Source organism: Hypanus sabinus, chromosome 30 (genome assembly GCF_030144855.1).
Source record: "Hypanus sabinus isolate sHypSab1 chromosome 30, sHypSab1.hap1, whole genome shotgun sequence".
Lineage (NCBI taxonomy): Eukaryota > Metazoa > Chordata > Chondrichthyes > Myliobatiformes > Dasyatidae > Hypanus > Hypanus sabinus.
Window position 1 is genome coordinate 5605699 of NC_082735.1, and position 72089 is coordinate 5677787.

The 72089-nt window shown below is 42.3% G+C and overlaps 1 protein-coding gene across 1 annotated transcript; it reads right to left on the bottom strand.

Moving 5' to 3' along the window:
• Positions 1 to 22528: 22528 nt before the first annotated feature.
• On the bottom strand, positions 22529 to 44336 carry mrps15 (mitochondrial ribosomal protein S15). Its single transcript, XM_059954265.1, has 8 exons — positions 44172 to 44336; positions 43810 to 43866; positions 42752 to 42827; positions 42005 to 42053; positions 37633 to 37717; positions 24357 to 24415; positions 23689 to 23880; positions 22529 to 22736 (listed from the first exon to the last, which is right to left on the bottom strand). Exons 1-8 carry the CDS (start codon positions 44299 to 44301, stop codon positions 22623 to 22625), a joined length of 762 nt encoding a protein of 253 aa, XP_059810248.1. The 5' UTR covers positions 44302 to 44336; the 3' UTR covers positions 22529 to 22622.
• Positions 44337 to 72089: the final 27753 nt, after the last annotated feature.

Consider the following 72089-nt stretch of genomic DNA (forward strand, 5'->3'; position numbering starts at 1 on the left):
AATGGTAGCAGGTAGGTTACTCAGTTCAGCTTGCATTGGAGTATTGAATGGCACTGAGCAGTCCACATTCAATACCTATAGAGATCCACATCACTCTCAGTAGTTATGTACACAACCTTCTCACAAAATGCAATGAATAGAAAGAAAAGCATTCAACGTAATGGAGTGTACAGTTCACTTTTGCCTAAAAGTGGTATGTACTAACATGATGTAAACCTTATTATTATACTCAGCATATGATTTAGAGTAGTCTGCAACCAATTTTATGAGTGTGCTACCAACTCTCCAGAAGTTACTTTCAGTTACATCACCTTCTCTACTCAGTGGAACATTAGCGTTTGCAGAAGTAAACCAAATCAATGTCTGTTCCACTGTAAATGGTACCAGGTAGGTTACTGAGTTCAGCTTGCATTGTACTATTGCACGGCACTGGGCACATCACATTCAATATCTATACAGTTCCACATCACACTGAGTAGTTATGTACACAAACCTTTCAAAAAATGCACTGATTACAGAGTAAAGCATTCAATACAATGGAGTGTACAGTTCACTTTTGCCTGAAAGTGGTATGTGCTAACATGATGTAAACCTTATTATTATACTCACCATGTGATTTAGAGTGGTTTGCAACCAATTTGAAGAGTGTGCTACTGAAGCTCCAGATCTTAATTTCAGTCTGATTAGGCTCTCTACACAGTGGAACATAACCGTTGACAGAATTCAACCATGTAAATTGGCTGTTCCACTCCAAATGATACCAGTTAGGTTACTGAATTCAGCTTGCATTGCAGTATTGCATGGACCTGAGCACTCCACATTCAATATCTATACAGTTCTACTTCACGCTCTGTAGTTATGTACACAACCTTCTAAAAAAATGTATTGAATAGACAGTAAAGCATTCATCACTATGGAGTGTACAGTTCACTTTTGCCTAAAAGTGGCATGTGCTAACATGATGTAAACCTTATTATTATACTCAGCATATGATTTAGAGTAGTCTACAACCAATTTTATGAGTGTGCTACAAACTCTGCAGAAGTTACTTTCAGTAACATCACCTTCTCTACTCAGTGGAACATTAGCGTTTGCAGAAGTAAACCAAATCAATGGCTGTTCCACTTTAAATGGTAGCAGGTAGGTTACTCAGTTCAGCTTGCAGTGGACTATTGCATGGCACTGAGCACTCCACATTCAATACCTATAGAGATCCACATCACTCTCAGTAGTTATGGAAACAACCTTCTCACAAAATGCAATGAATAGAAAGTAAAGCATTCAACGTAATGAAGTGTACAGTTCACTTTGCCTAAAAGTGGTATGTGCAAACATGATGTAAACCTTATTATTATACTCACCATGTGATTTAGAGCAGTCTGCAACCAATTTTAAGAGTGTGCTACCTAAGCTCCAGATCTTAATTTTAGTCTCATCAGGCTCTCCACACAGTAGAACATTACTGTTTACAGAACTCAAAGAAGTCATTTGCTGTTCCACTCCAAATGGTACAAGGTCGTTTACTGAATTCAGCTTGCATTGGAGTATTGTGTGGCACTGAGCACTCCACATTCAATATCTATACAGTTCCACATCACACTGAGTAGTTATGTACACAAACCTTTCACAAAATGCACTGATTACAGAGTAAAGCATTGAATACAATGTACAGTTCACTTTTGCCTGAAAGTGGTAAGTGCTAACATGATGTAAACCTTATTATTATACTCACAATATGATTTAGAATAGTCTGCATCAAATTTAATGAGTGTGCTACCGAAGCTCCAGAAATTATTTTCAGTAACATCAGGTTCTCTACACAGTAGAACATTACCATTTTCAGAAATCAACCAAGTCATTGGCTGTTCCACTCCAAATGGTACTAGGTAGGTTACTGAATTCAGCTTGCATTGGAGTATTGTGTGGGGCTGAGCACTCCACATATAATATCTATAAAAGACCACATCACCGTGAGTCGTTATGTGCACAATCCTATCACAAAATGTATTCAATAGAAAGTAAAGCATTCAACACAACGGAGTCTACAGTTCACTTTTGCCTAAAAGTGAGATGTGCTAACATGATGTAAACCTTATTATTATACTCACCATATGATTTAGAATAGTCTGCAACCAATATTAAGAGTGTGCTACTGAAGCTCCAGATCTTAATTTCAGTCTCATCAGGCTCTCTACACAGTAGAACATTACTGTTTACAGAACTCAACCAAGTCATTTGCTGTTCGACGCCAAATGGTACTAGGTAGTTTACTGAATTCAGCTTGCATTGAAGTATTGTGTGGCACTGAGCACTCCACATTCAATATCTATAGAGTTCCACATCACCGTGAGTAGTTATGTGCACAAACCTATCACAAAATGCATTGAACAGAAAGTAAAGCATTCAACACAATGGAGGATACAGTTCACTTTTGCCTGAAAGTGGTATGTGCTAACATGATGTAAATCTTATTATTATACTCGCAATATCATTTAGAGTAGTCTGCAACCAACCTTTTTGAGTGTGCTACCTAAGCTCCAAAAATTACTTTCAGCAACATCAGGTTCTCTACACAGTAGAACATTACCGTTTACAATACTCAACCAACTCATTGGCTGTTCCATTCCAAATGCTACTGGGTAGGTTACTGAATTCAGCTTGCATTGGAGTATTCCATGGCCCTGAGCACCCACATTCAATATCTATACAGTTCCACATCACTCTCAGTAGTTATGTACACAACCTTCTCAAAAAATGCATCGAATAGAATGTAAAGCATTCAACACAATGGAGTGTACAGTTCACTTTTGCATATAAGTGGTATGTGCTAACATGATGTAAAGTTTTTATTATACTCAACATATCATTTACAGTCTGCAACCAATTTTATGAGTGTGCTACCTAAGCTCCAGAACTTACTTTCAGTAACATCAGGCTCTCTACACAGTAGAACATTACCGTTTACAGAACTCAACCAAATCATTGGCATTTCCACTCCAAATGGTACCAGGGAGGTTACTGAATTCAGCTTGCATTGGAGTATTCCATGGCCCTGAGCACCCACATTCAATATCTATACAGTTACACATCACTCTCAGTAGTTATGTACACAACATTCGCAAAAAATGCATAGAATAGAATGTAAAGTATTCAACACAATGGAGTGTACAGTTCACTTTTGCATATAAGTGGTATGTGCTAACATGATGTAAACTTTTTATTATACTCAACATATCATTTATAGTCTGCAACCAATTTTATGAGTGTGCTACCTAAGCTCCAGAACTTATGTTCAGATTCTCTACGAGGTATTTTACTGAATTCAGCTTGCATTGGAGTATTGTGTGGCACTGAGCAGTCCACATTCAATATCTATACAGTTCCACATCACGGTGAGTAGTTATGTACACAAACCTTTCAGAAAAAGGATTGAATAGAAAATAATGCATTCAACGCGATGGATTGCACAGTTCACTTTTTCCTAAAAGTGGGTTGTGCTAACATGATGTAAACCTTATTATTATACTCACAATATCATTTAGAGCAGTCTGCATCAAATTTTATGAGTGTGCTACCTAAGCTCCAGAAATTGTTTTCAGTAACATCAGGCTCTCTACACAGTAGAACATTACCGTTTTCAGAAATCAACCAAGTCATTGGCTGTTCCACTCCAAACGGTACTAGGTAGGTTACTGAATTCAGCTTGCATTGGAGTATTGTGTGGGGCTGAGCACTCCACATATAATATCTAATAAGTTCCACATCACAGTGAGTAGTTATGAGCACAAAACTATCACAAAATGTATTGAATAGAAAGTAAAGCATTCAACACAATGGAGTATACAGTTCACTGTTGCCTAAAAGTGGTATGTGCTAACTTGATGTAAACCTTATTATTATACTCACAATATCATTCAGAGTATTCTGCAACCAACTTTTTTGAGTGTGCTACCTAAGCTCCAGAACTTACTTTCAGTAACATCAGATTCTCTACACAGTAGAACATTACCGTTTACAGAACTCAACCAAGTCATTGGCTCTTCCACTCCAAATGGTACGAGGTAGGTTACTGAATTCAGCTTGCATTGGAGTATTGTGTGGGGCTGAGCACTCCACATATAATATCTATAAAGGTCCACATCACCGTGAGTCGTTATCTGCACAATCCTATCACAAAATGTATTCAATAGAAAGTAAAGCATTCAACACAACGGTCTACAGTTCACTTTTGCCTAAAAGTGGTATGTGCTAACATTATGTAAACCTTATTATAATACTCACCATATGATTTAGAGTAATCTGCAACCAATATTAAGAGTGTGTTACTTAAGCTCCAGATGTTACTTTCAGTAACATCAGGCTCTCTACACAGTAGAACTACTGTTTACAGAACTCAACCAAGTCATTTGCTGTTCCACTCCAAATGGTACTAGGTAGTTTACTGAATTCAGCTTGCATTGGAGTATTGTGTGGCACTGAGCACTCCACATTCAATATCTATACAGTTCCACATCACAGTGATTAGTTATGTGCACAAAGCTATCACAAAATGCATTGAATTGTAAGTAAAGCATTCAACACAATGGAGTATACAGTTCACTGTTGCCTAAAAGTGGTATGTGCTAACATGATGTAAACATTATTATACTCACAATATCATTCAGAGTAGTCTGCAACCAACTTTTTTGAGTGTGCTACCTGAGCTCCAGAACTTACTTTCAGTAACATCAGGTTCTCTACACAGTAGAACATTACCGTTTATAGAACTCAACCAAGTCATTGGCTTTTCCACTCCAAATGGTACGAGGTATTTTACTGAATTCAGCTTGCATTGGAGTATTGTGTGGCACTGAGCACTCCACATTCAATATCTATACAGTTCCACATCACGGTGAGTAGTTATGTCCACAAACCTTTCAGAAAAAGGATTGAATCGAAAATAATGCATTCAACACGATGGATTGCACAGTTCACTTTTTCCTAAAAGTGGTATGTGCTAACATGATGTAAACCATATTATTATACTCAGCATATGAATTAGGCTAGTCTGCAACCAATTTTAAGAGTATGCTACCTAAGCTACAAAAATTACTTTCAGTAACATCAGGTTCTCTACACAGTAGAACATTACCGTTTACAGACCTCAACCAACTCATTGGCTGTTCCACTCCAAATGCAACTGGGTAGGTTACTGAATTCAGCTTGCATTGGAGTATTCCATGACCCTGAGCACCCACATTCAATATCTATACAGTTCCACATCACTCTCAGTAGTTATGTACACAACCATCTCAAAAAATGCATAGAATAGAATGTAAAGCATTCAACACAATGGAGTGTACAGTTCACTTTTGCATATAAGTGGTATGTGCTAACATGATGTAAACTTTTTATTATACTCAACATATCATTTATAGTCTGCAACCAATTTTATGAGTGTGCTACCTAAGCTCCAGAACTTACTTTCAGTAACATCAGGCTCTCTACACATTAGAACATTACTGTTTACAGAACTCAACCAAGTCATTGGCAGTTCCACTCCAAATGGTACCAGGGAGGTTACTGAATTCAGCTTGCATTGGAGTATTGTATGGCACTAAGCACGCCACTTTCAATATCAGTTCCACATCACCCTGAGTAGTTATGTACACAAACCTATCACAAAATGGATTGAATAGAAAGTAAAGAATTCAACACAATGGAGTGTACAGTTCACTTTTGCCTTAAAGTGGTATGTGCTTATATGATATAAACCTTATTATTATACTCACCATATGATTTAGAGTCATCTACAACCAATTTTATCAGTGTCCTACCAAATCTCCAGGTTACTTTCAGTAACATCACTTTTTCTACTCAGTGGAACATTAGCGTTTGTAGAAGTAAACCAAATCAATGGCTGTTCCACTGTAAATGGTACCAGGTAGGTTACTCAGTTCAGCTTGCATTTGACTATTGAATGGCACTGAGCAGTCCACATTCAATACCTATAGTGATCCTCATCACTCTCAGTAGTTATGTACACAACCTTCTCACAAAATGCATTGAATAGAAAGTAAAGCATTCAACACAATGGAGTGCACAGTTCACTTTTGCCTAAAAGTGGGATGTGCTAACATGATGTAAACCTTATTATTATACTCACCATATGATTTAGAGTAGTCTGCAACCAATTTTAAGAGTGTGCTACTTAAGCTCCAGATCTTACTTTCAGTAACATCATGCTCTCTACACAGTAGAACATTACTGTTTACAGAACTCAACCAGGTCATTTGCTGTTCCACTCCAAATGGTACTAGGTAGTTTACTGAATTCAGCTTGCATTGGAGTATTCTGTGGCACTGAGCACTCCACATTCAATATCTATACAGTTCCACATCACCGAGAGTAGTTATGTGCACAAACCTATCACAACATGCATTGAATAGAAAGTAAAGCATTCAACACAATGGAGTGTACAGTTCACTTTTGCCTAAAAGTGGGATGTGCTAACATGATGTAAACCTTATTATTATACTCACCATATGATTTAGAGTAGTCTGCAACCAATTTTAAGAGTGTGCTACTTAAGCTCCAAAAATTACTTTCAGTAACATCAGGTTCTCTACACAGTAGAACATTACCTTTTACAGAACTCATCCCACTCATTGGCTGTTCCATTCCAAATGGTACTAGGTAGGTTACTGAATTCAGCTTGCATTGGAGTATTCTATGGCACTGAGCACTCCACATTCAATATCTGTAGAGATCCACATCACTCTCAGTAGTTATGTACACAACCTTCTCACAAAATGCATTGAATAGAAAGTAAAGCATTCAACACAATGGAGTGTACAGTTCACTTTTGCCTAAAAGTGGAATGTGCTAACATGATGTAAACCTTTTTATTATACTCACCATATGATTTAGAGTAGTCTGCAACCAATATTAGGAATGTGCTACCTAAGCTCCATAAATTACTTTCAGTAAAATCAGGTTCTCTGCACAGTAGATCATTAACGTTTGCAGAACTCAACCAACTTATTGGCTGTTCCACTCCAAATGGTACCAGGGAGATTCAGCCTGAATTGGAGTATTCTATAGCACTGAGCACTCCACATTCAACATCATTTCCACATCACCCTGAGTAGTTATGTACACAAACTTATCAGAAAATGGATTGAATAGAAATTAAAGCATTCAACAGAATGGAGTACACAGTTCACTTTTGCCGAAAAGTTGTATGTGCTAACATGATGTAAACCTTATTATGATACTCACCATATGATTTAGAGAGGTCTGCAACCGATTTGATGAGTGTGCTACCTAAGCTCCAGAACTTACTTTCAGTAACATCAGGCTCTCTACACAGTAGAGAGAACTAAACCAAACCTTTTACAGAACTAAACCAAGTCATTGGCTGCTCCACTCCAAATGGAACCAAGTAGGTTACTGAAGTCAGCTTGCATTGGAGTATTGTGTGGCAATGAGCACACCACGTTCAATATCTATACAGTCCCACATCACCGTGAGTAGTTATGTACACAATTCTATCACAAAAAGCATTGAATAGAAAGTAAAGCATTCAACAGAATGGAGTGTACAGTTCACTTTTGCCTAAAAGTGGGTTGTGCTAACATGATGTAAACCTTATTATGATACTCACCATATGATTTAGAGAGGTCTGCAACCGATTTGATGAGTGTGCTACCTAAGCTCCAGAACTTACTTTCAGTAACATCAGGCTCTCTACACAGTAGAGAGAACTAAACCAAACCTTTTACAGAACTAAACCAAGTCATTGGCTGCTCCACTCCAAATGGAACCAAGTAGGTTACTGAAGTCAGCTTGCATTGCAGTATTGTGTGGCAATGAGCACACCACGTTCAATATCTATACAGTCCCACATCACCGTGAGTAGTTATGTACACAATTCTATCACAAAAAGCATTGAATAGAAAGTAAAGCATTCAACAGAATGGAGTGTACAGTTCACTTTTGCCTAAAAGTGGGTTGTGCTAACATGATGTAAACCTGATTAGTATACTCATCATATGATTTAGAGTAGTCTGCAACCAATTCTAAGAGTGTCCTACCTAAGGTCCAGAAGATACTTTCAGTAACATCTGGTTCTCTACACAGTAGAACATTACCGTTTACGGAACTCAACCAAGTAATTGGCTGTTCCACTCCAAATGATACCAGGTAGGTTACTGAATTCAGCTTGCATTGCAGTATTGCATGGACCTGAGAACTCCACATTCAATATCTATACAGTTCCACTTCACTCTCAGTAGTTATGTATACAACCTTCTAAAAAAATGTATTGAATAGACAGTAAAGCATTCAGCACAATGGAGTGTACAGTTCACTTTTGCCTAAAAGTGGTATGTGCTATCATGATGTAAACTTTATGATTATCCTCATGATATGACTTAGAGTAGTCTGCAACCAATATTAAGAATGTGCTACCTAAGCTCCATAAATTACTTTCAGTAAAATCAGGTTCTCTACACAGTAGATCAATACCGTTTACAGAAGTATATCCATTCAACTCTATCAAAAGCTTTTTCAGCATCTAATGAAATAATACATTCTGGGGTTCTGGGTGAAGAAGTATAGATTATATTAATCAATTTTCTAACATTGAAAAAGGAATACCGGTTCTTAATAAACCCAGTTTGATCTTCTGAAATAATCTGTGATTGTATCTTTTCTAACCTAATAGCTAAATTTTTTGTAAGAATCTTAGAGTCTACATTTAATAGCGATATAGGGCGATAGGATACACATAAAGTAGGATCCTTATCTTTTTTAAGAATTAGAGAGATATTAGCTTCATAAAAAGACTGGGGTAATCTCTTCTTAGTAAATGCATCAGTAAAGATTTCACATAACCAAGGGGAAAGCAACGAAGAAAAAGTTTTTAAAAATTCTATAATATAACCATTAGGATCAGGAGCTTTCCCTGAATTCATTGATGAGATAGCCTCTCCTACTTCAGCCATAGAAATAGGAGCATCAAACAAACTCCGATCTTCATCTGTCAGTTTGGGAATATTCAAATTATTAAAAAAATCATGGACAGATCGCCATCAAATTCTGATTGATATAAAGATTTATAAAAATCTTGGAAAGTATTATTAATTTCTTTATGATCAGTAGTCAAATTACCGTCTTGTTTACGAATTTTAATAATTTGTCGCTTAGTCGAAATAGCTTTTAATTGGTTAGCTAACAATTTACCAGTTCGATCACTATGAATATAAAATTGAGCTCTGGTCTTAATTAATTGATTCTCAATTGAAGAAGATAATAATAAGCTATGTTCCATTTGAAGCTCAACTTTCTTCTTATAAAGTTCTTTGGTAGGAGTCACGGAATAAATCTTATCAATTTCTTTAAGTTTATCCACCAATAAAGCTATATCTAAATATCTTTGTTTTCTTTTACCAACGGAATATGAGATAATTTGTCCACGGATAAAAGCCTTAAAAGAATCCCAAAGTATTCCTCTGTCAATCTCTTCGGTATAATTTGTTTAAAAAAACAAGTCAATTTGCTGTTCTATGAAGGTGATAAATTCTGGATCTTGAAGCAAAGTAGCGTTGAGCCTCCAAGATCTAGTATTAATGGAAGAGTCCGATATCTTAATAGATAACTTCAAAGGTACATGATCCGAAATGGCAATAGAATCATATTTACAATCAATAACATCTGTTAATAAACGATGATCAATAAGGAAATAATCAATTCTAGAATAACTATGATATACATGTGAAAAAAAAACGAAAATTCGTTATCTTTAGGGTTCAAAAACCGCCATATTTCAGTAATTCCCGAATCAACCATAAAGGAATTAATAAATAAGGCTGATCTATTCGGAAGAATTCGAATAGGTTTAGATCTATCCATCAAAGGTTTCAAACAACAATTGAAATCTCCACCCATTATCAACATATGTTCATTTAGATTAGGAAGGGAAGTAAATAAATGTTTAAAAAATTCAGGGCAGTCAAAGATTGGAGCATAAATATTAACTAGAAACACTTTTCGATTAAAAAGTGAACCAGTAATCAACAAAAATCTGCCCTGCGGGTCAGAAATAATTTCATGATGTGTAAACGAAATTGAGGGGTCTATAAAAATAGACACACCCCTAATTTTAGCAGTACAATTCGAGTGAAATTGTTGACCCCTCCAGAACCTAAAAAAGCGTTGATTATCCTCCCTCCTAATATGGGTCTCCTGTGCAAAGATAATATCAGCATTTAGTCTATGGAATACTTTAAATATTTTTTTACGTTTAATTGGATGATTTAAACCATTAGTATTCCAAGAGATAAAATTAATAGACTTATTCATCATGCCAACATTAATTGTAAATATCATAAAAGGTTAAAAAGACACATAACCCATAATTCAGGAAGAAGGAAAAATGATTCAGGAGCAACCGGAGAACATGACACCTCAACAATATTAATAATTTGAAGTCGGCCCATAAACTAAAAGCAAAAAAATAAAAAGCAAAAGCGTGAAAAAAGATCCCTACCCACTACCCCAAACCCTCAAAAAAAAAGCCAAGCAGCAGGCGCACAAACTAGTACTAATATTACCCCGATTTCAAGATAGCAACTCCACGAAAAGATAAAAAGAGACTATATAACACCCAGATTTAAATACAGAGTTGCTAAGAAAAAAGGATATATATCAATCAAAATGAAAAAAGTAATATAATAAAGCAAAAGATCATTAATAAAAAAGGATAAACATTAAAGTTTGAATAAGTGTAATATACCTTTAAAAAAAGATTCCATATTCAAATACAAGAAAATGACGTTTCAAAAGCAAAGACTTATGGGAAGAAGAAACGACATTTTGAAAAAACCATATTACAAAATATAAATGTAAATTCACCAATCTATTAAAAAAAATTTTTAAAAAGTCATCAAAATAGGATTGAAAAAGGATTCAGTAATCACTACAATATAAAAAAAAGTCCAAAAATCCAAAACATTCGTCCCATATTCAAGTACAAGCAAACAAATAAACGCTTATGGAAAGCAAAGTCTTATGGGAAGAAGAAATGACATCTTAAAAAATAAATCATTATTACAAAGTATTAACGTGTATATCCAATTCAGCGAAAAAAATTAAGAAAAAAGACATTATAGCAAAATTAAAAGAGCATCTATAAGCCGTGATAATAAAAAAAACCCAGGTCTACAGACCAAAGTAAAAAGCTATAACGCAGCTTCATGAGTTAAAGCCCAAAACGAAATGGCATCTTCTCTCCAAAAATTCTTCAACATAACACATAGTTCAACTTATGCTAGAAGGTCGATATTCTTCGACGAATTTCTTCGCGCCTGCCGGAATTTTTAAGAAGCGCTGACTGTCGTCACTCAAAGTAACTCTGAGATTCGCTGGGTATCTTAAAGCTTGTTTAAATCCAATCGAATGAATCTCTGCCATCACTGGTTTAAAAGCGATTCTTGCTTTCATCACTTCAAATGAATAATCTTCAACAATACGAAACTTATTGTTTCTGTGAAAAATCATGCCTTTCTGACGAGCTAATCGGATTAGAAGCTCTTTCTCCCGAGGATAATGGAGGCGAACAATCACAGCTCATGGCTTGTCGTTCGAGATCGAAAATCTCGAAACTCTGTGAGTTAAAGCCCAAAACGAAATGGCATCTTCTCTCCAAAAATTCTTCAACATAACAATAGTTATGATCAATAGTAGGTTTAGCATGCAAAGTTTCAGCGCCAAAAACTTCCCATAATAAGTTAGAGAAAAATTCAGTTAAGTCACCAGACTCAACTTTTTCGGGAAGCCCGATGATTCGCAAATTCTGTCTGCAAGATCGGTTTTCAAGATCGGTGATTTTAAACTTATAATGCTCTGCTGTTTGAGCAGTCGACAGTACCTTCTTCTCCAATGTTTCAATTGTACGTATTTTTTCACAAATTAACTTTTCAAGAGCCAAGAACTTTTCTTCATGCCGTTGAATATCTGCTGCCTGCGATTGAAGCTTGGTATCAAGCGATCTAACGACTTCTTCAAGCTCAGACATTTTCGCAGTAAGCTTATTTTCCAGACTTGCAAGTTTAGTATCCAGTTTAGTATCCAGAAGATTAGAAATTGCCTCAAGAGATAGAGGCTCTTTAGACAATTTCTTAGTTGTAGCCATTTTAAGTTTGAAAAGATTAGATCAAGTATTATTTTAGAAAAAAAAGTAAATCGTAAGTATCAACCCATGTAATTAAGTACAAAAAGATTTGATTAAAGGGTGATTATAGTTTAAAAAATGAAGAGCACCTAAAAGGCAGATGTCTACGTCGCCATCTTGAAACTCCGCCCCCCACCTCTCAAAGCTTCTCATCACTATAGATGAGAGTGCTACCAGACGGTAGTCATTTAGGCAACTCACATTATTCTTCTTAGGCACTGATATAATTGTTGCCTTTTTGAAACAAGTGGGAACTTCTGCCCATAGCAGTGAAAAGTTGAAAATAGCCTTCCTAGGGTTCACCCTCTTTAAAGGCAGCCTAAAGTCAGCCCCTGAGACAGAGGTCACAGGGTCATTGGATGCAGCAGGGATCTTCACAGCTGCAGTTGGGTTCTCCTTTTCAAAGCAGGCATGGAATGCCTTGAGTTCATCTGGTAGTGAAGTATCGCTTCCATTCATGCCATTGGGTTTCGCTTTGTAGGAAGTAATGTGTTGCAAATCCTGCCAGAGTTGTTGTACATCCGATGTCACCTCCAACCTCATTAGAAATTGTCTCTGCCCTTAAAATAGAACCTCCACAAATCATACCTGGTTTTTCTGGTACAGACCTGGGTCGCCAGACTTAATTGCCACAGATCTAGTGTTCAGCAAGACGACATACCTCCTGGTTCATCCATGGCTTTTGGTTTGGGAATGTGCAGTAAGTCTTTATAGGCACACACTCATCCACACAGGTTTTAATGAAGTTGGTAACTCATCCAGGTTCAAAGATGAATCCCTGAATACAGTCCAATCCACTGATTCAAAGCAGTTCTGTAAGCGCTCCTGTGCTTCCCTTGTCTATATCTTCCTGGTCTTCACTGTTGGTGCTGCAGTCTTCAGTCTCTGCCTATACAGAGGGGATCAGACTTCCCGGAGTGAGGGCATGGAATGGCATGGTAGATATCCTTGATGGAGGTGTAACAGTGGTCCAGTGGTCGTTTCCTCTGGTATTGCAAGTGATCTGTTGGTGGTAATTGCTTAGTGATTTTTTTTTAAGACTGGCCTGGTTAAAATCTCCCAAAACGATGGTGAAGACACTAGGGTGTGCTATTTCGTACGAGTTGATCCCTTTGCTCAAATCATCTAAAGCCTGAATGACAATGGCCTGAGGTGTAATGTATACTGCTACCAAAATGATCCCGGAATCTCCTGCGGTAGATAAAAAGGACAGCACTTAACTGCTACTATATTCCAGGTCTGGTGAGCAGAATTGGGACAGCACTGATAAGTTTGTGCACCGAGAGTTGATCATGAGACATACTAATCCACCTCTGCTTTTGACTCCATAGATCTATCCCGGTAGTGTATAGTAAACCCGATGAATCACTGCATCCAGTACAGAAGGGGTTAACCAGGATTCCATGAAACAAAGAACATACGCAGTGCTGGAAACTTCATCAAAAAACTCAATGATTGGTTTGACGTGACCTACCACACGATGGCATGCTATCCTTGATGTGTCCATGTCTATCCAAAGATATATTCCCTCAGAATACCTTCCAATAACTTTTCCCACTACTGATGCCAGGCTCACCAGCCTATAACTTGCTGGTTTAGTTTTAGAGCTTTTAGACAATAGGTGCAGGAGTAGGCCTTTCGGCCCTTCGAGCCACCTCTGCCATTCACTGTGATCATCCACAATCAGTACCCCATTCCTGCCTTTTCCCCATATTCCTTGACTCCGCTTTCTTTAAGAGCTCTATCTAACTTTTTCTTGAAAGCATCCAGAGAATTGACCTCCACTGCCTTCTGAAGCAGAGCATTCCATAGATCCACAACCCTCTGAGTGAAAAAGTTTTTCCTCAACTCCGTTCTAAATGACCTACCCCTTATTCTTAAACTGTGTCCTCTGGTTCTGGACTCCCCCAACATCGGGAACACGTTTCCTGCCTCTCGTGTGTCCAATCCCTTAATAATCTTACATGTTTCAATCAGATCCCCTCATCCTTCTAAATTCCAGTGTATACAAGCCCAGTCGCTCCAATCTTTCAACATATGACAGTCCCGCCATCCCGGGAATCAACCTCATGAACCTACGCTGCATTCCCTCAATAGCAAGAATGTCCTTCCTCAAATTTGGAGACCAAAATTGAACACAATACTCCAGGTGTGGTCTCATCAGGGCCCCGTACAACTGCAGAAGGACTCCTTTGCTCCTATACTCAACTCCCCTTGTTATGAAGGCCAACATGCCATTAGCTTTCTTCACTGCCTGCTGTACTTGCATGCTTATTTTCAGTGACTGATGAACAAGGATCTCATTGTACTTCCCCTTTTTCTAATTTGACACCATTCAGATAGTAAAAATGTACAATGTCCTGGGTATGTTACTCAAAATGGCCTCTTTGGTTTGTTACAAGTAGGAATGTTTCTTTGTCGGATAAGTGTTTCTCTCGCCGTTGTTTCACTTTAGAATGGCTGATATGGTAATTGTATTCATTTGTTAATCAATGGGGAATGTCATTGTGTCTTGTGATGCTGGGAACTTGGGGGAGGGGTTTTCGCGGGTTTTTTGGAGAGGCCGAGGAAGACGCTGAGGAAGGTGGACGTGTGCTGGACTGCTCGTAAGACCACCGGGGTGGTCCCAGGTGCGATGGCCGGATGGGTCGATTGGTTCATTGATTGAGCTCCAACAAGTGCACTAAACAGACTGAACTTTGATAAGTTGGCGCCTTTTGTTTTTTTCCTTGTATATATATATATATATATATTGTATTGCCTACTATTTTTTTAATTTTAGTAAACTCTTTAAAGTGTATTTCATAACGGTATTTGTTGTGGGTTTGATACTATTGGCGGGCGCGAGGCATTAACTCGATTCTCACAGCACCTGCGTGTATGGGAGGTGGGTTGGAGAGTGGCTGGATCTCCTTTTTCCCCTAGACATATACCAGCCTGTGGGTAAGGATTACATTTGTGGGGGCTCGTCCGGGATTGTATTGTCAGGGGCTGTGGAATCGCGCAGGCAGCAGAGTGGAGGAATGACAATCCCCCGGGGAGTAGGGAACCCCCTTTGGAGGGGAGGGACAGGGGAGGTACCTACTCTCAGGGGCGATCAGTGCAGTGGATTGGGAGCAGGAGCCGTCCTGGGAGAGGAGGGGCGGCCGGCAGTGTGTGCTTTAACTGTGGGAAAGAGGGGCATTTCAGGCGGGTCTGTGGGGAGCCGAGGGTGTGCTATAGCTGTGGAGAGGAGGGTCACTTTAGGTGGGATTGTGAGAGACAAGGAGTCCCGCGGAGGACAAGCCCCCCTATGACTAAAAAGGGAGAGGTGTCGGGAAACTTAGGAGAGGCTCAGTGAGGGAACGGACTGGAGCCTCTGGAGGAACACGTTCCCAGAGATCAGCCGGAAGACCACCGGGTGCCCACGCCTCTGTTCCGGATGGGCTGGTAGGACCCCGTGCCAGTGTGGGTCAACGGATGGAGGGAATTTACGCAAAAGCCGTTCTTGATACGGGATCGCAGGTGACCTTATTGTACCGGTCTTTCTACAATCAACATCTAAAGCATTTGCCCGTAACACCATTTGACGCCCTGCAGATTTGGGGAGTGAGCGAGGGTGACTACCCGTACGATGGGTACCTATCGGTGAGATTGGAGTTCTCGGAGGGCGATGTGGGAGTGTCTGAAGCTATTGAGACGTTGGTGTTGGTGTATCCTGACCCGGTGGAAACCGGTGGTGCTGCCCTCCTGGTGGGGACTAACTCCCCAGTTGTGCGACGGCTCCTGTAAGGAGCTTGTAAGGAGAAAGGGGGGGGAAGACTTTCTGGAGACCCTCTCGGTGCATCCAGTGTTTCGAGCAGTGTTCGCAGAAGGGGTTGCCTCCCAAGGGCTGGATCCGGAGTGTAAACGAGGGACGGTGTGGTGTACGCAGGCGAGGCCCAAGGTGATCCGACCCGGGGAGGTAGCCCTAGTGATGGGGACCCCCAGATTCCCAGGAGTGCCGACGGGAGAAGCCCTGTTAGTAGACGCCCCAGACGATCTTGAAGGGGAGACACGATTTCCGGCGGGGGCGCTGGTGAGGCCTGAAGTGCAGAGACCAGGGGTGGTACATGCGAGGCGTATAGCTATAAGTGTCAGGAACACCACGGCAAGAGAAATCTCCTTTAAGAGGGGAATGCCGCTGGCACATCTGTTCCCGGTGACGGTAATGTCCAGCGCACCAGTGCGGACCCCTAACGGGGAGGGATCGGAGCATCGAAGGAAGCTGACCGCTGAAGCCTTTAACTTCGGGGATTCCCCAGTGTCGCCGGAGTGGAAATGCAGGCTAGTGGAGAAGATGCTGAAGATGGAAGCTGTTTTCTCTCGGGGCGAGTTTGATGTTGGCTGCTCCAAAAGCACTCGCCACACCATCCGGGTGACGGAGGACACCCCGTTCCGAGAGAGATCCCAGCGGCTGGCTCCGGCAGATGTTGAGGACGTGCGACAGCACTTGTGCAGGTTGAAGGAGGCCGGGATCATAGCTGAGTCTCGAAGTCCTTATGCGTCCCCAATAGAGGTGGCACGGAAGAAGAATGGGCGAGTGCGAACGAGTGTTGACTACAGGATGTTGAATCGGTGAACTGTCCCTGATCATTATACTGTCCCAAGAGTCGAGGATGCGTTGGCCTGCCTGAGCGGTGCGAAGTGGTTCAGTGTGCTGGATTTAAGAAGTGGGTATTACCAGATCCCGATGAGTGCGGCTGATAAAGAGAAGACCGCTTTTATCTGCCCAGTGGGGTTCTTTCAGTTCGAACGAATGCCCCAAGGCATATCGGGAGCCCCAGCCACCTTCCACAGGCTCCTGGACAGGACTGTGGGGGATACAAATCTGTTGGAGGTGCTGGTGTACCTGGACGATTTGATAGTGTTTGGATCGACTTTGGAGGAACATGAGGAGAGACTGTTGAAGGTGTTGGGCCGGCTTAATGAAGAAGGGTTGAAGCTTTCCCTGGACAAATGCCAGTTCTGCAAGTCGTCGGTTAACTACATTGGCCATATCATTTCGCGAGAGGGAGTGGCTACTGATCCAACCAAGATAGAGGCCGTGACCACCTGGCCGAGACCCCAGAAAGTGGGTGCTCTGCGCTCATTTTTGGGGTTCTGTGGGTATTACCGGCGATTTGTGAAAGGATACGCCAAAGTGTGTCACCCATTGACTCAGCTGTTGTGTGGCTATCCCCTGGTGGGAAAGAAGAGGACGGGGAACCAGAGGCAGGACGCTGGAGGATACTGGAACCCGGCGGAACCTTTTGGCTCGAGATGGGATGATCGATGTGAAGAGGCGTTCCGATCTTTGAAAAGGGCGCTGACCCAGGCCCCGGTGTTGGCTTTTGCCGATCCCCAGAAGCCATATGTGCTGCACACGGATGCCAGCCGAGAGGGTCTCGGGGCTGTTCTGTACCAGGAGCATGGCAAAGCATTGAGGCCGGTAGCCTTTGTCAGCCGAAGCTTGTCGCCATCGGAGAGAAACTATCCCACTCACAAGTTGGAGTTCCTGGCGCTGAAGTGGGCAGGGGTGGACAAGCTGGGCGATTACCTGTACGGAGCCAAGTTTGAGGTGAGAACGGATAACAATCCTCTCACTTATATTTTGACTTCGGCGAAGCTGGATGCCACAGGACATCGGTGGCTGGCGGCCTTGTCGGTATATGATTTCAGCCTGAGGTACCGCCCCGGAAGCAAGAACGTCGATGCAGATGCATTGTCTCGTCGGGAGCCGGGGGACCAGGAGAAGGATGAGGAGTGGGAGAGTGTCCCTGCCCCTGGAGTGAAGGCGATGTGTCAGTTTGCTATCACCGTGAAGGCCGAGGGAAGAGGGAGGCTGGAACGAGCCGTGGACCATTTGGGGGTTTTTGACGACGCCATACCCCTATTTTACTGTGACCTGACCGCACTGGGGACTAAACAGTTGCCAGAACTGAGTCCGGGGGAAGTGGCAACTGCTCAGCAAAATGACCCGGGCATTGGCACAGTGTGGAGAGCGGTCGAGAAGGGGGATGCGGCGTTGGCTGAGAAGGCGAAACACCCATACGTGCCTCTGTTGTTGAAGGAGTGGTCTCGGTTGAAGTTAAAGAACAAAATCTTGTACCGGGTAACGACGCCTCCGGACCAACCCCGCTGTTGGCAACTGGTCCTGCCGGAGGAGTATCGCCAGGCTGTACTCCAGGCCTTACATGATGATTCTGGACACTTGGGGGTGGAAAAGACATATGGATTACTCAAAGACCGGTTCTACTGGCCCCGGATGAGGGGGGACGTCGAAGAATACTGTAGGGGATGCCGTCGTTGCATCCAGAGGAAGACCCTGCCAGCGTTGGCTGCTCCACTGTCGCACTTGCAGAGTGCGGGGCCTCTGGACCTGGTATGTATGGATTTCCTGTCGATTGAGCCTGACACCAACAACACCGCGAATGTATTAGTCATCACCGATCATTACACTCGCTATGCTCAGGCATTTCCCACCAAGGATCAGAAGGCGACGACAGTGGAGAAGGTGTTATGGGAGAAGTATTTTGTGCATTACGGCCTTCCCAGGCGAATCCATAGTGATCAGGGGTGGGACTTTGAGAGCCGCCTTATCCAGGAATTACTGACTATGCTTGGGGTTGAGAAATCCAGGACTACCCCTTACAACCCACAGGGAGATCCTCAGCCAGAGAGATTCAACAGGACCCTGTTGGATATGCTCGGGACGCTGGAGATTGGGCAGAAAAGCAGGTGGAGTCGTCATATTGGACAATTGGTTCACTGTTACAATTGTACTCGCAATGATGCTACATGGTACTCGCCCTGTTTTCTGATGTTCGGGCGGGAAGCGAGGTTGCCCATTGACGTGTGTTTTGGAGGTGGAGTGGGTGAATTTCCCGGGAAGTCCCATCTAAAGTACGTGTCCGACATGAAGAGGGAGTTACAGCGGGCGTACGAGTTGGCCGAGGCGGCGGCTACCAAACAAAATGAGAGGAATAAGATGCGGTATGATCGAAAGGTGAAGTTTGTACAATTATTACCGGGCGACCGGGTCCTTTTACGGAATTTGGGACTCCCTGGTAAGCACAAGTTGGCAGATCGATGGGCGGCCAGCCCCTATGTAATAGAGAGCCAGATGCCGACCCTGCCAGTTTACCGGGTGAAACCCGAGGATGGAAAAGGTACTCCATAGGAATCACCTGCTGCCACTGGGTCAAGCAGTGCAGGTGGATAAGGAGCCCGAGTGGGAGGTTACGCCTAGTACAAGGACTCTGCGAGGGCGTGGAGAACGGGAAGAGCCCGCTACTGAAGAGCGGGGATGGGTCCCTCACCCGGGAATGGCTACCGATTCGGAAGAGGACGACTCAGATGAGTGGGCCCTGTTCCTATTCGCTGGCGCTCCAGTACCAGGAGAGGAGGCTCCTGGCCCTTCCCATACTGAATTGGGTGAGAGGAGGGAAGGTCTTGAGGGTCAGATGGAGAGGCAGCCTACATTGGTGGGAGAGAGGGTGGAACCCGAGCGTGAGCCGGAGAGATCTCGGGTGAGGGAGGACCCCCCGTGAGGAAGGGGGTGAGGGTCTGTCAGGTAGACCTGGGGTGTCCGAGGGAGGGGGTTCGCAGGTGACGAGGGAGCCCAGTGGGGCAGAAGGGGTATGGAGATCTCAGAGGATTAGGCGCCCCCCGGAGCGGTTGACATATGTGGTACCGGGAGAACCGAGTGTGATTTCTACTGCTCTGGGTAGTTATGTCACTGCTTTCTGCACCTGGGTTGGGTTTTGTGTGTTGCAAGAAGCTTTGGGGACCTCTAGTAATGCCATGAGGGCATGACATTTGCTGGTGGGGAGAGAATGTACAATGTCCTGGGTATGTTACTCAAAATGGCCTCTTTGGTTTGTTACAAGTAGGAATGTTTCTTTGTCGGCTAAGTGCTTCTCTCGCCGTTGTTTCACTTTAGAATGGCTGATATGGTAATTGTATTCATTTGTTAATCAATGGGGAATGTCATTGTGTCTTGTGATGCTGGGAACTTGGGGGAGGGGTTTTCGGGGGTTTTTTTGGAGAGGCTGAGGAAGACGCTGAGGAAGGTGGACGTGTGCTGGACTGCTCGTAAGACCACCGGGGTGGTCCCAAGTGCGACGGCCGGATGGGTCGATTGGTTCGTTGATTGAGCTCCAACGAGTGCACTAAACAGACTGAACTTTGATAAGTTGGCGCCTTTTGTTTTTTTCCTTGTATATATATATATATATATATATATATATATATATATATATTGTATTGCCTACTATTTTTTTAATTTTAGTAAACTCTTTAAAGTGTATTTCATAACGGTATTTGTTGTGGGTTTGATACTGTTGGCGGGCGCGAGGCATTAACTCGATTCTCACAGCACCTGCGTGTACGGGAGGTGGGTTGGAGAGTGACTGGATCTCCTTTTTCCCCTAGACATATACCAGCCTGTGGGTAAGGGTTACACATTGTACTTCCCCTTTTTCTAATTTGACACCATTCAGATAATAATCTGTCTTCCTGTTCTTGCCACCAAGGTGAATAACCTCACATTTATCCACATTAAACTGCATCTGACCACTCACCCAACCTGTCCAAGTCACCCTGCATTCTCATAACATCCTCCTATTTCACACTGCCACCCAGCTTTGTGCCACCTGCAAATTTGCTAATGTTACTTTTAATCCCCTCATCTAAATCATTAATGTACATTGTAAATAACTGCGATCTCAGCACCGAGCTTTGCGGTACCCCACAAGTTCCACAAGCCTGCCATCCTGAAAAGGACCCGTTAATCCCTACTCTTTGTTTCCTGTCTGCCAACCAATTATCCATGTCAGTACTGTACCCCCAATATCATGTGCTCTAATTATGCCCACTAATCTCCTATGTGGGACCTTATCAAAGGCTTTCTGAAAGTCCAGGTACACTACATCCACTGGCTTTTCTTGAACAGCAGAACATTGGCCATCGCCCAATCTGCTGTTACTTCACCTGTTGCTAATAATGATTTAAATATCTCTTCTAGGGCCCCCAGCAATGTCTGCACTTCCCTCCTGTAGGGTCCGAGGGAACACCTGGTCAGGGTCTGGGAATTTATCCACCCTAATTTGCTTCAGGACAGCAAACACCTCCTCCTCTGAAATTTGTAAAAGGTCCATGAAGTTGATGCTGCTTTGCCTCACTTCAATAGATTCTGTGTCCATCTCCTGAGTAAATAGAGATGCGAAGTAAAGATCTCCCCCATCTCTTTTGGCTCCCCACCATTCTGATCCTCCAGAGGACCAATTTTGCCCCGGCAATCCTTTTGCTCTACTGTAGAATCCGATTCTCCATCACCCTATCTGCTAGAGCAACATCATGCCTGCTTTTAGCCTGTCTGATTTCTTACTTATGTATTCTCCTGCATTTCTTAGAATCCATAAGCACACCATTTGTTTACTGCCCTGTACCTGCTACGCACGTCCCCCTTTCTTCTTAACCAGGGCCTCAATACCTTTTGAAAACCAAGGTTCCCTACATCTGTCAACCGTACCTTAATTCTGACAGACACATACGAGCATTGTAGTCTCAAAATTTCAGTTTTGAAGGCATCCTATTTACTAAGTACACCTTTGCCCAATCCACACTTGCCAAATCCTTTCTGATACCATCAAAACTGGCATTTCTCCAACTTTGAATTCTTTTCACTATCAATGCACTACAGATTACACTCCAATGCTGACAGCAAAACTGGAATAATTTTCCAGTATTTAAGATCACGGACAAAGCATAAGCTAATTTGTAATACTTTGAGCTTAGTTAAAAATACTTTGAAACAAAAACATTGATGTATTTTAGGTTGTGATTTTTGATAATTTTTGAACATTTTTAAACATTCAAAGCTTCATTGGGGCTGACAGTTGACAAAGACTGTGGCTTAGCTGGCTTTAAAAATCTCAGGTTTTTGTTGTCCGTCTGCTGCCTCGCACCCTAAATGATGGCATTACATTGTACACAACCCTGCACAGGTTGTCTGTAGCTCATTGATGGCAAGTGAGCCAGCAGTAAGCCTCACTGCTGATAGCAAGTTCTAATCTATTACTCCATCTGGTTTCTGCAGCCATCTCAGGACTCTGTGACATTACAGCTTGTGTCTGAATGAGAGCTGCCAGTACTGTAGACTTGAGGAGAATCAGGAAGTGGCAGTTATACAAACCATGTTAATAAACTGGACTTTATAAACACTACATGGTATCAGTAGGTTTCAGCATTGTCATCAAGTTAACCTACATGATTCGGATCCTTCAACAAAGTATTCAAAGAGTACACAAGGAATTCAAAAAGATAAATATTTATTAATTGAACATTGAAATTCTGGCTTCTTCCATTGGAAATAGGGCACAAACCAGCCAGCAGTGTGCACTCCTGGTCACACTGGGGTACCTTCATTTACTTTTCCACTGGCAGACTCGGTTTCCTCTGTAGATGCCGCTTTGCGCTTCTGCCATTCAGCAGCACGCATCTTCCTCACCTCCTGGAAAACCTGAAGCAAAGAAGTAACAGAGGGTTATTCTGACTGCAAAAGTGTGCCTGGCCTTTTCCACTTCTTTGTACTCCACGTGGCCTTGCTTTTTCCATTCTTTAGTCCAGTTCTAGTAAGGGTTTCCTTTTTGCAAAACCAATTCTGTTGCAAAAACTCTACCCAAAGGCTCATCTTTCAGAGTTGCTGTGTTTCTTTTTCATTTGATCATAACTTTTCACTTCAGATGTATGGTAAACATTACTGCAAATATTTCTCTTCATGTTATTACCTGTGCAGTTACTTATATACAAAGTTAATTAAGTACTCAAACTAAGCTTGTTTACTCCTTTCATTAAACATCACCAACAGTGTACTCCTCAGGATGTCATCTCTACTGGGCTGGAGTTCAACTTGCATCACACAACCCCTAGTCTTGGTCCTGCAATCATTCTTCCTGCGCAACTTTGCATCATCTTTAATGGCAGGCTGTTCAACTGTACAGACAAATTGATTCTACCTTCAGCCAATATCAAGATCCGTACATTCTGGGGTCAGTAAAAGGCAGTACTCATTAGTCATTCTATAATGGATGCCTTTCCAAACTCGTCTAAGATTCATTTATCACGCCTACTTCAAAATATAGACTGAACTGTGTCATTTGCTTTAACAACCAACACAAACCAAGGGTGAGCTAGGGGCAGCACACGTGGTGTCACACATTGCGGCTCCAATATATTACACCCACAATGCTGAGGAAAACACAGAATACAACAGCAGCAAAACAAGCCCCCTTCCTCCCTGCCACCCACCCACATACATAGGCCTCTAACCCCAGGAGAGGGCATTTTCTTCCGCCAGCGGACTACCTCTAAACAGAGATCAGAATGGCTCCCTAACCGACTTAAACCTCCCATGTCCTAAAGAAGGGTTAATTGCAACTGCCCACTGATAACCCTGCTGGCTAATATCCTACCTTTATGCACAAAGCTTTCTTGGCAGCCCATCGCCGTGTCACTTTCCTGTAATACTCAGGAGGAAAGGTGTACTGGATGCCCAACTGCGTGCAGACATTCTCGAAAACTTCATAGCGTGTTCGCCGGAGGTACTTCAGCAACTTCTTCCGCCTGTCGATTGCCATCAGCATATGGCGTTTGTTGGTCTTATCCTGGCCAAGTGAAACCAGGAATGAGTGCTAGATAGTGTGTATGTAACTACTGAGGGCCAACCATTTCCCATAACACTAGGATAGGTAACTAGGGTGGCGACAAGGGGAAATAAAGGTCAAGTGATTTAATTAGTTTGGCCATAAACTGAATTAATAATCCTTTCAATTTAGTACATGAATAAATGCTGTGAAATACAGAATCCAGTGAGAGGAACTATTCAAGCCACAGAATTAGAGAGCAAGCCGGTGGGATTAAATCAGAGAGGTGCAGTAATGGAATTGGGTGAAGAGTAGAAGTTAGCTCACATGGACCACAAAACTGAGATCAGAGAAGGTGAAATAGAGAGAGAAGACAATGACTGATAGGATTCAGACTGAATTTGTGTGAGTCACTATTTTAGAAACCATCAGCTGGAACCACTTGAAACAGGAAGTACAGATTTAGCTGTAGAGTGCAGTAGAACTGAAGTACTCACCTTTCTGTGGAGCTGCAGGTGCTCCTGGAAATTCCGAATTTTTGCTGTTAAGATGGCAACTGAGGGAAGGATAGAGGAGAGGTAGGTAATTTAATGCATAATCATCTACGCTTTAAACTGAAATCAAGGAGCTAAGAAATGCAGATGCTGGAAACCTGAATTTAAAACTTTTACACTTGAGATATCCAAAAGGCGTTTGATTTGGGGTACCCAGCAGCTGCTGTTTTGGTTGCTTCAGATTCAGTAACAATGTACAGAAATAAACTAGTCAGTCCAAGTTTGCACCAATCACCCAGTTCCCATTAACTTTCTTGATTCTAAATCTTCTACACTTCACAGTAGTCAATTAACTTACCAACCCACGTATCTTTGGGATGTGGGAGGAAAATCAACACACCTGGAAATGTCCCTATTTCTGGAGAAAGATCATTTTCCTAACACATTAAGTTTGATTTCTCTCCACAAATGCTACCTGCCTGGAACAGCATACTGAACCATTTCATGGTTCAATGATCTCCCAGTATATCCTTTAAATCCATGTATACTCAATGTATAAATAATGTGGCTGCTCTAGATTCCCTTCTTCAATGTTTCTTCATTGGTGTAAATTTTCACACTTGCCAATACAGGTATTTCTCCTCACCACCCCTTACAAAGGTAGAGCGTTCCTTTGAAACCTTTCTTAAGCCAAAATGGCATAAAGCGAAAAACCATTAATTTATATGGGAAAATTTTTCTTAAAAGTGAAAATCCTCTTTGTAATGCAACAGATTACTAATACAGGTCTTTTGTAAAAGCAAAGTGGCGTAAAGCCAACATTTGTAAAGTGGGGGACACCTGTATTGTAAATTTCATCTTCACCTTCTCCAGTGCAATCACATCCCCTGGAAGGTAATGACCAGAATTACATACAAAACACAACCTGTACTCTAACAAGTACATGCTCTGGCATAATGTACCTATCCTTATATTCTATACATTGGTTAATAAAGGCATCTCTCTGATGTGGCTTTTAACCACTACAGTAACCTGTTTGCTACCATTAAAGACCAGTAAACATACACTCCAAAGTCTTAATGTTCCTCCACTTTGCTCAATATCCCCCCAGTTATTGTACACGCCCATGTTTTCTTCCACTCAGTACATCATCTCACAGTCCTCTGCTTTATATCCAGCTTGCCACTTTTTTTTGACCATTTGTATCGTACTGCAGTATAGAAGAATACCCACCAACCATCCAAGACCTTTGTTATCACCTATAGAAAGATTGCACCTTCTATATTCAAGTTTATATCATTACAATATTGCAAATAAGAAAATTAGGTATTGAGCTCTGTAGAACTGTCATTGCTTCAGGCTTCCCATCACAAAAATAATTCTCAAATATCCAATATTGTAGCGCTAAAATTACGACACGGAGTCGGTAACTGCAGTCGAAGGAAAAAACTTTATTCGAAATCCTCAGCCTCACTTTTAAGCCTCCCTCAACCTGCCCCCCGTGGCGCAGAGGCTCCAAAGCTCTGTGCTCGCAAACCCCCGTAGGCTATCTAATTGTGAGCCGGTTCGGATGTGCCAGGAAATGGGTCGCCACAATATCATTACTTGTTTCCTGCCCCCGAGCCAATTTTGAATTGTAAGTTATCCCTCTCCAATACACTGTTGACCACCTGGGACCCTGTTTCCACTGGGAAACAATGGTTTCTTTATTGCTATTGTTGATCCTCCTTGTGACCTCCTCAAAAAACAATTCAGTCATTATTTAGGCAGGGCATTATAATAAATACACATACTCTGATCTGATTTGATTTTCTAAACCAAGGTTCATAGTCAGAACAGATTCTAAAAATTTGCCCACACTAAAGATATATCAGGGATTCTGATGTATACACGGACACCTTCTAAGTCAACAGTCTGCTCCCCAGGGGAGGAGAGACTAAAATTAGAGGACATGGAGTTAAGGAGACAGGGGAAAGATTTTCAAGACCTGAGGGCAACTTTTACCACACAGAGGGTGATACATAAATGGAATGAGCTGCCAGAGGTGGTGGAAGAGACAGGTACAATTGCAATGATTAAAAGGAACTTAGATAGATGAATAGGGAATGTACAGATGGATAAGGGCTAAACAGCAACTGGGACTAGCACATGTAGATAACCTGGTCAGCATGGGCCAGGTGGGCTGAAGGGATGTTTCCTTTTGTATAATTCTATGACTCTAAAAACACATAAAATGTTCTCTATCTATGGGATGTTTGGACACTTTCTGACAATGGCATCATTGGTATCGTTCCTCTAGATTATTTTTAAACCCTCCCATACGGTCCAAATCCTCTTAAATTCGATTCCATTTTGTAATCCATTTTTACGTTAAGTAAGTTATAGCATTTCCAATCTTTTACTGATATTGAATCCAGCTGACCTATATTGTTGGCAAACATAGTTGGTAAGTAACAAAAGTCAGCAATTGAAACATTGCTGCCAAGTTTCAGAGACATAAGAACATTAGAAACAGCAGGTTTCAACCATTCAGTCAAATTGGCCAACTTGTCCTTGGTAACCTACGCTGCAAATCTCTTAAACAAAAATTCTATTGATCTGTGTAAATTATTTTCAGTCCCATAAGATGGAGTATTACTTGCCTAACTTAACAAGAATATACTTACCGATTAAGGCTACATAGTAACTTTGACAGTTGATTCCAAAGATTCAGCACCCACTGGGATGACCACAATCATAAGTTGCCCTCTCTGTCTGTATTAGAAGAGGCCAGTTTCTGCTTTAAGTTATCACTCTGTGGCATTGACTCAGTGGTTTCTTTCTCCATTAGAACCACCTGGTCTACTGGGCACATCACACAGCTCTGCCATTATAGCACAAAATACAGACAGAGAAGCAAAATCTCCAAACTGCCCTGTTAACTCACTGTAGATTTCAGCTCATCATCCCCCTCATTGCCTTCTGTTATTTGAAATGATCTTATTTCTTCTTCCCCAATCCTCATCTGAAACGTTAACTGTTTCTCTTTCCACAGATGCTGCCTGATCTGTTGTTTCTGCTTCTACTGATGGACTTCAGTAAATCTCATGTTCTCAATATTTATTGATTATTTATTATTATTGTTTCTTTTTATTGTATTTGAACAGTTTGTTGTCTTCTGCATTCTGGTTGAGCACCCTAACTGAGTGGTCTTTCATTGATTCTGTTATTATTCTATAAATTAATGATGTCCCCAAGAAAATGAATCTCAGTGTTGTATATGATGACATATAGTTCCAAGAAAAAAGTTCTGAACCCTTTGCAATTACCTGGCTTTAATAAGACAACATGTTATAAGTAACCTTAATCTCAGTCACAATAATAGACAAGCACAATCTGCCTAAACTAATAACAAACAACTGTACTTTTCAAGTCTTTACTGAACACACTGTTTAATCATTCACAGTCCAGGCTGGAAAAAGTGTGTGAAACTTGTATTTAAAAACCAGTAGAACCTCCTTTAGCAGCAATATCCTTCACCAAACGTTTCCTGTAGCTGCTGATCAGACTTGCACAAGGGCAAGTTTGAATTCCTCCGTACAAAACTGTTTCACACTGGTTAGGCACAGGAGTATGTTCAGCCAGAGACTCATTCCACCAAGATGTAACACTGAACGTCATAGGAAGTCATTCCTGCTCATGGCCATCAAACTTTACAACTCCTCCCTCGGAGTGTCAGACACTCTGAGCCAATAGGCCGGTCCTGGACTTATTTCCACTTGGCATTATTTACTTGTTATTATTTAATTATTTATGGTTTTATATTACTGTATTTCTACACTATTCTTGGTTGGTGCGACTGTAACGAAACCCAGTTCCCTTCGGGATCAATAAAGTATGTCTGTCTGTCAGTTCATCAACAGGAGGAAATGTGCAGATGCTGGAAATTCAGGCAACACACACAAAATGTTGGTGGAATGCAGCAGGCCAGGCAGCAACTACAGGAAGTAGTAAAGTTGAAGTTTTGGGCCGAGACTCTTCGTCAGGACTCATCCAAATTTCTGGGATAGCTAGCATGAACTCTTCAGGTCATGCCACAGCATTTATCCATACTATCCTTTGGCCTTAACAGTCACATTTTTACAGATACTGATTGCAACATTTTAACAGTAAAAGCAACTGCCTTCCCCAGGCACAAGTTAGTCAAATAACAAGTCCCCCTGCAGGCACCTCCTTATAGACCCTCTTGAGTGAGCAGGTCATGGTTGGGGTTTAATTCTCCATCCTGACTGGTTAGTTTGAATTGGGCTTGTTCTAAGTGGTCGACACAAGTCCAACACAGTTCAGAGGACACAATTAGACAAGCCTAAGCGAAGTGGCACCTAGAAGGCCTAAAAGAACTGTGTCATGGAATTGTGTACTCCATAACTTTATCACCATGCCAAAAAGTATACTTCAGTGAGAATGGAAGGCTATTGAACACAGGATAGCAGTAGCTTAAAAATTAGAGCAAAACAAAGTGGGTTCGCTGAACATCATGCTCACGCAGACCAAGGTTTGATGATGCCAATATCCTTGGCAAGGTAGAGAATGCCTACAAGAGAAAGAATAGGGAATCACTTGAGATGAAGTATGTGGGGAACCTAAATGTAGGTTCTAAAAGTGTAGAAATAGCTCCAGTCTGGCACCAAATATTCCAAAAGAGGGTGTGGGCTAAAAAACTCAACCAATCAAAACAAAGCCAATTCTTGTTCAGAGTTTTTCTCATAGTGAACACATGAACAGAGACTTTATCGAATTGTGTAAGGGAAGGGAAAAGAAACAAGTAGGGAAGTTATGGAAACCGTGACGATTAAAGAGGAGAAAGTACTGGCGCTATTAAGGAATATAAAACTGGATAAATCTCCGGATCCTGACAGGATATTCCCTAGGACCTTGAGGGAAGTTAGTGTAGAAATAGCTGGGGCTCTGACAGAAATATTCCAAATGTCATTAGAAATGGGGATGCTGTTGGAGGATTGGCGTATTGCTCATGTTGCTCCATTGTTTAAAAAGGGTTCTAAGAGTAAACCTAGCAATTACAGGCCTGTAAGTTTGACGTCAATGGTGGGTAAATTAATGGAAAGTATTCTTAAGAGATGGTATATATAATTATATGGATAGACAGGATCTGATTAGGAACAGTCAGCATGGATGTGTGTGTGGAAGGTCATGTTTGACAAATCTCATTGAATTTTTTGAAGAGGTTACGAGGAAAGTTGATGAGGGTAAAGCAGTGGATGTTGTCTATATGGACTTCAGTAAGGCCTCTGACAAGGTTCCGCACGGAAGGTTAGTTAGGAAGGTTCAATCGTTAGGTATTAATATTGAAGTAGTAAAATGGATTCAACAGTGACTGGATGGGAGATGCCAGAGCTGGATAACTGTTTCTCAGGTTGGAGACCAGTGACTAGTGGTATGCCGCAGGGATCTCTACTGGGTCCAATGTTGTTTGTCATTTACATTAATGATCTGGATGATGGATGGTAAATTGGATTAGTAAGTATGCAGATGATACTAAGGTAAGTGGCGTTGTGGATAATGAAGTAGGTTTTCAAAGCTTGCAGAGAGATTTAAGCCAGTTAGAAGAGTGGGCTGAACGATGGCAGATGGCATTTAATGCTGGTAAGTGTGAGGTGCTACATTTTGGTAGGAATAATCCAAATAGGACATACATGATAAATGGTAGGGCATTGAGGAATGCAGTAGAACAGAGTGATCTAGGAATAATGGTGCATAGATCCCTGAAGGTGGAATCTCATGTGGATAGGGTGGTGAAGAAAGCTTTTGGTATGTTGGCCTTTATAAATCAGAGCATTGAGCATAGGAGTTGGGATGTAATGTTAAAATTGTACAAGGCCAAATTTGGAGTAATGTGCACAATTTTAGTCACCAAATTATAGGAAAGATATCAACAAAATAGAGAGAGTACAGAGAACATTTACTAGAATGTTACCAGTGTTTCAGCACCTAAGTTACAGAGAAAGGTTGAACAAGTTAGGTCTTTATTCTTTGGAGAGTAGAAGGTTGAGGGGGGGACTTGATAGAGGTATTTAAAATTATGAGGGGGATAGATAAAGTTGATGTGGATAGGCTTTTTGAGAGTAGAGGAGATTCAAACAAGAGGACATGAGTTGAGAGTTAGGGGACAAAAGTTTAGGGGTAACACGAGGGGAACTTCTTTACTCAGAGAGTGGTAGCTGTGTAGAATGAGTTTCCAGTAGAAGTGGTAGAAGCAGGTTTGGTATTGTTATTTAAAGTAAGATTGGATAGGTATATAGACAGGAAAGGAATGGAGGGTTATGGGCTGAGTGCAGGTCGGTGGGACTAGGTGAGAGTAAGCGTTCGGCACGGACTAGAAGGGCCAAGATGGCCTGTTTCCGTGCTGTAATTGTTATATGGTTATATGGTTTAGTGAGTTCTAGAGATTACTGTAGGTCTTTTGATGCTACAGAAGGTCTTTTTCACCTTCCTCAGCATTGCATGTTGGGATCTTGTGATTTTTACAGGATGCCCATTCCTAGGGAGAGTAGCAACAGTATGGGGTTTCCTAAATTTGTAGACAATTTCTCTTACTGTGGAAAGATGAACATTTAGGTCTTTAGAAATGCTTTTGTATACTAGAAAATAAAACAAATTGAATTTGGCACAGGATACATTAGAGGAAATTTTAAAAATTAGGAATGAAATTAATAGTTTGGCTAAGCAAGAAATCAGGAAAAATTTAATGTTTCTTAAACAGAGACACTATGAAAGTGGATCGAAATCTATGAAAATACTGGCATGGAAACTGGAAAAAAAGATAGCAGAAAATACAATTCATTGAATTAGGGACCCAAGAACAAAAATGATAAAAAAAATAAGCGAAGTGAAATTCAAGAAGCTTTTGAAATGTTTCACAAAACTCTATATTCCAAAGTTCCAGGGGGAAGCATTACCCAGACTGACACCTTCCTGAATTCTGTAGAGTTACCCACTTTAAGCAAAGAACAAAACAGAATGATGACTGCTGACATAACTGAAGTTCAACTAAAAGCTGCAATTAGTAGGCTTGAATTAAGCAAGTTACCAGGATCAGATGGATATATGGCAGAGTGGTACAAAGAATTTAAAAATAAGTTAATTCCCGTCTTACTCCCCACATTGAACTGGGCTCTAAAAAAGGCACAAATGCCACCCAGCTGGAAGGAAGTGATAATCTCAGCTATAATGAAAGAAGGCAAGGATAAAATGGAATATGGGTCATTTAGGTTCTTAATGTAGATTATGTAGCGGTGTGCTACAAGCAGCGCTAAAATTACGACACGGAGTCGGTAGCTGCAGTCGAAGGAAAAACTTTATTCGAAAACTTCAGCCTCACTTTTAAGCCTCTGTCAACCGGCCCCCCATGGCGAAGAGGCTCCAAAGCTCTGTGCTCGCAAACCCCCGTAGGCTATCTAATTGTGAGTCGGTTCGGATACGCGGGCTTCTGCGCCCCACCGCTGGTGGTAGAAGCACCAGTGGTCATTGGGCCGGGGGTTAGTGGGCTCTGCGGCCGGGCCTGGACTGGTTTGCTGCCGGAAGCGTGGCTGGGAGATCTGTGCGATGGACGCCCCGCTCACCTTTTTGGCGTTCCACAGCAAGTCCGCCCGGGCTGCCACCTTCCGGGGGTCACTGAAATCCGCGTCGGACAGCAGCAGGCGTATGTCCTCGGGCAGCTGCTCCAGGAATGCCTGCTCAAACATGAAGCCTGTGTGTCCCTCGGCCAGAGACAACATCTCGTTCATTAAAGCCGATGGAGGTCTGTCGCCCAAGCCATCCAGGTGCAGTAAACGGGCAGCCTGCTCGCGCCGTGAGAGTCCGAAAGTCCTGAGGAGCAGGGCTTTGAATTCCGTGTACTTGCCGTCTGCCGGGGGCGACTGTACGAACTCCGCGACCTGGGCAGCTGTGTCCTGGTCGAGGGAGCCCACCACGTAGTAGTAGCGGGTGTCTTCTGAGGTGATCCGGCGAACGTGGAATTGGGCTTCGGCTTGCTGGAACCATAGGTCCGGGCGCTGTGTCCAGAAACACGGCAGTTTCAACGAAACCGCATGAACAGAGGCGGCGTCGGTCATTTCTGGTCCAAAAATCGTTTGGACCGTCGGGGTCACCAATTGTAGCGGTGTGCTACAAGCAGCGCTAAAATTACGACACGGAGTCGGTAGCTGCAGTCGAAGGAAAAACTTTATTCAAAAACTTCAGCCTCACTTTTAAGCCTCTGTCAACCGGCCCCCCATGGCGAAGAGGCTCCAAAGCTCTGTGCTCGCAAACCCCCGTAGGCTATCTAATTGTGAGTCGGTTCGGATACGCTAGGAAATGAGGCGCTACAATTATAGATTATTTACCTCCATCATGGCCAAACGATTAGAAGAGTTTCTACCCATACTGATACATAACGATCAGACAGGTTTTATACAGCAACGCCAGACACAAGACAATATACGAAGGATGCTTAACATTATGGATCACATACAAAAAAAACTGAAGAAACAGTGATCAGCGTGGACGCTGAAAAGGCATTTGATTCAGTTAACTGGAAATTTCTTTACAGAATTTTACATAGATTTGGTTTCCATGACACAATTATTAAAACTATAAGGCACTATATGATAACCATACTGCTAGGATTAAAATCAATGGATATTTATCAAATAGTCTTATCTTACAAATGGGTACGAGACAGAGTTGTGCATGGTCACCACTGCTATTCGTATTATATCTGGAACCATTAGCTCAAAACATCAAATAAAATGAAGATATCAGGGGAATTACTATTAAAGGGACAGAGTGTAAACTGGCTTGTTATGCAGATGACATTTTGATCTATCTAGGGCAACCAACATACTTTTTACCTAAATTGATGCAATCTTTTGAACAATATGGTCAATTATCAGGATACAAGATCAATACAGATAAAACCCAATTACTTTCATATAACTATAGCCCAGCAAGAGAAATTGGAAGTAGATATCCCTGGGCATGGCAAACAGTCTTTCAAATAACACACACAAAATGCTGGTGGAACACAGCAGGCCAGGCAGCGCCTATAAAGAGAAGCACTGTCGACGTTTTGGGCCGAGACCCTTCGTCAGGACCAACTGAAAGGAAAGATAGTGAGAGATTTGAAAGTAGTGGGGGGAGGGGGAAATGTGAAATGTGGTATACTGCGTTCGGTGCTCCCAGTGTGGCCTTTTATATATTGGTGAGACCGACGCAGACTGGGAAATCGTTTCATCGAGCACCTAGGCCCGGTCCGCCAGAGAAAGCAGGATCTCCCACAGTGGCCACACATTTTAATTCCACGTCCCATTCCCATTCTGATATGTCTATCCATGGCCTCCTCTACTGTCAAAATGAATCCAAATTCAGGTTGGAGGAACAACACCTTATATACCAGCTGGGTAGCCTCCAACCTGATGGCATGAACATTGACTTCTCTAACTTCCGTTAATGCCCCTCCTTCCCTCTTCAGATTCAGTTTATTGTCATTCAGAAACCACAAATGCAATGCAATTAAAAAATGAGACAACGTTCCTCCAGAATGATATTACAAAAGCATATGACAAAACAGACTACACTAGAAAATCCACATAACCTTTGGCAATCCCCAATCCAGAGTCCGGAGAGGCTGCTGCGTATTAATATCACGCTACTGTCTTACCGTCCCCGGAAAGAAGTTCCAAATCCACCAAACAAGACCAAAAACTAAAGCTACAAAATCTGCACAAAACCACATAGCTACAACATATAGTTACAACAGTGCAAACAATAGCATAATTGATAAACAACAGACTATGGGCACAGTAAAAATAGTCCAAAGATGTTAAAGGACTATAAGTTCAAAGAAATTGTACACAGTTCCCACAAGTCCCCAGGGTCCCAACAGACTCACCACTCCACACCGGCGGCAGAAGGGAATACCCCCGCTATGGACTTCCATGGCGCCGCCCAACTCAACCTCGCAGACGCAGCACACATGAAAGCCACCTGACCGCAGCGGACTCCGAGTCCGTTGAACCTCTGAGCCGACGACCATCCCCTCCGGCACAGCTTCTCCAAGCACCATCCTCTGCCCAGCGTATTAAGACCAATGGCCATCGGCAACGCAACCCCGGGACTGGGGGCCTGTTCTTCCCAGCAGAGTCCTGGACCTCACAGCAGCAACAAAGGTCTTCCTGGAGATTTCCAGATGTTCTTCTGTGCTCCCATGTCCGTTTTCAATTGATTATGATTGCACATGGCACCCCACTTCACAAATAACTGATAATCAGCTCCGGAGTGGCCGCTGCAAGCTGCGTCGCACCGCCATCTTGGAAAATCTTACCCCATCCCTGACATATTTAGTTGTTTGCCTGTTCTCCATCTCCCTCTGGTGCTTCCTCCCCATCCCCCTTTCTTTCTCCCAAGGCCTCCCGTCCCATGATCCTTTCCCTTCTCCAGCTTTCGCCAATCACCTTTCCAGCTCTTAGCTTCATCCCACCCCCTCCAGTCTTCTCCTATCATTTCCCCCTCCCCCTTACTACTTTCAAATCTCTTACTATCTTTCTTTTCAGTTAGTCCTGACGAAGGGTCTTGGCCCGAAACGTCAACAGTGCTTCTCCTTATAGATACTGCCTGACCTGCTGTGTTCCACCAGCATTTTGTGTGTGTTGTTTGAATTTCCAGCATCTGCAGATTTCCTCGTGTAGTCTTTCAAATATTTGGGCATTATTATCCCAAAAGATTTGGCAAAATTATCAGAATGCAAGTATCAGCCTATATATAAAAAATTAAGGAAGATATAACAAGATGGAACCTAATTCCTTTTTTCAGTCTCAGTTCAAGGATTGAATCTATTAAAATGAATACACTGCCCAGACTATTAGATCTCTTTCAGACTCTACCAATAGAGATTAGTCATAATCAATTCAATGAATGGAACAAAATGTTATCAGGCATGGTAAAAGACCTAGAGTTCATCTCAAAAGTTTACAATTAGCCAAGGAAGGGGGGGGGGGGGGGGGAATGGGATCTACCTTATCTTAGAAATTATTATTTTACAGCACAGTTGAGAACTGTTATGTGTTGGTGCAACCCATCATATGACGCTCAATGGAAAAACATTGAGGAGGGGATACTTCCCATCCCCATACAGGCAATTTTGGCTGATAACAACCTACAAAGGTACATAAATACTATTGATAACCCATGGGTGAAATAGACTCTTAAAATATGGAAAACTATTATAAAAGAATACAAACTAGAGGGAGATAGTGCAATTCTTAAGTGGTGTGCATATGACTTGGATTTTATGCCGAATAAACTGGATGCTAGATTTAAGGACTGGACAGCTAAAGGAATAACAGTTCTTTGCAATATAATGAAAGGAGGAACACTGTTCAGTTTTGAAATGCTTAAAGAGAATGCTTACAAAAACAAGACTTTTATCAGTACTTACAGATGCGGCAATATGTTAATAGGACGGTTAAAAATGTAACCAAGGCAAGACATGTTTGATAGAGCTATTAGAAAAGCATATAATTCAGATAACAGTAGTAGAATCATTTCAAGCGTGTATAAGGCTTTGTCAAATCTTAAAGCACATTCCACTTCATACATTAAAACAAACTGGGAGAAGGAAGGAGGGATAATTATATCTGAGGAAGAATGGACAATAATACGGAGATATCAATGGAAGTGTACCAGTTCACAGAAATGGAGGGAGTTTGGATGAAAAAACTTGATATTTTATTACACCCTCTCAGAAATCCCATTATGATAGTAACCTCCCCGTTTGCTGCAGAAATTGTGGAAATCAAAATGCAAATCATTATCATATTTTCTGGGAAAGCGCCGTTATCAAAGACTATTGAAGTGGGAGACACAATGCCCTAGAAGACATCTTTACATGTGAAATACCCTTAGAAAGTAAGACCATGTATTTTGGGTATATACCACAAGAATGGTTGAAAAGAGATAAATATTCAATGAATATACTGTTGGTGGCTGGTAAAAAGACTCTTACTAGGAAGTGGTTATCACAGGAGAGCCCAACTTTAGATAGAAATTACAATGGACATTTACAAAATGGAGAAGATAACAGCATCTGTTAATCGTAAGTTGGAACAATCTGATTCATACTGGGAAAAATGGTTTAACTACATTAACACCTCATAGGTCTGATTTTATTCCCACAAATCAATGAATATGTTGTTAAAACAAAAATCACTCCCTACTTGTACATAGTTTTCTCCTTTCATTGTTCTTTCTTTCCTCTCCTTTCTATAAGGGTATACCTCAGATAAATATTATGTGGAGATTCGTGGCATATAGGACTATATGATATATATGTACAATATCTGAAATACATCTTCTGTATTTTTTATTTTTTATGTATCTTTATGTTTGTTTGATGATGAACTTCAATAAAAAATTTATAAAAGAAATATTTTGTAGCCTTTTTCAGCTTCACGCATCTCTACAGATCTTCTAAGATCCTCTGAACATTGTTTTGATTGAGGCATGGTGCACATAAACAGATAGTTCTTGGGAAGAGCAGGCTCTGTCAGTAACCTGACTTTTGTGTGTCTTTTATAGGGCAGGCACCTCTACAACTTGCACCTTAAATCTCATCTCATTGATTGGAACACCTGACTCCAAATAGCTTTTGTAGAAGGCATTACCCCAGAGGTTCACATAATTTTTGAATTATGTGAGTGTGAGTGATTAAACAAAGTGTTCAATAAAGACATGAAAAGTGCAATTGTTTGTGAGTTATTAGTTTAGGCTGATCATGTTTGTCTATTATTGTGACAGATGCTGATCAGACCACATTTTATACGTAATTAATTCAGAAAACCTGGCAATTGCAAAGGGTTCACAAACTTTCTCCAGCAACCATAACATACTTTGATGATAAACTGACTTTGAACTTTGAATAAAATGCAACTGCCCTGAAACTGACAGCATTCTTAAAGGGCTCGTCAGGATGGAGTTTGTTAGGTTCAATCTCCTGAATACAGAAGCTAAAATGGAGGTAATATTAGTATCAGTACTCAGGCATTTAGAGGCAAAGGATGGTTTTGCGTGGTAATTCTCTTTTCTAAGAAGCTTGTCGATATGCAGCCACTAAGTTTATTTGGTAAAACTGGCAATCGGATGGGAAAATGACATCACAGACAACTATGATCCCACTTCAGCTGCGTCCTGGTTTTTAAATGAGTGACTGAAATACGATGAGCCGTGCATGGAAAGGCAAACTCACTTTGGACTTCTGTGGAACCAACATCACTGGGACTCCTCCGCACCTTCTCCACCAGCTGGCTGGTCTTCAACTGCAGCTTCTCTCTCTAAAAGTAAGTCATGCAATCAATCTTGTAGCAGCAGGAAAGTCAACAGCATGAGCAAAATACCTATAAAAAAGTTAACTTGCTCCCTTCACTATATCCACAGTGACACACAGAAAGGAGTATTAGGTGAATTCAGATGGGGAGTTCTTTCAGCCCAGGCTCTGGATGCGCTAAGTGTTTTAAAATTTACATTGATGGTTAGGTTCTGGAGTTAATAAGTTGCTGTTACCAAACATTAATAGTCTCCAAATTACCTTCACACAGTCACATAGGAACAACAGAAATACCCAAAATTCAACACAAACGTTTAATAAAATTTGGCAAATGTTCAGGAGTTCTGCATAGGTTCATTCAAATGAGACAGGGAAGTTATGGTAGGGTGCAGGAACCATGGTGTACAAAGGCTGTAGTTAATCTAGTCAAGAGGAAAATAAAAGCTTACGAAAGCTTCAGAGAGCTAGGTAATGTCAGAGATCTAGAAGATTATAAGGCTAACAGGAGGGAGCTTAAGAAGGAAATTACGAGAGCCGGAAGGGGCCATGAGAAAGCCTTGGCAAGCAGGATTAGGGAAAACCCAAGGCATTCTACAAGTATGTCAAGAGCAAGAGGATAAGACGTGAAAGAGTAAAACCTACCAAGTGTGATAGTGGGAAACTGTATGGAACCGGAGGAAATAGCAGAGATACTTAATGAATACTTTACTTAAGTATTCACTATGGAAAAGGAGATTGGTGATTGTAGTGATGACTTGCAGCAGACTGAAAAGCTTGAGTATGTAGATATTAAGAAAAAGGATGTGCTAGAGCTTTTGGAAATAATGAAGTTGGTTAAGTTGCCAGGACCAGATGAGATGTACCCCAGGCGACTGTGGGAGGCAAGGGAGGAGATTGCTGAGCCTCTGGTGATGATCTTTGCATCATCACTAGGGACGGAAGAGGTTCCAGATCGGAGGGTTGTGGATGTTGTTCCCTTATTCAAGAAAGGGAGTAGAGATAGCCAAGGAAATTATAGACCAGTGAGTCTTACTTCAGTGGTTGGTAAGTTGATGGAGAAGATCCTCAGAGGAAGGATTTATGAACATTTGGAGCAATATATGATTAGGAATAGTCAGCACTATTGGGCAGGTTGTGCCTTATGAGCCTGATTGAAATTTTTGAGGATATGACTAAACACATTGATGGAGGAAGAGCAGTAGATGTAGTGTATATGGATTTCAGCAAGGCATTTGATAAGGTACCCTATGCAAGGCTTATTGAGAAAGTAAGGAGGCATGGGGTCCAAGGGGGCATTGCTTTGTGGATCCAGAACTGGCTTGCCACAGAAGGCAAGAAGTGGCTGTAGATGGGTCATATTCTGCATTGAGGTTAGTGACCAGCGAATCTGTTCTGGGGCCCTAAATTTGCTGATGACACAAAGGTTTGAGATGTTGTGGATAGTGTGGAGGGTTGTCAGAGGTTACAGCGGGACATTGATAGGATGCAAAACCCAGCTGAGAAGTGGCAGATGGAGTTCAACCCAGATAAGTGTGAAGTGGTTCATTTTGGTAGGTCAAATATGATGGCAGAATATAGTATTAATGGTAAGACTCTTGGCAGTGTGGAGGATCTTGTGGTCCGAGTCCATCGGACACTCAAAGCAGCTGTGCAGGTTGACTCTGTGGTTAAGAAGGCGTACGGTGTATTGGTTTTCATTAATCGTGGAATTGAATTTAGGAGCCGTGAGGTAATGTTGCAGCTATATAGGACCCTGGTCAGATCCTCTTGGAGTACTGTGCTCAGTTCTGGTCGCATCACTACAGGAAGGATGTGGAAGCTATGGAAAGGGTGCAGAGGAGACTTACAAGGATGTTGCCCAGATTGGGGAGCATGCCTTATGAGAATAGGTTGAGTGAACTTGGCCTTTTCTCCTTGGAGCATCAGAGGATGAGAGGTGACACGATAGAGGTGTATAAGATGATGAGACGTATTAATCATGTGGATAGTCAGAGGCTTTTTCCCCAGGGCTGAAATGGCTGCTACAAGAGGGCACAGGTTTAAGATGCTTGGGAGTAGGTACAGAGGAGATGCCAGGGGTAAGTTGTTTGTTTATTTGTTTTTTTAAACACAGAGTGATGAATGCATGGAATGGGCTGCCAGCAACGGTGGTGGAGGCGGATACGATAGGGTCTTTTAAGAGTCTTTTGGATAGGTACATGGAACTTAGAAAAATAGAGGGTTATGGGTAACCCTAGTAATTTCTCAGATAAGGACGTGTTCGGCACAACTTTGTGGGCCGGAAGGCCTGTATTGTGCTGTAGGTTTTTTATGTATCTCTGTTTCTAAACACACATTGCTCCCTTGTTGAAAGTACGGACAATGACAACCACCCTCTCACCAGTACTGGCAAACTATCTACTTCCTTCCAACTTTCACAGTAGCTCCAGTCAGCTGCAGCTTCCACTTCATTAAGCTGTTGTGACCTGGGTCTTGTGAAGTCACAGTCTCTCTCTGTTTTCACATTTCTTCACTGAGATTCTCCAGCATAAATTACCACCGACTTTCCCAAATTTTGTCACAGCCTCACGCTAATTTTAACCAGATTATTAGAATTAAATAAATTCAAGCTCTGGAAGGTCGGGGAACTGTGTTTCTTTTATTATGTATAACTGGTTCAGCCTCTTTAGCCACCATCACAAATGAAGCCCTTCCTGGCTGCGATGGTTTTATTCCCAGTGTTACGTACTCGTGATACATGACAGTGGAGCCCTTGTCATGTGACTGGGGTTGAAGCTGTACTGGACTTGAGGTGATGGTCTTGTGATGATGGAATGACGTCATTTTCCCGCCAGTAGAGATCATGTGACGGGTTTTTTTTTACAGGTTATAAAAGGTAGACCCCACCCTGTGAGGAGGGGCAGTTCGTGGCTGGATTTGCCAAGTTGACTTCATGCCACTGCGTGTTTGAAGTGATGACGCAGTTCAGGATGAAGTTTTTATTTAATGCCTAAAGTTTAAAAGGTTAATGCCAACAGGTTCTTTATGATTCTGTTAGTTCGAGGGAATTAGAGGAGAGTGAAGATTCAAGGTTGGAAGTTAAAGATCGAGGAGAATCGCTTTCTACGGTGAAACGGGGGCGACCTTTGTTTGATCCTTATTTGGAAGGATTTCGTTGACTATCTTCGTGTTAATCCCTGGGTTTACCAGAAAGGATTGAGGATAGTGAGGAAGGAAAGGTCAGTGCCTTTAAGCCGTTCTGTTTCGTAAATTCTTCGTGGGAATTTCGACGTCGGGGATCGAAGCAAGCGACGTGAAAGAGAATTTAAATCGTCCTGTAAAGTCTCTCCTTTTAAAATGGACTGTGAGCATATCGAACTTTTGGCAATATCACTTTAAGAACTGTTTTGGAATACCGCTTTAAAGAACTGTTTTGGAATATCACTTTACGAACTGTTTGAACAGCCGCTCAGCAGCTGTTTCCGGTTACGGTAGTGTTTGTTTACTTTTGGGGGGTTTGTTTTCTGTGTTTAATAAACGTGTTGTTTGTTATAAGAAACCCTTGCCGAACTCATATATTTATTGTTGCCTGAATACGTAACACCAGTGATTTGTTGTTGTTTAGATACAGCACAGCTTCAGGCTATTCAGCCTATCGTGCCCATGCTGCACAATTGCATCCCTAGGACGTATTAACCTAACCTGTACGTTTTGGACCGTGGGAGGAAACTGCAGCGCCCAGAGGAAACCCACACGGTCAGAAAGAGAAAATACTAACTCCTTACAGGCAGCGGTGAAACTGAAACTGGGCCACTGGCACTAGAAGTGTTAAGCAAACCGCCCTGCCCCCATGCTGCCCCAATTTACTAACTGCACAGGCTGTTACTCAGTGAGCCCATGGCCTGCTGCTGTTCTTGTTGAGTAGCTGGTGGTACACAGAACAAAGGAACAAATCAATAATAAGCCACTCCATCCTTCCTCTTGCAGGCTGTGCTGGAGAGTAGCAACAGATGAACAAGAGCACATTTACTCCTGAAGGATAACCACCCCTCAGATCACCTGCTTGTGTTCCGTAATTTTACAAGCAATGTTTTCCGGATCACCCCTGGTAAGGCCAGCTTACACTCAGGAACGTGAATGTATGCTAGTATAACGGTGCAGTCAGTTAAATAAAATTGTAACTCAGCAGCAGAGGGGAGTGGTTAGGAACAAATAATGAAATGGGGCATCACAAAAATATCAGAAAATGTCATTGCTTGGACTGCTGCAAATCACAGAATGCTCTTCTTGAATCCAATCCAAAAAGGGGACTTACATGACTTGCCATTTCCAACGAGAGCATCCTTCGAACCACCTCATCCGTCCTGCAGAAAAATATGTCCCAGAGTTAACACCCTTACATTCTCTTCCCTTGTTTCACCTTGGTCTCCCTGCGCACTGCCCCAAATCTACATCCACATCTGTTCCACATGCTGAATAACAGGTGCATGGTTACCAAGCGACTTGACATGACATCCCAGCCTGCGGAACTGGTCTCCACTGCCCTCAGTTCCCATCCCCTTGGGTAAAGCACACTCCTTCTGCCCCGAAGTCTGATTCTGAGTAACCATCCCACCTGTCCTGGTCACACCCCATTTTACAAGTGGCTAATTCTGTGTCCCACACGTGCCAGACACTTTTTCAAAGGGCTTTCTTCACAGTACCAGGGCACTCGGACTGAGCACTGCAGCAACTTATCCACTCAGTGAGTCACGTGGCAAAAGCAGCAGGGCAAAGCACCATTCAGTAGGATTCCACGCTCAGTTTAAAACGTGCAGCAATTTGATATTTAGACTGCCAGCCAAGGATTTCCCACACTCCAGTGCAATATTCAAAACTACATGGAGACACAAGGGACTGGCAAGCTGGAGAGCTTGCTTCATTCAAAACCATACCGATACCGTCAACCCCTCTGAAACACACAGGGCCAGTTTTGAACAGATTGTGCCAGCAAGCAGCAGGTGCTGAACTAAGTGACAGTATTTAAACATTGAACAACAGTTAGCGAACGATAGCTACGTACTTGTTCACTGCCTCCACGTCTCTGTAGTCCTTCTTCAACATGGTTGGTATCAGATCATCCAACTGGCTTGGAAATTCTATCAGATAAAAATATTGTTAAAATGGAAAAGCACTGAAAAACTTCATCCAATAATGCAGGGAACAAGGGCTGCAATCATGCACATAAGCTTTGTAATATAAATAGATATTCAGTTCCAAACAAGCAGCCCTGCTAAGGGTATCGGCTGGAAACGTCGACTGTACTTTTTTTCCATAGATGCTGAACTCCTCCACCACTTTGTGTGTGTTGCTGGGATACCCAGTTCGATCTGCTCTGCCACTCCTTCTCACAATTCTCTAGTAGCTTCAAGTATGACCTTGTGAAAGTTCCAGTGGTTATTTCCATCACTTTACCAAATGTTCCCACCCCAACACCCTATAATTGCTTTTATCCACCCTGATTCTTCCATCAGGTATCCACTCCTCTACCAAACAAATTTAAACCCTCCTCAAAGGCACCCAGCAAGGATATTGGCCCCAGTTATAACCAATCTGGCTGTCCTAATGACAATACCAAACTCACAGAATTGTAAAATCCACTCCTGCTTCATGCATCCAGTTGCTTTATCCACCTTTTCCTGTACTTTTTTTTATGTGTGTACAGGGAGCAGTCCTGATATTATTTCTTCTCCGATCACTGAATTCCCCTTGTAAGACTTCATTCCTCGTTCTATCTATGGGATTGGTACAGATGAGATTCAGTATTTAAGCCCTTCACCCTCTCCCTTCGGGATTTTTTCCCAGATATTTAATGGGCTCCATTGGGCTGGGGTTAGGCAGGGGACGTTTCACCCACACAATCACTCTTCTGTCCCTCCAACCACTAAACCACACCATCTTCCTCTCATGTCCAGAAACGACAGGTCGGTGTCAGGAGATTAGGCAACAAGGAATAAACTCCGAGGCTGTGCTTCTCTGAGTGACGCCGCGGGTTAAGGTCCCAAACGCCCATGGGCCAAGCTCTGGGTACTACGGTCTGTGGGACACACACACACACCCCGACCACCACTCCCCACCCACCTGGCGTCCTCTTCGAAACCGTGGCAAGGCAGCGGGTGAATGGCTGCAAGGCCGTACCTGCAAAAAGAAAAGGCACAGTTACGGTCGGACTGGACCCAGCAGCCTTCCCTCCAGCTACCCATTGCTCCCGTCCCCGGACCGTGTCCACGCCGTTCTGGGGCAGGTACTGGTCCGCTTCACCACCCGAAGCGTGGGCTGGAACACACCCGGTCCTCGCCACCCACCGTACCCCTCCAGCCCAGATCCCGTCTCCGTCCCTGCCCCACCGGTCCCCGAGACCCAATTCCCATTCTCCCATATCGGCCCCGCACCTACTCGCCCCTAGAGTAGTCTCCCTCCTCCCTTCCGGCCCGATAGCTTACCCAGCCGCCGCGCCAGCCCACCATCGTCTCCTCTGGCCCAGCAGTGGAGAGGACGGTACGACTGGCCGCCGCAAACAACCAGGCCCCGAGCCCCGGTCTCCAGTAATCCACACACCGCTCTCCGCAACATCGGGCGTCATTCACAGCGCGACTCGAAACATCATCGGAAAGCGACAGGGACCGCGGTTTGTACCACGTGGGTGCCGGGGCGCGCGTTGCCATGGCTACCGCAGAGGCAGCGCTGGCTGGAGTTTGATGTCTTCTCACCCAACAAAGTGAAGGGTCCGAAAGGACAGAGAACGCGTGCAGCTGATACAAGCCATTCGGCCCACCATGTCTCTGCTGAACACGATGCCGAATTCAACCAAACCCCACCTGCACGTGGCCCACGCCCTTCCATTCCCTGCACACTCATGTGTCTGTAAGTCTGTTGAATACCTCTGTGGTAACGGCTTCCAGCAAAGCATTTTGACATTTCTACCACGGGAAAACAAGAAACACACAAAAATGCTGGAAAAAACTAAGATACTGACTGTCTATCTATACCTATAATTATTTTATAAGCTCCTAACAGGTTGCCGGCAGCCTCTGCCAGACAAAAACCATCCAGGCCCATCCCGATTTCCCCCCTGCACCATTTCCACAGCAACCACTTCCATCCAGTAATGGGTCTACCAGAACTGTACATACAAGAAGTAGAAGCAGGAGTGGGCCATTGCACCACCCGCACTGCCATGTTATTGAGTTGTCAATACAGGGGGTAATGCATTGGAACAGACCTGCTGGAAAATTATCCTTGTAGTATGCTGGAATTGGAGAGATGGAAAAATGTTGGCTGAGTGAATTCAGTCTGCTCTAGATGGTGATTTAAAGCACAAAATGCTGTAAATAATAATCACAGCAGAGATACAGTATTCTGGGAGGCATCTATCTACAGAAGAGCATATAACATAGAAAGCGAAGCTGAGTTACTCCCTCTTGTTGACAAATTTCCAAATAGATGTCATCAAGAATTTTTAGCATTTACACTTAGTTATGTCTCATAAATACCTCAGATACCTTTCATTAAGACTGATAATGTTGGGCAGGCATAGAGTTTTTTTTTTATTGAGACGTCTTTGGAATGTGGGAGGAAACTCACGAGGTCACCGGGAGAAAGTACAAACTCCTTATAGGCAGCGGTGGAAGTTGAACCTGGGTCACCTGTACCGTAAAGTGTCATGCTAACCATTACACTATTGTGTTTGTCTTAGTTGTGGAGGAATAATCACCTAACAATGGAGGCAGATAAAGTGAGTTCCATTGTGTAGTGATGTGCCAGCGAGGTGCATCAGTGAACACAAAGTGCACTGCAGATGCTGCCCGACCTGCTGAGTTCATCCAGCTTTTGTACGTGTTGGGGTGCATCAGTAGTACTGTACAAGCATCAAGCGGGCAGAGTTACTTGAAGTGATGGGCTGTCTGTTTCAGTGATCTGCGGTGTGGGGAAGTGAAGAGATGCAGAAGTTGTTCAAGCTTTGGGAATATACCTGCCGAGCTGGGCATGGTGGGGATGGATTGAGAGATGTCAAGAGGTCCAGAATCAAAGGCATAGCCAGACCAATTCATTAGCTGTAGTCTAACTGAGTGATGACAGAGACTGAGAAATTGATTCCAAGCCACTTTATAATTACATTAAGGGCAAGAATGTAATTGGAGTAAGATAGGACCCAATTGGGACTGACAGGGCAATCTACACATGTAGGTGAGGTCTTATAAGAATATTTCTCACTAGGGAGATGGGCATTGCAGCTGAAGCATTAAGGATTGGGGGGGGTGAAGGTTGAGATTCTGTAACAAGTCATCATTCAAAAGAAGGTATTAATTGTCATGGTAGCTCTCAAGGTAGATCAATCCCCATGGTTTGGTGTCATGTATTTCAGACTACTTTGGGAAGCAAGAGGGACATGCAATAATGCATATGACAAGGTCCAACCTGAGAGACAATGAGTATCTAAAAGTTTGAAATCCATTAGATCCAAACGGTCTTGTAACTGAAAGCAGATAGTTGGAATCCACAAATGGACTGTGGAAGCAGAGGCTCTCACACCATTTGAATGAGCATTTGAATTGCCGAAGAAGGAAGAGGACCCTGAAGATTCACACTTAATAATTCAGAAACAGCTTCTTCCCCTCTGTCCTTGGATTTCTGAAGAGTGTCTGAAGACTGCTTCATTATTCTTCCTTTTTGCATTGTACTGTTGCTGTAAAACAGCATATTTCATGTCATAAGACAATGATTATGAAGAGATTAATTTAGATGGGAGCTCAATATCTAGGAATATAAGAAAATTCAGATTGTGTGTGAAGGGCTCTATTTGCCATTTGCCAGACAATGGGAATGTTCACAGTTTGTGAGCAGTTTGGAAGACGTGTCGGTGATTTCTCTCGATGGTGGAAGGAACTGTCCATTGGAAGATGAAGGTGATGACTGTTCTATTGTGGTAAAGCAGGAGGTAAGGTGTTAAGCATGGGCTGTTGCAGTGAGGGCTTCTTAATCAAATCTGATGACAGTGTTGCATTAGACGAGTGTATTTTCTCCCAGACTTCTTTTTCTTTCAGATTTATGAGATGGCCCGAATCAAACAGTCATTTATATTGTGGAGGTGATCCAAAAATCCATGTAATGACTTTATCCTGGGCTGATGCTAACTGGCATCTATTCAGTGTGATGTGGCCAACACCGAACTTCAAGAGGCTGCAAAGAGCATTGGCTGAGTTGCAGTGCAGAAGACGTCCCAGGTGACTCTCAAAGTTAGAGTGGAACAACAGAGAAAAGAAGCCAGGGCAAAACAAAAGTGAAACATTGATGTGATGTGTGAGAACAAAGGCATGAAGGTGCAGTTTTAAGGAGTTAAATAATCCTGTGAGTTCACAATATTTCATTATGTACTGAAAATAATGTGTAATTATAGCTACCCATAGGTATGTAGTTGGTGGTTTGACTGATGGAGTGTAAAATAAAGGGAGTGAAACCAGTGGGAAGTGTGTTGCTGATGGGCATTTGCTGAGGGTTGGGTGGAGAGGGAAAGTGAAAAGACAGGATGGTGGGGGTGAGATGAGTTGGGAGGAGAGAGAGGAAGGGTCAGAGGGGGAGGAGATACTGGAAATTGGAGAACTCAATGTTCATGCTGTCAAGTTATTTTAATTCTCCTCCCCAGTCCCACACTGACTGATATATCCTCATTCTTCTTCACTGTCAAGTTGAAGCTAAACACAAACTGGAGAAACAGCAACCCAATGTCTGATGGCATAAACAATGAATTCTCCAACTTCCAATAATTACTCTCCCTCTGTCCCTTTTTCTCTCTGCACCTGGTCCACCTGGCTCCCGTAACCATGTCACTTTGCCTTCCCCCACCATTCCAGCTGCCCATCACACTCAATCCTCCCATTGCTCACCCTTCCCACCTCATTTTGCTGGAACATCTGGTGACATAGCGAATGCTGAGACTCTAGAAGATGGTGGCATGATTGTGATTAAACTTCCTTATTACATTCTGCTTCCTCAACAACCCTACCTTCTGGTTTACAGAATAAACCATTCCCTCCATGTTCTTCATTCCCTAGGTTTGTACCTACCTCCTATTAGAGGCATTTACTGTTTCAGCTCAGAGCAAGCGGGCTCATCAGTAGTTTCATGAAGAGAAGACAACATTCCTTGCCAGCCTCCTCCTCCCTCCAGCCTTTAGATAGGCTCGGTGGCTCCTTCCAATAGTTATTCTTGGTGGTCAGGCCATCAATGGACTTCAGCCATTCAGTCTTCAGCCCACAGGCTGTGCCTGAGGCCCCAGATGAGGAATTCATTCTTCTCTATCCCTCATTTATCTCTACCCACAGTTATCTGAAATTCTAATTCATTCCAACACATTTGCTTTGATCGTTTAAAGCTCGCTAGATGGTGCTGGAAACCTTTACAGACCTGCCTTCACTACCTATACTGTCACAATGTTTATGTGGGTGAGCACCTGCAACACCATGGGATGGAAGACTACCAGACTGATGCTGGAAAATGGGATGAGTGTTGCAGTCCTGGGCAGTAGTATTAGAGATGTGACAAAGTGATGCAGAACCTTTCATAAGCACTGATCCAGCTTAACTAGAGCTGTGTGTTCAATTCTGGCCACCACAATATAGGAAGAACATTAGAGACAGTTTGGAAAACACAGGAGTCCCTGGGATGAGGACTACAGCTACATGAAGGATTAGAGACATTTGGACTGTTTTCTTCAAAGTACAAAGTAATTTTTAATATCAAAGTACTTAAAGTATATGTCACGATATACAATCCTGAGATTCATTTTCATGTGGGCATACTCAACAAATCTATAGCATAGTAACCATAACAGGATCAATGAAAGATCTATCAGAGTGCAGAGGACAACAAACTATGCAAATGCAAATATAAATAAATAGCAATAAATAATGAGAACATGAGGTAATAAGATAGAGTCCTTAAAGTGAGACATTAGTGATCTTTCAAGAATCACTCAATTCTGAATTTTTGGGAGTCCTCATGCAGGATTCCCTAAAGCTTAAATTGCAGGTTGAATCAGTGGTAATGAAGTTCTTGATTTCAAATGCTGTTGATTTCAAGAGGACTGGAATACAAAAGAAAGGATGTAATGCTGAAGCTTTATAAGGCATTGTTCAAATCACACTTGGAAATATTGTGAACAGTTTTGGGCCCTTTGTGCAAGAAAGAGTGTGCTGACATTGGAGAAAGTCCAGAGGATGATCCCAGGAATGAAGAGGTTAACACGTGAACATTTGATTACTGGTGGCCTGTACTCAACAGGGTTCAGAAGAATGAGGGGATATCATTGAAAGCTATCAAATGTGGAAAGGCCTGGATGGAGTGGATGTGGAGAGGTTGTTTCATATAGTGGGGGATCTAGACCAGAGGACACAGCCACAGAATTGAGGGACATCTATTTAGAACAGAGATGTTATTTTATCTAGAGAGTGGTGAATCTGTAGAATTCTTTGCCACAGACAGTTGTGCAGGCCAAGTTATTGGATATATTTAAGGCAGAGGTTCTTGATTAATCAGGGTGTTACATGTTATGGGGAGAATGGGGTTGAAAGGGATAAATCAACCATGATGGAATGACGGAGCAGTTTAGATGGGCTGAATGGGCTAAATCTGCTACTAGGACTTATGATCATTTGTACTGCAATATTGACTGTATAGATAGCTCACATACTGCTGCTCTATACAATCCCCATTCTGGCTCTCCCCTCACTTTCTCTGCTCCATGACTGCCTTTCATCTCTGATGCCCCTCCTGCTTCCCTTTATCCCATAGTCACACTTCTCTCCTCTTAGATTCATTCTTCTTCAGGCCTTGCTTTTTCTACCAATCTCCCAACATCTCACTACATCTCCTCCTTTAAATCCTCCTACCTCCCCGCCACTGCCTGATTTGACTGATCACTTGCCAACTTGTTCACTTGTTCCCCTCCCCCCACCTTCTTATTGTGGCTTCCCCCCCTCCCCCCGCCTTTCTAGTTGCTTTCCTAGAGGTGATCCATTGATTGAATGGCCTTTAACCTACAAATAACTCCACCCCACCCACTCTACCTACCCAAAGGAAAAGATACAACAACTCAAGCAGGGTTAAATGCTTTTATTAGTAAGAATATAATTTCCTTTTTAAACATATTTACAAATGGTTACTATGAATATTAATATAAACGGTGCCAAGTTATTGAAAGGCACTTGATAAATTCTTCATGTCTTCACTGCTATTGCTCACAGTGTGTCCTTTCAGTCTTTGTTCTTCACAGAGGCATCTGGTAAAGCCTCTTCACCACTCGTGTCACCTTGACTCGTTGCACATGTCAGAGAAGCTCACTGGCTGCTGCTTTTCAAAGTAAACACTCTCCAGTGAATTGGGTAGTGGATTTTGAGCGGAGTGGTACTGTTCAGTACCTGTACGATCATATCTCAGAACCTGCGATCCATCCTCGACACAGGTGTATGGGCTGCCATTCTCCATTCCGATAAATTGATGAAGATCTGGTAGAACACAGATTATCTTCTGCAGCATCAAGAACACCAACCAGCCTGGAACTCTCATGGTGTTGGTTCCTGGCACTCAGGAGTGATATTTCTGAGTCTGACTGCAGAAACTGGACCTGTTGCTGCTATTTATTGGGGGAAGATAAATTGTGACTGTGTGACATAGTTACTAATCAACAATGGTTAACAACTAGATGAACCAAATGACTAAATATGGACAGATATAATGTTCATGTCCTAATATGATGAAGCCATCATTACAACGACCATATTTGAGCACGGAGTTTAATGGGGTCATTTTGATGCAAAGCGGCAATCCCTGAACTGGAAAGCAAAGAACAATATTTCAAAGTTACATGGAACCACCCCAAAGTGTTTCCAAAGCAGAAAATCTGCAGATGCAGGGAATCTGAAATAAAAAAAACAGAACACTTGAAATAGGCAGCAGATCTGGCCTTGTGTTCTTATTTCAGATTAGCAGCAACTGCAGTTTTTGGCCTTGGAGTTCTCACGGAAGGTCATTGATTTGACTTACATAAAAACATAGAAAACCTACAGCACAATACAGGCCCTTTGGGTCAGAAAGTTGTGCCGAACGTGTCCCTACCTTAGAAATTACTAGGCTTACCCATAGCCCTCTATTTTTCTAAGCTCCATGTATCTATCCAGAAGTCTCTTAAAAGACCCTATCATATCTGCCTCCACCACCTTTGCTGGCAGCCCATTCCACGCACTGGTGGGAGGGGTTGGGTGGGGAGGAGTATACACCTCATCAGCAGCGTGATGAATCAACATAGTGCAACATCAACATAGATGAATCAACATAGTGCAACATGGCTGGAAATATGTAAAGAATGAGAGTCAACTCCTGTTTTTTTATTGTAAATAGCTTTTATTCTTAACTAAGGTTTGAGAGTCAAAGAATGATTTTTTGTAAATAACTTTAGTGAATAAGGACTCAAAGTCAACAAATGTTTTTTGTAAATCATCTTATTTTGTAATATTTCTGAATAAAGTATAGTTTTGGAAAAAAAATCTCCTCTGTACCAAATCCCCAGCACCTTAAACCTGTGTCCTCTTGTGGCAACCATTTCAGCCCTTGGAAAAAGCCTCTGACCATCCACACGATCAATGCCTCTCATCATCTTGTACACCTCTATCAGGTCACCTCTCATCCTCTGTCACTGTTTTCAGGAGAAAAGGCCGAGTTCACTCAACCTGTTTTCATAAGACTTGTTAAAACTTTGTCACTGCAGAAATGTTGTGTGACTTGCCCGGTATTTCCAGCATTTCTTGTTCTCATTACACATCCACAGAACTATTCCATGGATTGATGATGTACCTTGAAAGGGTGGTTGATGTGACTAAGCAGGGGTTATGGAATTGTGAAAAGTAAATTCAAAGGAAGAAGTCCAACATCAATAAGATTGGATTGGTTTTCTATTAAAGTTTGGCTTCCTTAGGATTTATGTATACATAATATTTAAATATTATGCATGGCCCATTGGCTTGGGCAGTAAATAACTCAATTAATCTTAATAGAGGCCAGTAAATCTGCCATTGATATAATTGGCAATGGTGAATGTGTCTGGTATGATATGGTCCTGGCACTTCACAAATTTGATGGAGCTCCATCTCCCTGCCCATGAGGTTGCATTAAACACTGGGTTCATTGGTTTCAAGAAGTGTTTGTACTGAGATTACAACTGAAAATAATATATTCTAACAACACAATTTCCTATTCACAAAACTCAACTAAAGTGCTGAGCCTCTGCTCCTTCAGATGGTACTGCTGCCTTGTCTCCAAATATTTCTTTTTTTTCTGCTTCCTGAGGGATTAATTGCCGCTGATGGAGTGGTTTAGTTCTGTCCTGTCTTCATTCAGAGAACTCGATTCTGTGTCTTAACATTCAACTGCTGCATTGCGGTTCGAACAGCTTGAGAAAGCTTTCCAAGGTGCTTGATTTATCAATTAATCATTCGCCCATAAATACAAACAAACTTAAGAATATCATTGTCTTTGTTTGTAATACCCAAGTGTTATCTCTGTGTCTGAGTGCAGAAACTGGAGCTGCTATTTATTGTGTGGCCATCAATTTCATTGTGTGGTGAAGTTTACCATGTTGAAAACGACACAATGGGAAAATCAGTTGCACCAATGGAATAAGTACGGGCAGATGTAATGTTCATGTTCTGACATGGCACTGAGATCATTACAAAGACCCTATGTGAGCACAGTGTCTAATGTGGTCATTTAGATTGTGTGAAGCTTATGAAAAGCAGTAATTACTGAATTGGAAAGTGAAGAACAATTTTTCAAAGTGTTTTAGAAGCACAAAATCCTGCAGATGTAGGGAATCTGAGAAAAAAAAAAGACATTTGAAATAGGCAGCAGGTCTGGCCTTGTGTTTTTATTTCAGATTAGCAGCCTCTGCAGTTTTTAGTTTTTAAGTTCATTAATGTGATCTGTTAAAACTCTGTCCCACCACAAATGTTGTATGACTTGCTGAGTGTTTCCAGTAATTTCCTATTCTCATTACACCTCATATAGAACTATCCCAGGGATTGGTGAGGCAGAATAGAGGAGCTGGCCAAAGTTGGTGAGCTCCTGCACCTCATCCTCATGCATTGACTACAAAGAGTGTGGTTGCTGTGGCAATGCTCAACAGGTGCCAGAAATAAACTATTAACAGAAAATACAATAATCATTCAACAGTTCCACAGCACTTCTGAAGAAACAAAGTTCAGGTTAAAGACCCTTCATCAGAACTGAGAATGTGAAAGTAAGAAGTTGTGGATATTACATGGAGGCTATTCCTGATAGAGTAAGTTTGAGGTCGATTGTAGCTACTGGGCAGGTATCGTCTGTGAGAAAATAGCTGACTGATACACTCTTAGAGCAAATAGGTCCTCTGTAAAGGATTTTGTCCTGGTAGCTGACTTTTTAACAGATAAAAATCACAAATTAATTATTTTAAACTATGGAATATTGCTTTGAGTTTGTTAGGTAACCTGCTGCCAAATTTCAAATACCTGTTTCTCACACACCTCTCCTTATAGATTTCATAGAGTCTATTCCTATTTCACCTTGCAGTTTGAGAAGGAAAAGCTAAAGTCAGATGTTATCAGTATTACAGTGGAGTTAAGGAAATTATAGAGGCATGAAAGAAGAGCTGGCCAAAGTTGGTTGTAAAAAGGACTCTAGCAGGGATGATGGCAGAACAGTGATGTCTGGAGTTTCTGGGAGAAATTCGGAAGGTGCTAGGTAGATACATCAAAAAGAAGTAGTATTCTAAAGGCAGGATGACACAACTGTGTCCAACAAAGAGAGGCAAAATTCATATAAAAACATAAGAAAAGTTATATAGTAGAGTAAAGATTAGTGGGAAGTTAAAGGATTGAGAAGCTTTTTAAAGCAAACAGAAAGCAACTACGTTAAAACATCTATAAGCCATTCCCATTCTGATATGTGTTTCCATGGCCTCCTGTACTGTCAAAATGAGGCCACACTCAGGTTGGAGGAACAACACCTTATATACCGGCTGGGTAGCCTCCAACCTGATGGCATGAACATTGACTTCTCTAACTTCTGTTAATGCTCCTCCTCTCCTTCTTACCCCATCCCTGATTTATTTATTTTTCCCTCCTCCCCTTTTATTTCTCTCTCTGCCCATCACTCTGCCTGTTCTCCATTGCCCTCTGGTGCTCCCCTCCCCCTTTCTTTCTCCCTAGGCCTTCCGTCCCATGATCCTTTCCCTTCTCCAGCTGTGTATCCCTTTTGCCAATTACATTTCCAGCTCTTAGCTTCACCCCACCCCCTCTGGTCTTCTCCTATCATTTCACATTTTCCCCCTCCCCCTCCTACTTTCAAATCTCTTACTATCTTTTCTTTCAGTTAGTCCTGACGAAGGGTCTTGGCCCGAAATGTTGACGGTGCTTCTTCCTATAGATGCTGCCTGGCCTGCTGCGTTCCATCAGCATTTTGTATGTGTTGCTTGAATATCCAGCATCTGCAGGTTTCCTTGTATAAGGAAGGAAAAGATGAAATATAAAGGTAAACTGGCCAATGATGCCAGATTATACCACACATTTTTTCAGATATATTAAGAGATGAGGACCACTGGAAAATGATGCTGGAGAGGTAGTAATGGGAACAGGGAAATGGTGGACAAACTAAGTAAACATTTTGCATCCATCTTCAGGGAGGAGGTGCTTGGCAAGCTGAAAAATCTGAAAGTAGATACTGTAAGTCTCTGGGCCAGATGGACTACACCCCAGGTTTTTGAAAGAAGTAGTCAAAGAGATTGTGGAGGCATTAGTGATGATTTTTCAGGAATGGTTCTGGAGGATGGGAAAACTGAATATGTCACTCCACTCTTCAAGAAGGGAGAGTGGTAAAAGTAAGGAAATTATAGGCCAGTTAGCTGGACCTCAGTGGTTGGGAAGTTTGTTGGAGTCCATTATTAAGGATGAGGCATCTGATAAAATAGGCTAAAGTCCTTTCCTTAAGAGAAGAGCTTGCATGACAAATCTGTTGAAATTCTTTGAAGAAAAAACAGGCAGGATAGACTAAGGAGAATCAATGGATGTTGTGTACTTGGATTTTCAGAAGGCCTTTGACAAGGTGCTGCACATGAGATTGTTTAAAAAGTTTAGAGCCCATAGTATTACAGGGAAGATACTAACATGGATAGAGGATTGGCTGATTGGCAGGAGGCAAACAGTGGTACTAAAGGGAGCCCTTCCTGGTTTGCTGCTGTTGGGACAGCTTTTTATGTTATATGTCAGTGATTTGGGTGATGAAATTGACTTAGTGGCCATGTCTGTGGACAAAACAAAGATAGGTGAAGGAACAAGCTGTGTTGAGGAAGCAGGAAAGTTGTTTAGGGATTTAGACAGATTAGGAAAATGGACAAAGTGGCAAAGAAAACAGGGTATTGGGGAGTATATAGTCATGCACTTTGGTAGCAGGATTCCCTAAAGGTTAACTTGCAGGTTGAGTTGCTGGTAAGGAAGGCAAATGCAATGTTGGCATTCATTTCAAGAGGACTAGAATATAAAAACAAAGATGTAATGCTGAGGTTTTTTGAGGCACTGCTGGACCCTTACATAGAATATTTGAACAGTTTTGGGTCTTTTATCTATGAAAGTGTGTGCTGACATTGGAGAGTTCAGAGGAGTTTCACAAAAATGATTCCAGGAATGAAATGGTTATTGTATGAGGAGCATTTGATGTTTCTGGACTTTTGCTCACAGAAATATACAAGAATGAAAGAGGATCTCATTGAAATCTATCGAACGTTGAAAGGAGTAGATTTAGTGGAGGTAGGGAGGTTGTTTCTTATACTGGGGAGTCTAGGACCAGAGGTCATAACCTCAGAATAGAAGGACATCCACTTAGAACGGAAATGAGGAAGAATTTCTTTAGCCAGAGAGTGGTGAATCTGTGGAGGCAAGGTCATTGGGGGTATTTAAGTCAGAGATTGATAAGATCGTGATTGGTCAGGGCATGAAAGGTTATGAGAAGAAAGCAGGAGAATGGGTTTGAGAGGGTAAATGGATCAGCCAATATCAAGTGGAGGAGCAGACTCAATGGACCAAATGACCAATTCTTCTCTAACCTCTTATATTCATATGGTCTTATTTTACCAGTCCCAAATTTCAGGCACCCTTTGTCATTCAGACCAGAGTCCAATATCCAGTGTTCACCCTTAACCAGACATCCAGATTTATAGAGTTCTTCAATACTCAATAGTTATGCCCCAACTCTCCTCACACACCTGCTTTTCAATTTGTCGGCAACTACTCCAGATCCCTATCATACAACAGGCAAAGGTTATAAGAAGGTAAGTAAGAACATTTCTAGTAAGTTTTTTTTTCTGGTAGAACATAGCTGATGTGCTGAGAATGGATCTGGAGGTAGTGAAATGTTCCTTGTGTGAGATGTGGGAACTTTAGGAGACCTCCTGTCTCCCTGATGACCATATCTGCATTTGGTGCATAGAGATGCTGCTCCATAGAGACTGTATTAAGGAACTGGAGCTGCAGCTCGATCACCTTCAGCTTGAAGGGGAAAATTATGGGGTGATAGATAGGAGCTACAGGGAAATAGTCACCCCTAAGTTACAAGAGGCTATCAGGAGAGTGAAAGGGAATAGGCAGCCAGTGCTGAGTATACCAGTAGCTGATCCCCTCAATAATAAGTATACCTCTTGGGAGGGACAACCTACTAGAGGGAGGCCACAGTGTCCAGGTCTCTGGTGCTGAGTCTGGCTTTGTGGCTCAGAAGGGAAGGGGAGGTGGTGAAGAAGGGTACAGTAGTGATAAGAGATTCATTCAATAATTAGAGGAACAGAAAGCAGATTTCTGTGGATGTGAAAGAGACAGCCTGATGGTATGTTGCCTCATAGGTGTCAGGGTCAGGGATGTCTCGGATCAGGTCCATGGCATCCAAAGGGTGACGGTGAACAGCCAGAATTCATTGTTCATTTAGGTACCAACAACAAAGGTCAGACAAGGGAGGATGCCCTGAAGAGAATATATGGAGTTAAGCAGAGAGCAGAAAGGCAAGACTTGCAGGGTAGTAATCTATGGATGCTGCTTGTGCCATGTGCCCGTGAGGGTAAGATGACTTGGCAGAGGAATATGTGGTTGAAGAATTGGTGTAGAGAGCTGGGTGTCAGATTTCTGGATCACTGGGATCTCTTCTGGGGAAGATATGACCTGGACAAAAAGCATGAATGGTACCAATTTCCTTGCAATGCTATTTGCTAGAGCTGTTGGGGAGAGTTTAAACTAACTTGGCAGGAGAACTGGAGACCAACTAACTGGACGGGGTAGTTGGTATACAAATGGGTGCAGTGTGTAGTGAGACTGTGAGGATGGACAGGCAGATAATGTGGCACAATAGAACTCAGTGGGACTAATTAAAATATAACAGAGGCCAAAATCAAAAAGGGTGATGAATATATGACTCCAGGTGTTATATTTAAATGCATACAGTACATTATATGGAAGAAACTAGATGATCCTGTAATGCAGTTAGAGGTTGGTAGGTGTGATGTTACGGTCATCTGAATGATGGCTGAAAGAAGATCATACTTGGGAATTTAACATTACACTTCTCATCAAAAGAACAAATAGGTAGGTAGAGAGCATGGCGTTGATCTGTTGGTAATAAATGAAATCAAATTTTTAGAAAAAGATGACATGGGATCAGAAGATGTGGAATCCTTGTGGGTAGAGTTAGAAACGGCAAGGGTAAAACTTTGAACAGTAGCCAATATATGAGCTACAGATAGGAGATAGAAAGGTCATTAAAAAGGGCGAAGCCAGTTTGTTCGAAATGATCTTTGGGGTAAGTTCAAACTGTGGATGGTGTCTTTCACACAGAATGTAGGTTTAACGCATGAGTAATCAAAGCGAAGCATCCCGACTACTTCAGAAATGAGCTTTAATGTTTATGTGCACATTTAGACTGTTTCAAAAGCACTGAGTCCTTTTCTTCCCCCCCCCCCACAACTAACTGTTTGTTTAAGTTGAAATATCTGTGATATATTTCGGCTTTAATTTTACGCTTAAGATCTGTTATTTCCTGGCAAATGAGAGCTTTGCATGGGTCAGCATTTACACTGCATTCACCATAATTTTTCTTCCCTCATTGGAACATTCAAACTTTCCTGTTTGGTTGAACCTGAATTATACTGACTCTAGACGTGTTGCTTATTAAAGGTGGCCTTCTCATCATTACCCATAAAATGCTGAGTCAGTTAACAGAGTTAGTTAATGAGCCAAGTTTGTTATGCGCCTCGGTGAGAGGGTTACATTTGTGGGGGCTTCTTCTGGGTTGGAATGCTGCATGAACAAGGATTGATTAAGTGACTTATTTGTGTGTTTAAGCCAGTATTTTGTGGAAAGTGAGGTACTTCATCATGAATGCTGCAGAGTTTAAGGTTGGGTACAATACGACTACCAGTGATGTTCCTGAAGTCGCGCTCCCTGATAGGGTAGGGGTACCTGGAGAGGCAGAGCCATGGAAAGTTGAGTTGGTGAGAATGTAGCTGGGGGGTGAAGATTTTAAAGGCAAGTTGTTTCTCTTTTCTGTGGAGTGAGTGGAAGACTTTGTTTATGTGAAAAGTCTAATAGGTCCTTCAGCTGCTGATTTAAGCTCTGAACTGGTTTTGGCTATTACATCACTGGTTAATAAATGCCAAACTATACCTGCAGAGTGCCAAAGTTATTGTAGGCTGAGAAGATTTTCTGGGGTCAAGCCCAAACCCTGATGGGGATGAAGAATAGGAGGCTTGGGCTGAGCAGACATCTCAGTTACTGGATTTATGGTAGTGCTCAGATAACATGAAAAAAAGAGACTGGTAGAAAGTTTAAAGGGTCCGGCAGCTGATATAGTGAGGTTCGTAAAGGCAGAAAATCCGTTAGCCATGTCAGCTAACTATATGCAGGCTCTGGAAGATGCTTTTGGCATCAGCTGATCTTATGAAGAAAATTAGGTTCCGAGAGAAGCTTTCTGCTACCTTTTCAGGTTAGAGAAACTGCTGCACTGTTTGTGCCACAAAGGGGGCATTCAACTGTCTGAGAGAAATTGCTTGAGGGTGGAGTAAGTTGTGAAGGGCATGCTGTCACATGACATGATTGCTCTACATTTCCAAATGACCCACAAGGTGTGCTCTCCTCCATGGTTTATTGAGTTGCTTGGAGAAGTTAGCAAGGAGGAAAGTATGATTTGAGGAGTGAAATGTTTCCAAAAGCCGAATAATATCTTCAGTGGTAGCCTCTGTTGCTAAAGTGACCCCTGCTGCCATAGAGATAGAGTTTCTGTGGAATCAGGTGAGAAACCTTCGAGCTGAGCTGGCTCAGTGAATGACTAATGTTTCAGCTAAATGTGATGTGTCTATTGGGAAACCCAACCCACCTGTAGGACTTAGAAAGCAGAGGGATTCTGCTCAAAAGGGTCTTTTGACTAGAGAGGCAACTGGTATTTTCTGTTACAACTGAGAAGATTGTTTAGGTTGAACAAGTTAGGTCTTTATTCTTTGGAGCAGAGAAGGTTGAGGGGGGACTTGATAGAGGTATTAAAAATTATGAGGGGATAGATAGAGTTGATGTGGATAGGCTTTTTCCATTGAGAGTAGGGGAGATTCAAACGAGAGGACATGAGTTGAGAGTTAAGGGGCAAAAGTTTAGGGGTAACACAAGGGGGAACTACTTTACTCAGAGAATGGTAGCTGTGTGGAACGAGCTTCTAGTAGAAGTGGTAGAAGCACTTTTGTCATTTTGTCATTTAAAAAAAAATTGGATAGGTGTATGGACAGAAAAGGAATAGAGGGTTATGGGCTGAGTGCAGGTCGGTGGGACTAGGTGAGAGAAGCGTTCGGCACGGACTAGAAGGGCCGAGATGGCCTGTTTCCATGCTGTAATTGTTATATGGTTATATGGTTATAAGATTATCATATCAAGCAAAACTGTGAAGGACAGGAAAATCTTCAAAAACTAAGTCAGCAGTTAATCAAACAGAGAAGAAAAGAAACAAAACGATGGAGGGACCTGGTAAAGAAACAGCCTGGCATCATGGAGAGAATACATTCCAATCAGTGTGTCAGAACACTATATCTGAAGGTTTACTGCGACCAAGCTCTGTATCTATACAGATTGAAGGTACTTACGCTAGAGCCATACTTGACACATGTTCTCAAATTACTTTACAGATCCTTTTACAACTGGTATTTGGCTCACTTACCTTTGAGATGTGGGAGCTTAGTGCTGATGATGACCTGTATGATGGTTATTTGTTATTGAAACTTGGAATAGTTGAGACTATTGATATGCTAGTGTTGGTCTGCCGAGATCTGATTAAAAAAATGAAGCTTCCATTCTTGTGGGAACAAATACTCCCATTGTCTATTCTCAGTCATTGTAATCAAGCAACTGGACTTGCTGTGTTGTCCTTGTGGACCATCTGTTTGTGAAGTGGTTGGTTTTGTCTCGCTGAAATACAGCTGGAGGGCTAACACCTCAGGTCAAGACTCAGCTGTATATCTACACCTAAAAGACAAAGGGCACTACTTTGACAATGTGCACACTTTGGACAAAGAAGACAGGTGGTTTGAAAGAGGGGTTAAAGAAACCATCTTTGTCAAACTGGAAAACCCATCCATGAACAGAGGGTGTGGGATACAACACCACCTATCACCTACTTACAATGCAGTCCTATAATCTCTACCCCAGTGTCTCCACAACAGTTCACCCTCCATTCATACAAAGATAAGACTAATGACCCTCTCATTATCTCTACGACTCTTAACAACCTCTTAACAAAGTGATTTGCTATTGTGCTGTCTTTACGACAGTTATTTAGTTTATAATATTTTCGCTTAGTAATTCATTCAATAGTATTTTCTAGTTAGAATTAGAAGTGTTTAAAGTGGATTCATTGCATGTAAAATATATCGGCATGCGATGACGTCACATCCGGTTTCGCCGCGTCTTGTGGGAAAACACCGGTTTGAAATTAGCGCGAGGGTGGGGGCTTTCCACGAGGCTCACCTGAGCATAAGCAGTTTTGCAGGCATGAGAAATCACAGTGAGAGCAACGCTGTAAGTTAATAGATAATCGATATATTGAACTAAGATGTTAATGCTGATCCTGTTAGAGGTAACGACGGTAGATAATGTTTATGCTTTCGTTAGTTAAAGAGTCGCGGATAGTTTGCATGGAAGTGTATTTAAAGTAGTCAATGGAGCAGGTAAACTCTCCCTGTATACTGCACCTTAGTGTAATGTAGTTATAGTCACCTTTGCAAGTATTTACACTTGAAATGTGATATTAAGTAAGGAACAAATACTGTATCAATCTTGTATTGTTTTATCAACAGTTTTCACCATATGTTAATGTGAAGAGTGAACAGTAAATGGTTAATCTTACTGCGATCTGGTTTGCATTGGCTGTGGTTTATCCGGACGTTAAATTCGGCGTTTCGTTACACCCGAAGGAGAACGTTACAGTGAAAAAGCGGCATTATCAGGTGTTTCAAGTGCTGCAATGTCAGCTCAATCCAGCATCAAGTCGACGCCGCCCAGCGACAAGGGCAGTAAACCGACATCAAGTAAGCCCACCCGGGCGTTATCAGGTGTTCCAAGTGCTGCAATGTCAGCTCGATCCGGGATCAAGTCGATGGCGCCCAGCGACAAGGGCAGTAGAACGACATCAAGTAAATCCGCACAGGCAAAAGCCAAGGCAGAAGCCGCCAAGGTGCGACTGCATTACGCCAGACAAGAAGCAGTTTTGAAAATGAAACTGGCCACCAGAGAAGCCGAAATCCAGAAAGAAGAGGCTGCCAGAGAAGCCGAAATCCAGAAAGAAAGGGCCGCCAGACAAAGAGAAGAGGCTGCCAGAGAAGCCGAAATCCAGAAAGAAAGGGCCACCAGAGAAGCCGAAATCCAAAGAGAAGAGGCTGCCAGAGAAGCCGAAATCCAGAAAGAAAGGGCCGCCCGAGAAGCCGAAATCCAGTTGGAAATGGCAAAAATATCGACAGAGTTGCAAGTGCTGCAGCTAGAAAGAGAAGAAGCTGCTGCCATGGCGGAAGCAAAGTACATAGAAGAAGCTGAAGGGTCGCGTGATCTGACCGCAGCAAGATCTACTTTAGAAAGGACCAGACTGGAACGCACAAGCGACTATGTACAATCTCAAATAGACAGGCAGGCTCGTCTCCCCTCTCCATACGTATTCGATAACTTCCCCAGCTACGAGGAACCTCAGAGAGTCACGATTGCATCACATCCATACGAGGAAGGAAATTTACCCTCACGGCTCCGTGATGAAGTCAAGAATGAAAGAACCGACAACGCTCCTTCACCCCCACAACAGGACGGCGGGGAGGGAGAGGTTCACTCCAGGACAACAATTGTCAGCTCGAACTGTACAGAAGTTTGCGGTCAAACTCAGTCAAGCCGTTCTTGTTCCGAGATCTGCCTCACTGAGGTGTACCCTAAAGAAGCACAACAAGACATTACCAAGCGTAAAGTAACCGACGAGACGCTAGGTCAGTCAGTTTTTGTTCAAACCGAGCACGGAAACAAACTTGCACAATCAGCTCAAGATACCATTTCTTTAAAACCCAAAGACACCAAGGTCTTCAGAGATGAAGCAAATAATGGGGTTGCCCCATTGCCTATCAGAGAACCATGCCAGCGCTCACCAGATAACAAAGAGCAGGCAGTCAAACGGTTCACGTCCTTACGGAAAACCCAGAAAAGGAAACCTGAGATGCAGCAACGCACCCGATTGGCCCACGAGGTACTGTGCACCCTAATGGCAGAGGTCACAGCCATTATAAACGCACAATCATTCCTACCTGTGTCCTCTGACCCAGAAAACCCCTTCATCCTTTCGCCATCAATGCTCCGTACACAGAAGGCAGGAGCACCTCCTCCACCAGGAGACTTTTCAGACAAGGATTTGTACACAAAGCAATGGAGACAAGTCCAGGCTCTGGCAAATCAGTTCTGGCCTCGCTGGAGACAAAAATATCTACCCTCGTTGCAACAGAGACAAAAGTGGACAGAACCCCGAAGGAATCTTCAAGTTGAAGACTTAGTCCTGTTCAGGGACAAGCAAGCCACCCGCAACAGCTGGCCAATGGCCAGAATCACTGTTACATTCCCTAGCGGGGATGGACATGTCAGGAAGATCGAATTGAAGACTACCGACCAAGGCGATGTGAAAATTTACCAAGGGCCAGTTACAGAAGTTATTCTACTTCTACCCAATGACTGATTAAGAGACTAAGTTTTGTACTCTGCTCATTGTGACCTTACGAAGGTCAAGCGGGGAGTGTGCTGTCTTTACGACAGTTATTTAGTTTATAATATTTTCGCTTAGTAATTCATTCAATAGTATTTTCTAGTTAGAATTAGAAGTGTTTAAAGTGGATTCATTGCATGTAAAATATATCGGCATGCGATGACGTCACATCCGGTTTCGCCGCGTCTTGTGGGAAAACACCGGTTTGAAATTAGCGCGAGGGTGGGGGCTTTCCACGAGGCTCACCTGAGCATAAGCAGTTTTGCAGGCATGAGAAATCACAGTGAGAGCAACGCTGTAAGTTAATAGATAATCGATATATTGAACTAAGATGTTAATGCTGATCCTGTTAGAGGTAACGACGGTAGATAATGTTTATGCTTTCGTTAGTTGAAGAGTCGCGGATAGTTTGCATGGAAGTGTATTTAAAGTAGTCAATGGAGCAGGTAAACTCTCCCTGTATACTGCACCTTAGTGTAATGTAGTTATAGTCACCTTTGCAAGTATTTACACTTGAAATGTGATATTAAGTAAGGAACAAATACTGTATCAATCTTGTATTGTTTTATCAACAGTTTTCACCATATGTTAATGTGAAGAGTGAACAGTAAATGGTTAATCTTACTGCGATCTGGTTTGCATTGGCTGTGGTTTATCCGGACGTTAAATTCGGCGTTTCGTTACACCCGAAGGAGAACGTTACAGCTATATTTAAACAACTTGGTGTTTATAAACTGGAAAACTACCCACCACGGATTAGAACTAAAGAAGCCCCTTGGATGAGTGGTGAACCACCTTCTAGACAATACTGAAAATCCATTTACCTTGATTTATCATTGCTTGAAATACTCCCATTGTGAGATAGCTTATGGGAGCATGCAAGGAGAAATGTAGACAAATATTTGACAGAAAAAGACAATTTTTTTGAAAACCCTGTCCATTCACCTGGTGTTCAGAGCTGCTTTTGAGAAGGTGCAAGTTCTCTCTAAGCAGGATGATGAGCAGAAACAATGAAATCTGTGGCACACCCAGTCTAGACCTGTCATGTAATGTTCTGGAGGAGTAGCTAGTGTGAGAGAGGTCTTGCTGGTTAGCACCAGCGGAGGTTGAAGTTGTTTGGCAGCACATGCTTAAACTGAAGGAATCTGACTTCAGTCAGAGGGCAGGGGCAACTGAGTCTCTGGAAGGTATGAGTGATAGATTTGGAGGCATCCCCAAGTAAACAGGAACAGTCATGCAAACTGCCTGAAGTTGAAGATGTGATGAGAAGGCCTTGGAGAGTCAGGAAACCCCCAGATATGCCAGCACATGCTGCACTGGAAATGGTGTTGTGACAATCACCAAGGTGAGATATGTTACTTCCATTTACAATTGGATTGGGGGGTTTGAAATCACAAAACTCTTTCGAATACTGTTATTAATAATTTATTGATAGTTCTGAAGGCTTACAAAGTCATGAGCACGTGACTATTTTTGGTATGCTCTGGTTAAGAACCTGTTTTATTGTATTTCTAATGCAATGGTATTATGCTTTTAGTAGCTTTTCTACAAACGCAGTGTGTTCGGTTAGTTAAGCTTCATTTTGTTATGGCTTCAGATGAGATAAGGAGTGTTTGCTCAAATGAGGAATATTGTGTTAGCTAATTGGGCTTGTCTGGTAATGTGCTGTAAAATTCTGTCCATTTGGATGCCATGGAACACTTAGATTTCTGAAGGACAGTAGTCTGCCTTTGGGTCTTTTGTTGGGATATGGTGGAAGATAAAGGTGGAAGAAGAGCGGAGCACTTGCAGAACCCTGCCTGAAGGGAAGACCCTATTGTATGAAGTGCTTTTTTGCAGATGAATGGCTCAATAAGAGGTTGATTTGTTATAATATCTCAACATGCAGAAAAATTGACTCACTTTTGTTTTTAGCTGATTAGACTACTGTAATACAGTCTTTCCAGAACTGCCCAAGAAAGATGTAAATCAGCTGCAACTTGTTCAAAATGTAGCAGCAACAATCTCAACCAGAAAAAAGAAAATCTGAGCACATTTCACCAGTTTTGCCATCGTTACACAGGCTACCTGTGTCCTTTCAGAACAATTTAAAAATACTTTTAATTGTATGTAGGGCTTTGAAAAATCTAATCCCTCTGTATATTTTGGAGTGTTAATCATAATTTTCGATCTGCAAATACTGGTTTGCTTTGTGTTCCTAGAGCCAAGCATATAAGAACTGAGAATGCAGTCTTTTGCTCTTATGCACCAAAAATCTGGAATACTCCGACTGAGATATGCCAGGTCAGTTCTGTGGAACATTTCAAAACGCTTCTAAAAAAACTACTTTTTATTTTGGACAACTTGTACATCTACTGAATGCCTGTTGATGTTATACAATTTTGAATATTTTGTTCTATATAATTGTTTCTGCTGGTGAATTTTAATTTTGTCTTGAATTCTAATGACTATATTGATTTACCTTTACAGTCTATGTAAAGCACTTTGAGCCTTCATCTTAATGTCTGAAAGGTGCAATATAAATAAAGTTGTTGCTGTTACTATTTTTTTCTCTCAGCTCAAGCTTGTAGCCAAGCATGCTCATTTCTCAACTGCTAGGAATTTTCGGACTATTTTAGTGATGTATTGTAGCTTTGTGTAGATGTTACAGTGCAGCCCTAATCGTTTAATGCAATTGGTGCCTTTGGGATGACACCAGTTGTAGATATTACTATTGGGACAATGTATACCTTGTTCATGTTCCAAAGTCTTTCTATTTCCTCTTTTAATTCAGCATATTTCTGGTGTTTTTCGCTTACTGATTTCTGCGAGTTGTGTGTGTTTGGAATGGCTATATGTATTAAATAAGTTCTTGCTTGTTTATTCTGTATTATTATACCTTGACAGTTATTATGGATTGTCCTATCTGTAATAACAGATGGATTGTAATGTAATTTGTGGGATTCTGACTCTAAAACTGAATCAGGCTTGTATTTATAGTAAGGTGTGATTTCATTTGAGTTTGTATTTTAAACCAGGAAGGGAACAGCAATTCTGGATTGGGTGTTATATAATGTCCCAAGGGTGACAGTGAACATAAGCTCAAGAACACAAGAACAGGCCATTTGGCCCAAGATGTTGTGCTGAACCAGCTAAAAAGGAAATCAAAAACACCCAAACACTAATCCCTCTCACCTTCACCATGTTCATATCCCTCCATCTTCCTTACATCCATGTGCCTATTCAAACATCTCTTCAAAGCCTATAAAGTATTTGCCTCAATCACCTCACTGGACAGCACGTTCCAGGCACCCACAGCTCTCTAAGTAAAAAACTTACCCCTCACATCCTCCTTGAATCTAACCCCTCTCACCTTCAGTGCATGCCCTCTGGTATTAGACATTTCAACCCTTGGAAACAGATACTCTATCCACTCCATCTATGCCTCTCATAACTTTGTAAACCTCTATCAGATCACCCCTCATCTACTGCCGCTCCAGAGAAAACAACCCAACTTTATCCAGCATCTTGTGATAGCACCAGCTCTCTAAACCAGGCAGAATCCCGATTAAACCACTTCTGGATCCTCTCCAAAGCCTCAACGTCCTTCCTAGTTCTAGGTGAGACTAGAACTAGGGGACATTGCCTCAAGATTCAGGGGAGAAGATTTAGGACGGAGATGAGGAGAAACTGTTTTTCCCAGAGTGGTGAATCTGTGGAATTCACTGCCCAGGGAAGCAGTTGAGGCTTTTTCACTAAATATATTTAAGATATAGTTAAATACATTTTTACATAGTAAGGGAATTAAGGGTTATGGGGAAAAGGCAGGTAGATGGAGCTGAGTTACGGACAGATCAGACATGATCTTACTGAATGACAGGGTAGGCTCGATCTGCCGGATGGCCTACTCCTGCTCCTATTTCTTATATTCTTATGTTCCTATAGTGGGATGAAGAGAACTGTATGCAATACTCCAGACGTGGCCTAACCAGATTTTGTAACGTTAGAATCATAGAAAACCTACAGCACAATACAGGCCCTTCGGCCCACAAAGTTGAGCTAAACACTTCCCTACCTTAGAAGTTACTAGGCTTACCTATAGCCCTCTGTTTCACTAAGCTCCATGTACCTATCTAAAAGCCTCTTAAAAGACCCTATCATATCCGCCTCCACCACCGTTACTGGCAGCCCATTCCACACACTCACCACTCTCTGAGTAAAAAGCTTACCCCTGACATCTCCTCTGTACCTACTCCCCAGCACCTTAAACCTGTGTCCTCTTGTGGCAACCATTCCAGCCCTAGGAAAAAGCCTCTGACTATGCACACGATCAATGCCTCTTATCATCTCGTACACCTCTGTCAGGTCACCTTTCATCCTCCGCCGGGCCAAGGAGAAAAGGCTGAGTTTAGTCAATCTATTCTCATAAGGCATGCTCCCCAATCCAAGAAACAACCTTGTAAATCTCCTCTGCACATTTCTATGGCTTCCATGTCCTTCCTATAGTGAGGCAATCAGAAGTGAGCACAGTACTCCGAGTGGGGTCTGACCAGGGTCCTATAGAGCTGTAACATTATCCACGATTGATGAAGGCCAATACACCATACACCTTCTTAGCCACAGAGTCAACCTGCCTAGATGCTTTGAGTGTCCTATGGACTCAGACCCCAAGATCCCTCTGATCCTCCACACTGTCAAGAGTCTTACCATTAATACTATATTCTGCCATCATATTTGACCTACCAAAATGAACCACTTCACACTTATCTTGGTTGAATTCCATCTGCCACTTCTCAGCCCAGTTTTGCATCTTATCAATGTCCCATTGTAACTTTTGACAGCCCTCCACACTATCCACAACGCCTCCAACCTTAGTGTCATCAGGAAACTTACTAACCCATCCCTCCACTTCCTCATTCAGGTCATTTATAAAAATCATGAAGAGTAATGGTCCCAGAACAGATCCCTGAGGCACTCCACTGTTGACCGACCTTCATGGAGAATATGACCTGTCTACAACCACTCTTTGCCTTCTGTGAGCAAGCCAGTTCTGGATCCACAAAGCAATGTCCCCTTGGATCCCAGGCCTCCTTACTTTCTCAATAAAGTTGAAACTCAGTGCCTCGACTATTAAAAGCTAGCATTCCATGAACCTTCTTGGCCAGTTATTGACCAGTGTAGCCACTTTCAAGGAGCTATGAACTTGGGTCCAAAGATCTCTGTGCTCAGCAACACTGTTCAGGATTTTGCCCTTAATATTGTAATGTCTCCCTGCATTTACCTACCAAATTGTAATACTCAGTTATCTGAGTTACACTCCATCTTTCTTCTCTCAGCCCATATCTGAAAATGGTCAATATCTCTTTGCCAGTCATCTACACTATCCACAATTCCACCAGTCTTGGTATCGTCCACAAACTTACTAACCCACCCATCTACATTTTCATCCAGGTCATTTATATACATCACAAACAGCAGAGGTCCCAGTACAGATTCCTGTGTAACTCCACTAATTATAGACTTCCAGCTTGAATGAGTCCCTTCATCTGCTACCTTTTGTCTTCTATGTGCAAGCCTGTTCTGAATCCAAACAGACAAATCACTATGGACCCCATGCATGGTAATCTTTTGGTTTAGCCTCCCATGAAGGACTTTATCAACCATCTTACTAAAATCCATGTAAATAGCATCCACTGCCCTATCCTCATCAACCTTTCTCATCATCTTGTCAAAACACTCAATCAAGTTGGTAAGGCACGATCTGCCGTGCACAAAGCCATGCTGGCTTCTGAATTAGGCCATGGGTTTGCAAATGCTCGTATATCCTATCCCTAAGAATTTTCTCCAGCAATTTCCTTACAACTGATGTGAAACTCCCCAGTCTATAGTTCCCAGGATTTTCCCTTGTGCCCTTCGTAAATAGAGGTACAGCATTAAGCACTCAACAGTCTTCTGGGACCTTGCCTGTGGCTAGAGAAGACACAAAAATCAGAATTGGGTTTAGTATCACTGGCAAATCTGGTGAAATTTGTTAACTTGACAAAAGCAGTACAATGAAATACATGATAAAGAAAAGAACTGAATTACATATATACACACACACGTGTGTGTGTGTGTGTGTGTGTGTGTGTGTGTGTGTGTAATATTTAAGTTAAAATAAGTAGTTCAAAAAAACAAAAGTTAGTGAGGTGGTGTTCGTGGGTTCAATGTCCATTTAGAAAACAGATAAAAGAGGGGAGTAGCTGTTCCTGAATTATTGAGTTTGTGCCTTCAGGCTTCTGTATTTCCTTCCCAATGGTAACAATGGGATGAGGAATATCCTGAAGTGGGGATCTTTAATGATGGATGCTGTCTTCCTAAGGCACCACTCCCTGAAGATGTCTTGAATACTACAGAGACTAGTACCCATGTGGAGCTGACTAATTTTACAAGTTTTCTGCAACTTACTTCTATCTTGTACGGTAGCCCACCACACCCCAACCAGACAGTGCAGCCAGTCAGAATGCTCTCTTCAGTACATCTGTTGAAGGTTTGGAGGTTTTGGTTGACAAGCCAAATCTCCTCAAACTCCTAATGAAATACAGCAGCTGTCTTTCCACCTTTATAGCTGCATGAATATGTTGCATCCAAGTTAGGTCCTCAGAGATATTGACACCCAACTACTTGAAATTTCTCACTCCCACCACTTCTGGTCCCTCAGTGAGGATTTATTTGTGTTCCCTCATCTTACTCTTCCTGAAGTCCACAATCAGCTCTTTGGTCTTGCTGCAACACCACTCAGTAACTAGTATATCTCACTCCTGTGTGCCCTTTCATCACCAACTGAAGTTCTGCCGACAACAGTGTATCATCAGCAAATTTATAGATGGCATTTGAGCTATGTCTAGCCATACAATCATGGGTGGGGAGAGAGTAAAGCAGCTGGCCAAGGACAAATCCCTGTGGTGCAGCAATGTTGATTGTCAGCAAGGTGGAGATGTTATTTCCAGTCTGTACAGTTAGTGGTCTTCTGGTTAGGAAGTCAAGGACCCAGTTTGCAGAGGGAGGTACAGAGGCCCAGGTTCTGTAGCTTTTCAATCAGGACTGTAGGAATGGTGGTGTTAAATACTGAGCCATAGTCAATAAACAGCATCTTGACATGGGTATTTGCATTGTCCAAGGCTGTGTGAAGAGTTATTGAGACCACATATGCTGTAGACCTATTGTGGTCAAAGGCAAATTGCAGTGGGTCCAGGTCCTTTCGGAGATGGAAGTTGATTCTAGCCACGATCAGCCTTTCACTGTTGCTATGGTTGCTACAGGGTGATGGCCGTTAAGGCAACAACACTGCTCTTGGGTACTGGTATAATTGTTGTCCTTTCGAAGCAGGTGAGAACTTCTGACTGTAGCAGTGAGAGATTGAGAATCTCTCTGAATACCCTGTCAATTGGTTGGTACAGGTTTTCAGAGCCTTGCTAGGTACTCCATCGGGCCCTGCTAACTGACGTCAGTCTCCAAGACACAGATCACAGGGTCAATGGATACTACATGGTTCCTCATAGCTGTGGTTTTATTCTCCTTTTCAAAGAGAGCATAAAAGGCATTGAGCTCATCTGATAGTGAAGCAAGACTGCCACCCATGTTGTTAGGTTTGCTTTGTAGGAAGTAATGGCCTGCAAAACTTACCAGAGTTGATATGTATCCACTGTTGCCTCTAACCTCTCAGAATCATTTCTTGGCTCTTGAAATAGTCCTCCAAGTTATACCTGGTTTTCTTATATGGACCTGAGTTGCCAGTCTTGAATGCCACAGATCCAGCACTCACCCACATCCTGGTTCATCCATGGTTTTGGTTTGGGAATGTACAGTAAGTTTTTTGTAGGTACACACTTATCCACACAGGTTTTAATAAAGTTGGTGACATCTGTGGCATTCTCAACCAGATTCGAAGATGAATCTCCGAATACAGTCCAGTCTATGGATTCAAAGTAGTCTTTTAAGTGCTCTTGGTCTTCCCTTATCCTCACCTTGGTCCTCAGTCACTGCCTATACTCAGAGTAGAAGTACAGCCAGGTGATCAGGCTTTCCAAAGTGTGGGTGTGGAATAGCATGGTAGGCACTCTTAATCTTAGTGTACAGTAGTCCAGTGTGTTATTTCCTCTGGTACTACAGGTAACTTGTTTATAATAAAAATACTGGTCAAGGGTCCGGCAATCTCATCTCTTGCCTTCAATAAACTGAGGCAAATTCCATAAAGCTTGGGGACTTAACCACCTTAATATTCATTAGGAGGCCAATACTTCCTCTTCGTGAACCCCTAAGTGCCCTAATATATTTCTACACTCAGCACTGATCTCTCAGTCTTCCATATCCTTTTCTTTGGTAAATAATGAAGCAAAGTACATTTTAAAGTATCTCACTCACATTCTCTGCATCCAAGCAATGTTCCCCACCCCCCATCCTTTATTCACCTATTCCTGGCCCCCTCTCAACTAAATTTTCTGTAATGGCTACAACATCATAGTTTCATGTACTGATCCATGCTCCAAATTCCATATGGAGTGGGAATAAAAAGGGCCTTTTCTGGTTGGCTTCCAGTGAGTAGTGGTGTGCTGCAGGTGGAAGGGAAGGTAGTACTGAGGAAGCAGAGCATGTATGGAAGAACTGAGGCAGATTGAGGGAAATGGACAAAGAAGTGACAGATGGAATATAATGTAGTGCATGGTTAAGCACTTGGGGTGAAGGAATGAAGCACAGAGTATTTTGTAAATGGGGAGAAGATTTGAAAATCAGAGGTAAAAAGGGACTTGGGAGTCCTTGTGCAGGATTTCCTAAAGATAAACCTGCAGGTTAAGTCGATGGTAAGGAAGGCACACCCAGTGTTAGCATTTGTTTTGAGAGAACTGGAATATGAAAGCGAGTATGTGATGCTGAGTTTTTATAAGGCATTGGTCGGACTGCACTTGGAGGATTGTGAGCAGCTTTGGGCCTCTTATGGATGTACTGGCATTGGAGAGTCCAGGGGAGGTTCACAGGAATGATCCCAGGAATGAAAGTGTTAACGTATAAAGAATGTTTGA

Excerpts from the sequence above, each read along its gene's own strand:
- mrps15 (XM_059954265.1), bottom strand. The coding sequence starts at position 44,301 with ATGTTGCGGAGAGCGGTGTGTGGATTACTGGAGACCGGGGCTCGGGGC. Across the intron at positions 42,054-42,751 it reads GACGTGGAGGCAGTGAACAA|GACGGATGAGGTGGTTCGAA; the intron begins GTACGTAGCTAT and ends ATTTTTCTGCAG. Across the intron at positions 22,737-23,688 it reads AGAAAGCTTTGTGCATAAAG|GTTTTCCAGGAGGTGAGGAA; the intron begins GTAGGATATTAG and ends TCTTTGCTTCAG.